The following is a 68,664-nucleotide window of genomic DNA, read 5'->3' on the forward strand; positions in this document are numbered from 1 at the left end:
TTGAATTTCTAATTGTCCAAAATATACTCCCAAATTTTTCTTTAACTTATAGACACATTCTTTTTGAATTTTATGTTGATGTCAAGGCAATATTCAATGCAAGCTTTTGTATAAATCTTCTTTTGTTTACTGGAAAGTTTCATATCCATAAATGTAAATTTACAAAAAAAGAATCCCCACTTTAATGTCTTCAAACAAGAATTGAGTTTATATTTGGATACAATATTGACATCTGTTAATAAGAAAGCTATAAAAACTATTAAGATTTGTAAGTTATTCAATCTTTTACTTTAATTTGCTTATTCATTTATTTATGCACTGATTGCCCTCTCTGTTTTTTTTTTATTTCTTTCTTTCTTCTCCCCCTCTATGATCTTAATGTGAATTTCTTCTCCATGTAATTATATTATCTGATGATTTCCTATGTTTATTACTTGAAAAATGATTATATGTTGCTGTATCTTATTTCTTTTGATTGCAATAAAAATGCATACAATATTCAACTAATAATTTTATATAAAAATATTTGTAAAGATAATGTAATATAAGTAGTTCTAATGATCTTTTGTGTAAAATGTGTCACATTAGACATTAATATCTTTACTTATTTACAATCTGAGTTCCCCAACCCTCATAGGGATGAGCGGGGCACAAACTAACACAGGGTTAATTGTAATTATTACATTTTTATACAGGGCCAAGCAATCTGTGCTTTTAGTCTTTTTCTCTTACTGTCTTGTTACCTAAAACATCACATCATTTTAAAACATGTCAGCAACTTCTAGTAACTGATAGCTGGGATTGAAAACATTTTTACACAACGGGGTTAGTTGTCACACAGTGTTACAATGAAGCCTCAGGTATACAATGATAATGAAATGAAAACAATTTAAATACTATTCATCAAAATGATAACTGTTCATACAATATCAGGGAAAATAACCCAGTATTATGATTCTTTGTCTTAACTACGCAACCCTTTCAAAAAATCTATTTCTAAAGGATGGTTAGATGAAGGATTATGGATCAATGAATGTGTGGATATCTATCTGTTACAGGCAGATGAGTATTTAGTATAAAGACGGAATTTGATTGAATTATTTGTGTTAAAAACTAAATTTTCTAGCAGGTGTTACAACAAACCCTCTGTTTGTTACAATTAACCCCACCTATGGGGTAACGTTTGCACTCCTGTCACTTTCGGTGTAATTGTATGATAACTGTAGATCCCACAAACAAACTTTAAGTGTTCATTTGTAGCAGAGATGTGTGTGTTGATGATTGTGTAAAAAAATTATTAACCGAACTTAAGTGTTTTTTGAATGATAGAGCCAAAGTCAAAAAGCATTAGTTTATGTCCGCTCTTCCCTACATGGGAATCGCCAAGAATAAAGGTTTGGAACCACTTTTTTTACAGAAAATTATAAAGTATATATACGACCTAAACTAAATAAAGCTGTTTTGGACTACATGTTTATAACCAGCATGCTAAACCATTGCTGGAGAAACACAAACAGTAGTATAGTATTGTATAGTATATGGTTTGTATACAGTTTCAAATGATTTTTTTATCCGTAAGAATGCTGTTTCTCTTTCTCTTTTGTTAATGTTTCTTTTATTTATACATTATATGGCCGTGACTGAAGACACTTGATTTTAAAGATTTTATAAGTTGTCCTTGATGAGCATCAATTTAGGACTGTTTAACAGCACAAAACTCTAATCTCATTTCTTCCTGTGTGGACAGATGCCTGGATGTAATGTAAACAAACTTTTGCCATAAATTAAAAGGATCTCGTTCTCTTTATTGATAGTGACCATCAAATCCATCGTAAACCTGTAAAACATGGTTTAAACAACTATTACCACTAAAATGTCCCTTTGTTCCTGTGAAACCGCAGGGCAATTATTTGTTAAGACCGTTGTTACGCAGAGAGGCCAGACACCCAGAGAGCGAATAACCTCACTGATTGAATGTAAAAGAGGCCCAGGAGAATTCTTCAAATACAGGTTGGGTTTTGTGTTCCTCTCGCTCATGTATTGTAGGCCATCTGTGACCTACAGATGAAATGACCCCATGGATGTTTATTCTGAATAAGACTCATCCATTACAAAATACAATCAATTCTCAGCTTGGTATTAAAAAAATCTAATTCAGACTATTTTTAAGATAATAAAGTATTCTGTATCCAGTTAAACAAAATCTTTAATCATTTTACTATGGCAGCAAGCAAACATGGTTGCATGCCAGAGCTTCACCAGTCAATGACTGGACATGCAAAAGTCAATTTCCAAATCTATGCACACCCATATATGAATGGATTGTACACGTTTTCTGTTATCAAATGTTTTTAAAGCATGTCTATATAGTACATTTTGGATAGATTTGTAGGTTGCAAATCAGTGTTTAATTTACTCCAGTATTTTGGTCTCTTACGTAAAAAGTGTCTATTATAAACCGGTGACACATACACTGACCTATGCTTTGGTCAATCATTTATACCGGCTCTATTTCTAAAGAGTCTGAGAAAGAAACACAGGTTAATAAGGTTAATGTGTCTTCAGAAGCATTTTCTTGAGATCTTCTCCAGACACACTCCTCTGCTGGACCCCTCGCTGGTTTATCTTCTCATCCTCATCACTGTGGACAAAGACCCGGGTCAGGAAGGGTCAGAGACACTGGTGACATCTGCTAATTGTCCTGGTGGGCCGGCCAAGCATCGCTCCCTGAATACCAGCAACATAGTTGATGTTGGCGCCTGGCAGCTGCCACGGTGGGCCACCTCTGGAGACTTTGGGGATTATTTACAACATTATACTGCCTTTGTCTGAATTCTCCTACTGTGCACAAACTAAGCTCATGAAGGTGGAGAGGGCACACTTCTGTCTGCCTTACATGTTAATACTTCAACACCGCCTACATTTGAACGGCAACCTCTTACAATTATGACCTATGACTTGTACACGACAGTAGAGAAAAATGCACAAGAAACAAAAAAGCATAAATAATGTCACTACAAACTATACCTGGCCAGTCTGTCTGTCTATCTATCTGTTCAATGCAATACAATGCTATCTGTCTGTCTGTCTGTCTGTCCAATGCAATGCAAAGCTATCTGTCTGTCTGTCTATCTATCTGTTCAATGCAATGCAATGCTATCTGTGTGTCTGTCTGTCTATCTGTTCAGTGCAGTGCTATCTGTCTGTCTATTTGTCTCTCTGTCTATCTGTTCAATGCAATGCAATGCTATCTATCTGTCTGTCTGTTCAATGCAATGCAATGCTATCTATCTATCTGTCTGTCTGTCTGTCTGTCTGTCTGTCTGTTCAATGCAATGCTGTCTGTCTGTCTGTCTGTCTGTCTGTCTGTCTGTCTGTCTGTCTGTCTGTCTGTGTATCTGTTCAGTGCAATGCAATGCTATCTGTCTGTCTGTCTGTCTATCTGTTCAATGCAATGCAATGCTATCTGTCTGTCTGTTTGTCTGTCCGTCTATCTGTTCAATGCAATGCAATGCAATGCTGTCTGTCTGTCTGTCTGTCTGTTCAGTGCAGTGCTATCTGTCTGTCTGTCTGTCTGTCTGTCTATCTGGTCAATGCAATGCAAAGCTATCTGTCTGTCTGTCTGTCTGTTCAATGCAATGCAATGCTTTCTGTCTGTCTATCTGTTCAATGCAATGCTATCTGTCTGTCTGTCTATCTGTTCAATGCAATGCAATGCTATCTGTCTGTCTATCTGTTTAATGCAATGCAAAGCTATCTGTCTGTCTGTCTATTTGTCTATCTGTTCAATGCAATGCAATGCTATCTGTCTGTCTGTATGTCTATCTGTTTAATCCAATGCAAAGCTATCTGTCTGTCTGTCTATCTGTCCAATGCAATGCAAAGCTATCTGTCTGTCTGTCTGTCTGTCTATCTGTTCAATGCAATGCAAAGCTATCTGTCTGTCTGTCTATCTGTCCAATGCAATGCAAAGCTATCTGTCTCTCTGTCTATCTGTTCAATGCAATGCAATGATATCTGTCTGTCTGTCTGTCTGTCTATCTGTTCAATGCAATGCAATGCAATGCTATCTGTCTGTCTGTTCAGTGCAGCGCTATCTGTCTGTCTGTCTGTCTGTCTGTCTGTCTGTCTGTCTATCTGCTCAATGCAATGCAAAGCTATCTGTCTGTCTGTCTATCTGTTCAATGCAATGCTATCTGTCTGTCTGTTCAATGCAATGCTGTCTGTCTGTCTGTCTATCTGTTCAGTGCAGTGCTATCTGTCTGTCTCTCTGTCTATCTGTTCAATGCAATGCAATGCTATCTGTCTGTTTGTCTGTCTGTTCAATGCAATGCAATGCTATCTGTCTGTCTGTCTGTCTGTCTGTCTGTCTGTCTGTTCAATGCAATGCAATGCAATGCTATCTGACTGTCTGTCTGTCTGTCTATCTGTTCAGTGCAATGCAATGCAATGCAATGCTGTCTATCTGTCTGTCTGTCTGTTCAGTGCAGTGCTATCTGTCTGTCTGTCTGTCTGTCTGTCTGTCTATCTGGTCAATGCAATGCAAAGCTATCTGTCTGTCTGTCTATCTGTTCAATGCAATGCAATGTTATCTGTCTGTCTGTCTGTCTGTCTGTCTGTCTGTCTGTCCAATGCAATGCTATCTGTCTGTCTGTTTATTATCACAATTTTTTAAACAATGCAATACAATACAACAAACAAACACAAAAACAGACTGAACAAATCCATGTGTTACAAAAATACACGAGCGCGCGCGCGCACACACACACACACACACACACACACACACGCGCGCGATTTTTTATGTATAGGCTTTTAAAATAAACATTGGTACCAAAATATTCACAATTTAAAATTTCACAATTGCATCCAATATTTTCTTTTCTTTTTAATGCATTCTTTAAAAATACTTTACATACATGATTTTGTTACTTACACATGTCAATCAATACTTGTGAAGACTGAAGTCGATTAATTTCCATCACAACAGAGTCTCGCGCACTCCACCACCGTAAAATCACACAATTGCAAATAACGACAAGCAATGATACAAAAAACTACACGACTCTTCAGAAAAGGGCACATTTTAACCAGATGCGGGGCAATAAATGGCAAAGAAAGCGTGTCACCCACTGAGAGACATTCAGATGTTAAAGGGTCTCTTTATAGTCACTCAAGCGCTTTAAGATGTTAATTTTACACGCGTGTATATAAGAGCTTGAGACTGAGGACACACTCAGATATCACGAGACATCATCTTACCATCAACATGCAGGAAGAAACTGGGAATTCTGGCACGCAGGGAAAAACTTCCTTCTCTATCGCGGATATACTGGACCCCTGCAAATTCATTGGGAAGCATCAGCAGGTGCACAACACAAGAGGTGAGATTTCAGCTTTTTAATGAGACACAAAAACAGATTTATGCATAGAAAGAGTACAAGAAAACGATTAATAAATAATAACAGAAGTGGAAAAATGTATATGGCACAATACATAAATCTGCCAAGATTAAAATAATTAAAAACTAACCTGAACTTTTAAATCTTTTTTATTATTTTAAAAATCTATTCATTTATTTATATCAAGCATAGACCTAGTTTATGTTATAGATAATCAAAATAAAATGTTATCTATTATTTGAACAAACAATTATTATTTAAGCAAGTGTAAATAATAATCAAAAAAGATTTTTTAATCGAATCTTTTGTAGGCCTATTTAATTTATAAAAGAAATAGTTAATTTGCAGTTTATTTATTTTTTATTTAAACAAACATAAACTCATGTGGACTTTAAAATGTGCATACATTCAGGCTTTTTTATTGTAAAAATAATTTATTAATGTTTAGATAAAGTCAGATTTTTTACAGTAACATTAGCATATGTGATTCTCCATAAGAGGGCAGTGTGAGATCTCTTTCTCTCTCTGTGCTCTCATTTTTAAACCAAATACTTTCTCACTAGTACACAACAGAAACTATATACGGATCAATAAAAGTTATCTCATCTTGTTTTTCTCTTCTGTTTCAGTTGAAATAAATAAAGAAAACGACAAGATGACTGAAACCACTTCCAGAAAAGACCAAAAGGCTTCAAGCATCCGTGGCGGATCCGAAGTCAAAGTAAAGCCGAAGCGGATCCGCACCGCGTTCACACTGGATCAGCTTCGCATTCTGGAGCGAAGCTTTCAAAACAGCCACTATCTGTCTGTGTTTGAACGGCACGGCATCGCTTCAGCTCTCTGTCTGTCTGAAACTCAGGTCAAAATCTGGTTTCAAAACAGACGAACCAAATGGAAGAAGGAGCGAGAAGGTCACGGAGGAGAAGAAGAAGAAGAGGCAAACTACTGCACACCTCCAGCTCTTCTGTATACGATTCCTGGACATCACACGAACCCTGCTGTGCATTATTACACACAACATCATTACATGAACTCACCTTACCAACATCACACACTCATGATGTACTGATCTAAAGGGTTTCACAGTCTGATGTCATTAAAGACCCAAAACAAGTTTACTGATCTAAATAACTTACTGTGAAACATCAAGGACCTTTATAATCTCCAAAAAAAAAACATCTAGCAATTTAACTCTAATGATTATTGATAAGAAGAGAGGTCTTGCCGATCCTTTGTTGGTTAATGGACACAAGCAGTTTACAATAATATTTTATGTTTTACTTATTTACATATTTATAAGGTCTTTGGCAACTGTATTTATATTTCATTTTAAATGTATGTTCTTGTAAAATTCACAAAAATGTTATATTTTTGCACTCTTACACTTTGTTATAAATAAAATATATTAGATATAACAACTTGTCATGTTTCTTACTGTATAAAGGTTACATTTGTAGTTGGAAAACATCCTGCATGTTTTCATTTAATGTTACTGTTATTTTTTTGTCTACTGGGCCATGCAAATGTCAACCTTATCATAAAAAAGTTTAAATCCTAAAGTTTTTATCCATACTGATATCTTAGATGTCAGTATTTGCCCTGCAAAAAAATATATTTTCAGGAAAACATTTTCTTAGTATTTTTGTCTTGATTTAAAAAAAAATTTGTCTTATAAAAATATCTAAAAATTCTTAAATTAAGATGCTTTTTCTTGATGAGCAAAACAACCCAAGAAAATAAGTCTAGTTTTTGGACCAAAAATTTCAGATTTAAGTGATTTTGTGCATAAAACATGTGTTTAAAAAAAATTTCCTTGAATTTTTCTTGAATTTAGTGCTTAAGAAAAGATCTTTTTGCTTACCCCATTTTCTTGGGTTGTTTTGCTCATCAAGAAAAATAATCTTTTTGTAAGAATTTTTTGATATTTTTACTGAAAACAAGACAAAAACACTAAGAAAATGTTTTCTTGAAAATAATTTTTGCAGTGTGGTGGCAAATACCCATGCAAAGTCTCGGTTAAAGTTTTTAAAGCATTCTTTTTTATTTTCTATAAGTGGAATTGTCATTTCCATAACGGAAAAATGTCACATCCTAATTTTGTTTAATCCTCATAAATGTGCATATAAATATTATATGGCCTTTGAAGAGCCGTCCCTTCTTCATTTGTGGGGTATTATTACTTCTGGTTTGTGCATTTTAATTTACAGAATTCCTTAAAAAGTAAGTTGTCTCTCCAAAACTTTTTCGTCACATCCACAATGCATGCATGTTTCCCTCATCTAAAATAGAAAACATGAGAATAGACTGATATTCTTACCGATGTTAGGACTCTATCACCAGGGGTTTGTATAAACAGATGATTGAATATATTGGTAATAAATGCATTTTCTGAGATTTTGTATTTCAAGTTTTGACTGCAAATGTTACATCCATAACACATCTACTGCATTTTCAGCATCTCTGTAAAGGGCAACATAAAGTAAATCACATGAGATTATTCATACTCACAATGGCAAAAGAGGCTAAACACAGAAAATCACATCTGTCTGTAATTTAACACATGGTTTACATTAATGTCCGACGGCACCATCATTGCCTTTTTGTGTATTTTAGAAAACAAATAATTTTCTTTATATTTATTATTTGAAAAAGTCTTATGCATACCAAACCAGGAGTCATAAATGTGTGGGTTATAATAAAAATAATATTAGTTAAACAAGGCATGAAATGAGTACACAGACCGTACTGGAATGCTATTTATGAGTTTTTTAGCATGTGCCGTTTAGTTTCCTGGTGTTAAGATGTCTTATTTGGTAATGCTCAGTTCTGTGACTTCATTCCTTCAAATGTTTTTAATAACCAAAAATGAATCACCCTCTAGTAAAAACAAATTAATTTCAAACTACAATGTTTGTATTTCAAGTTAAAAATCAAGTTCCGGTTGAATCAAAGTGGACATTATTGTGACAAAGAGGTTTCACGGTAAAACTAATGAAAACATTGCAGTGTGCATACTGAGATTTTAATCTGAGTACTCTGTTGAGTAAAACCAGACCTGTGCTCTCAGATCTATATGATTAATAATAAAAGTATTTCATCTTGGAAGGCCTTTGTGTTCGTATAGGGGAAAAAGTCTAAACATTCAAAGGAAAGGGAATGATCAGATTCATATATCTGAACACTTTTCAGTCCCATTCATTCTCACACCCTTGAAATAAGTCTCTGTGAATTATGCATAATCAAACTACATCTCAGCCTTCTTCAGCCTTCTTCTAGTCTCTCTCTCTCTCTCTCTCTCTCTCTCTCTCTCTCTCTCTCTCTCTCTCTCTCTCTTTCCACCTAGTCCCCTCCCCTAAAATGAGTTTCCTTTTTCTCTTTGGGATGTGTCTTTCTTGCCCACTCAGAGGGGGATGTTCCTGAAATTCCATTCCTCCTGAAGAGGGAACAACAGCCACAATTCCGTTCCATCTGAGGTTCACACCAGCGTCTTTGACTCCTCTCCTTCACAAAAGTTTTTATAGAGACGACGTGATGCACCAATTTCCTTTCTGTTTTAAAACCTAAACAATTCAAAGAGTTTTACTGGAGTAAAGAGCTGAAGATGCGGACATTGAGGGTTCCTCTGTGTGCAGCTGTGCTCGGCCTGTGCTGGATTGTGATAGTTGTGATTAATGTTGAATTAGTTGATGCTGCAACAAAGTCCAACCAGAGGAGCAGGAGCATCCAGACGAGGAAAAACAGCGACGTTCCCTCAGAAAGACAAGAATTACATGATGGACTTTCAGAAGATACTCAGATGGATGAAGCCGGACTGGATGAAAAACCAAAGGGTAAAAAGAGTCCTGAGGAGGTATTAGCTGGTACGCAGCATTTTTGGCTCCATGCTGGGATTTTGGTGGTTGCGGCTGAAGTTTAGGGAGGAAGGCGATGTGTTTTATCATCATGACACATATCTGGCGAATGCAAAAGCTTCACTCTCGTTTGAGGTTACGCAACATTTTTAGTTAAACCGCGTCTGGTCAGTCAACTGATCATTGTTGTGATGTAGTCGCCATGTGGAAACGAAATTACAGTAAAAGCACTGAATGAGAATCACAGATGGCCTCTGAAAAAAAAACATTATGGGTCTGGAATACAAAAGCAATACTATTTTATCCTCCCTTTTGCTAACATCTGAGTTTTGTGTGGTTTAGGACACACAGGCAGGAAGAGAGACGGAGCAACATTTGGTTTGAATTGAAAGATTAAGTGAGTCAGTGTAAATGATAAACAGAAGGATGTCTGATGTGACCGCGAGGAGTTAAGACGTAAGCTTGTGTATTCATTTATATCTGACGAGGGAGAGAGAGATGACATTCACTTCAGCGAGAGATTATATTCTGGATTTCATCTGTTAGTATTTCTTGCTTCCAGTCTTACAGTAGTTTACACTGTTTATGACAACTGAAGAAGCATTTCTTATTGATTTGATTTATTCTTTAATTTTGTTCTGTGAAGCTTCGACTAAAGCCAGTTGTAGAAACAGAAAAAGGAAAATGTCTCCTGCTTGTCAGATGATTCTCCAAAGAAAAAAGTCAATCTTACTTCAATGTCAAAGTTAGAATAAACATTTGAAATATAGTAAACAAAACTTGAATGCAATGTAGATTGTTTTTCAATCTAAACCAGTGGTTCTTATACTTTTTCGGAGTGTGGCCCCTCATGTGTACGGTGTATCCTTTCGGGGGCCCTTCAAAGAAATGGCATTCTAAAACTTAAAAATTGAATTCAACAAAATATATTAAATTATACAATGTATTACTGTTGGTTAGTAGCCTTATTTTTCCGATGTTAAATAAATATATTTTATAAAATGTCATAAAACTGGGGCCTCCAGTTTGAGAACCACAGAGCTAAAGGTTCAAACTCCACTGCATTGCATTCATGTTGTCAACCTCCAAAAATTAAAGCCACAATAAGTAAAAAAAATTTAAACATCCAAAAACCATTGCACAATGTGATATATTTCAAGGAGTTGTATCATTATTCCAAAAAATTCCAGAGGATTTGTAAATCCAAAGAAATTCCTGTTTAAAATAGTGTTTTAAAATGTCTCTCTTTGTAATTGTCGCCCTTTTAGTGATTTTTTAAAAAGTTATATTTTAGGGCCTTTTATGCAGATAGTATTGTAGTAGACAGTTGACAGGAAAGTGATGGTGATAGGGGAGCAAGATCGGCAAAGGACCACCGAGATGGGAATCAAACTCGGGTTGCCGTGAGTGCACTGGCGCTATATGTCAACGCACAAACCACAGGCTATCGGCGCCGACCCCTTTTAGTGATTTAATGTCTGTGCTATCATCAGTATCTGGTTGTAGAAACCATAGGCAACACGAGTTGACAAATGCAGTTTTACAGCATCAAACACGCAGCTGTTGTGTTATGCAGTTCCTTCATTATGATGGCATAAAATAATGTGATCAAACGTATTTAATAAATCATTCATTCATTACCTCATCAGCAAACATGACTAACAAATTCCAGACGTCTCTGGATGGTGAAAACAACATCTCCAATCCTTCAACTTTCCTTCATAACACTTGTGTTATTGTGTAATTGTGTAATATTGTGTAATATTGTTTAATATTGTGTAATATTGTGTAATATTATGTTATTGTGTAATAGCAGCCTCTAGTGGTGAAAGTCTTACATATTGTGGCTTTAATATGGAGAGCAAATTTCCTGGGAAATTAAAAGAAAGGGGCACATGCATTTTTTCTTAAAATGCTATTTTAATTTCTGTAGTATATACAGTAAGTTACCATTCTCATGTGATGCTAACATTTTTCATTTTTATAATTTACACTTACAAGCCAAGGCAAAGAAGGCAGCCGAGAAAGAAGCCAAAGCCAAGAAACCGAAACCGACAAAGAAACCCAAACCACCGAAACCAACTAAGAAACCCAAACCACCAAAACCAACAAAGAAGCCCAAAGCACCAAGGCCCACCAAGAAACCAAAGGGACTGAAGCCCACCACGACACCAAAGAGCAAAGAAATGTCAGTAACCAGAAAGACATCGATGGTGGAAGAAGAAGAGAAAGACATAAGTATGTACATATATCCAGTGCCGGCCGGTGACTTCTTATTCGAGGGCACACGGATGCAAAGCTTGTCAAAACATGTATGTAGCACGTCATGTGTGTGGCTCATCATGTCAAAATATGTGTTCGGCACGTCATGTGAACCATGTGCATCACGCTTGATGTCAAAATAAGTGCCTGCTAAACATGCTTCGAAGAGGTTTATGATAAAAGAGACGCTTGCATTTGAGTTTAGTGTTCAGTCTTTTATCATAAACCCTTTCGATGCGTGTGCAGCAGGCGCGTATTTTGACATGATGCATGATGCACATAGGTTTACATAACACAACAAACACATATTTTTAATTCCTGCTCCCTTGGAAGAGAAGTCAACCGCCGCAAATGTTTTTCAAGCAAATGTGCATGAGGTTTGTGCTTTATAGCGCCCTTAAAGATCCTTTAATACTCAAATATTGTGTTTAGTGTTTCCAACAGAATCATCAAAGAAGACTGAAATAAAGAAGTCAGATGACGGTACGATAGTAACAACATTTACATCACAAACTTTTATTTTTTAGTTTACCATAAATGCAGCATCAACTCAAAACCATTGTTGAAGATTATCTGTGTCATTAAAAAGCAATTGCAGAATAAAAGTTAATAAGATCAAAATCATTTCATGCAACTCATGCTGCGGATGAGTAAAATCAGACAGCTATTAGATTGACGTATGTTGCCCTGGCTGATAAAACATTTAGCCCTAGCTATAAAATCAACATCTAAAAATCTTGGTTTTAATTAAATCTAGAAGTCTTATGGTAAAATTGTGCAATTGAATGAAACCCAAATAAGCAACATGGTGTTTTGTACAGGCCACATTAGCGGCAGGTTGCCAAATCTTCTCAGATTCTCAGTCTAACAAATAAATATTTCTCTTTATTTATTTCTGTAGACATTCAGAGCAAGAAAGAAGACACGACACCTCCCCTAAGCAAAGCACATGATCCTGATTACTGGGATGCGAGATGTACGTGTGAAGTACACTAAGATCACATACTAACATAACACTATAATCACAAACTATTTATTCACCTGACAGATGAAGTACCAGAGCCGGACCTCATTCCTAAACCTGACAAAAAGCCCCCGGGTGGCATTGATGACCCATCTATATACTTACCTATCCCAGGTAAACAGGGTCTGGTTGTACTAAAGGGTAACACTAATGAGAAGGGTGGAGGGTGTGCTCTTTTAACTTGAGCCACACCCCAGTAATTACACATCAATGCTCCTAATTTGGGGAATAGCGAAGAAAACACAAGCAATGCATGCTTTTTAATTTCGTGCAACTATTTAAACAAATTTTATTAAGTTAATGCAAATAAATACAACCTTACATGCATGATCATTCTCTCTTTAATTCTTTTATCTATTAGAGGAAACCAGCAGCTCCCCCCCAACAGTTGCCGCCTGGTATGAAGAATATGATTACGCCGACCGTATGTCTGAAATATTTCAGTCCTTTATAATAATAATAAGACATTTAATAAAACTACTCAAAGTTCAGATATACCCTAATGTTCAACACAAATGTTTATATTGATCTGCTCTTTTTAACATCAGTGGCTGCAAAGAAGCTGGAGGAGGAGATGGAGAAAGAAAGAAAGGCCAAAGAGGAGAAGGGTCTGAGAATCAATTAATCTTTATTAAAGTTAAAGCAAATATTAAACGTTTGTACATCATGCACACTGCAAAAATGAGTTTCAAGAAAAAAAATCTTAATATTTTTGTCTTGTTTTCAGTTAAAAATATCAAAAAATTCTTAAATTAAAGGTATTGCGGAGGATTTTCTTTTTCCGGGTGGATCATCAAGACTATTGGTCCTTCTAGTTGTCAATCAGGAGTGTTGCGCAAATTCATTTTTTTTTAAAGTGGAGAAGGCGGTTCTTGTCTAAAATTCGAGAAAATCCTGCGCTACACCTTTAAGATGATGAGCAAAACGACTCAAAATAAATAAATAGTTTTTAGACCAAAAATATCAAATGTAAGCGATTTTGTGCATAAAACAGGCCAAAAAATTTGCCAATTGGGTAAGCAAATTTTTTTTGAAAATTTTTCACTAAATTCAAGAGAAATTCAAGAAAAATTTGCTTACCCCATTGGCAGACTTTTTTAGGCTTGTTTTATGCACAAAATCACTTCAATGTTATATTTTTGGTCTAAAAACTAGACTAATTTTCTTGAGTCGTTTTGCTCATCAAGAAAAAGCATCTTAAATTTAAGAATTTTTAGATGTTTTTACTGAAAATAAGACAAAAAGTTTTTTTTTTTAATCATTTTTTGCAGAGGTGAAATAAGCTTGTGATAATAATCTTAGATGCTGTGTTTTTAATTGTAAGACCATTAATTTTTTTTTGCATCATTAATACAGTTTAAGCAAAAACAGACATACCAAAATCCAAAATCTCTGTATCATAGGCAATAACTGGGTTAGAAACAACATAAAATGACCAATTTCAACGATTTCACGTCTCTTAGTAATATACTCAGAATAATACTTTCTCTCTGTCCCCTAAAACAGCGGAAAAACTTCGGAAAATGTGGGAAGAGGAAGAGGAGGAGAAGAAAAAGCAAACGCTTCCTTTGGCTGAGCCAAAGAGTGAGTACTCCTGGACAACAGCCACTAAAAACACACAAACACTGGAGATTTGTAAATGTCTAAAGAAGTAAATGTCAACTTCCCCCACAATCGTTGTGTTATCCAGCTGGAAATCTCACAATGTCAGGATTGTACTCTCACACCGGCCAGAACCTCTGCTGGCTCGAACTTTTGTCTTTGTTCAGCACAAATGCTCTTCCTCAGCTATTAAAATACATCTGCTCAGAGACGTCTCAGTTTTTATAAGACTGTGTAACAAAATGGATCTGTCTCACCTCAGAATGTCCTCCTCTCGGTCTGGAGTCCCATCGGGTGGAAGATGATCAGATATTGGCTTCTTCGTCGTCTCATCATGGATTTTCAGCCCTGAGAGGACGTCTGAACATGCAGGTATGGACAACAAGTATACCTATAAAAAAGATTTTGACTAAGGGGCGGAATTATTATAAGATCCCCTTCTGACATCACAAGGGGAGTCAAATTTCAATGACCTTCACATGCTTGCAGAGAATGGTTTACCAAAACTAAGTTACTGGGTTGATCTTTTACACATTTTCTAGGTTGATAAAAGCATCTGATTTTGATATGTTCACATTACATAAGCAGATTGAACCAGAAAGTGGGTTTGTGTTTGTTTAGAGTTCAGCGGATGAGGAAGATTTTTACGGTGGAGCGTGGTGTGCTGACACGGAGGAGAAGGAGCACTGGTTTCAGCTGGACGCCCGACGTGAGGTGGAGTTCACGGGAATCATCACACAGGGCAGAAACTCTGATTCAAAGTAAGAGATGACGGTGGACATGTTTTAAAACATCTGAGACAAAAAACAAGGAGACGCCTGTACTCATAACTCACTTAATTCTTTTCCAGTAATGATTTTGTTTCGTCATACTATGTGGGCTTCAGTAACGACAGCCGCGATTGGACGATGCTTCATGACGGTTATGCCGAATGGGTCCGTTAATACTAGTTTTAAAGACCTCTGGTGCATAGATTTTCTCTTGTAATAATTCATCTCAAACATTATCATTTCAAATCTGATTTCTTATCCGGCAGCTCTTTTATGGGAATGTTGATAAGGAGACGCCTGTGATGAATGAATTCTCGTATACCGTGGTGGCGCGTTACATCCGTGTCTTTCCGCAGAGCTGGAACGGCAGCTTGTGTATGAGACTGGAAGTGCTTGGGTGCCAAGTTCCCAGTGAGCAGTCCTATATTTCTTTAGAGATGAAAGTATTTTAAGTGTGTGACTAACTAGTATAAATAATAAACCGCTTGTATGGACTTCTTCATCAGCAAGTTATCTGACTGAGAACGATGTGCAGCCCACCGATGACCTAGATTACAGACATCACAACTACAAAGAGATGAGACAGGTGAGATCTTTACACCTCAAAGGTATCATTAAGGGTCAAAGCTGAGACTCAGATCACGTCACTACTAGTGTTGCAAAGGGGTGGAAAGATTCTGGTAAATTACGCAAACTTTATGAGGAACACATCAAATAAACTACTTAAATTCCTCCAGCTGTCTACAATCAGTAATTAACGCATCTATCCAATCAGCATGAAGGCAAGCCCATATATGATCACAGTCAAACTCACCTAAGGATTCTCTACAGTCTTCAGAATCCCTCCACCACCGCATATCCTCTCATTCACCAGGTTACTCCCTAAACCTGGGGGAGGGGATACTCTGGGGAATTTTGATAATATACCACATTGGAAACTTAATGGAAATGTAGGTCAATTTATGGGAATTATTTGGAAATTTCTATAAATTATATGATAACGTAAATAAACGTTTTGTTTGGTTATAAGCATACATGTATGAAGAATCCTGATACTTACGCTCATCAAGCCTGGATTTATTTGATCCAAAATCCTTCAGAAATCATTTAAGAAATCATTTGTACATTTAAGTTCAATTTTTATAAATTCCCATTTTCCCGTTAATTTCCATATATTCTCGTTAATTCCCATAGAAAGTTTCCAGCCTTGAAAATTCCCAAAAACCCTAGTCACAACACATACAGGGCAGTTTTTGTGGTTGTACTGTGGTCTGGTTGGATTCACTTTGGTTTCGCTTAACCAAAACTGATTCAAATGATTCCTGTGTGTGTAAATAGATGATGAAGGTGATAAACGAAGAATGTCCCAACATCACCAGAATATATAACATTGGCAAAAGCTCTCAAGGGCTGAAGATGTACGCCATGGAGATCTCAGATAACCCTGGGGAACATGAAAAAGGTATCTTCTTCCATCATTCAGTTGTGTTTTTTTCATTTAGGTGCATTTTTATTCTATTACGAATTTTCTTGACAAGAAAAACTGAGGAATCAGTATTAATATGATAATTTGCCATGGCTTCCACATTTGTATAATTTGCTGTGTCAGTATAAATTTAGATTCTGATCTTCATCTTAGATTTTGTTGTGCACTCCTAACTTCTTGTCCTCTGTCAGGTGAGCCAGAATTTCGTTACACCGCAGGGCTTCATGGGAATGAGGTTCTGGGTCGGGAACTTCTGCTCCTCCTGATGCAGTTCATATGTAAAGAATACAACGATGACAACCCGCGAATCCGACGCCTCGTGGAGGGAGTTCGCATTCACCTTGTGCCGTCGCTCAACCCTGATGCCTACGAACTCGCCTATGAAATGGTAAAATCCACTTTCTCAATTATCACAATGCCCATTTAATCAGTTTATCATGCAACTTGTTTCGTTTCCAGGGCTCTGAAATGGGAAACTGGGCTTTGGGCCATTGGACAGAGGAAGGCTATGACATTTTCCAGAACTTCCCAGATCTGAATAGTATTCTGTGGGGTGCGGAGGACAGGGGATGGGTGCCGCGGATTATTCCCAATCACCATATTCCCATTCCGGAGAATTTCCTTAATGGTTCTGTGAGTTACACTGAAAAGCGAGAGAGAGTGACTTTATATAGACTTTATATAAATTTAAATTGAGTCTAACATTATCCTACTACAGTACCAGTTCCGCAATCATAACTATAATAGAAAAATGAAGCTTCCTTTCTTACAATTACCCTACTTTTGGCTTTTTTATTTCATAACTATGATCATTTTGAAGTGACATTTGTCCAGTAGTTCCTTTATCAAAGAATTTGTAATTTAGGTTGCTGTTGAAACCAAAGCCATCATCTCGTGGATGGAGAGGACACCGTTTGTTCTGGGGGCAAATCTTCAGGGCGGGGAGAAGATCGTCGTCTACCCCTTCGACATGCAGCGTCCACCTCGGGCCACAGGAGCCGATGGCAGGGGGAGTCAACCGAGGCTGGACTATCACCAGATGAATGAAGAGACATGGGCCAGGATCCAACGTCAAAATGAGGGCGCTCTGCGTGAGACCGCCGATGAAAACCTCTTCCGCTGGTTGGCCATGACGTATGCTCACAGTCATCTCACCTTGACCCAGACCCAGCGTGGTTCTTGTCACACAGATGACATCACAGGCGGCCAGGGCATCATCAACCGTGCCAGCTGGAAACCTGTTGTGGGCAGTATGTGATTAAAAAAACTTGACATGAAACCATTAAAAAAATAAACTTTAGCTTAAAGGTGCAGTGTGTAAATTTTAGCAGCATCTAGTGGTGAGATTGCGAATTGCAACCAACGGCTTAGTCAACTGCTTACCCCTCACTCTTGAAACACAAAGAGGATCTATGGTAGCTGGCACCGGACAAACATGTCATTGTCGGAGACAACTTAGTAAAAAAATGTGTCCGTTAAGGGCTTCTGTAGAAAATGGCAGCACAAAATGGCGACTTCCATGTAAGGGGACCCTCTGTGTATGTAGATAAAAAAAGTCTCATTCTAAGGTAATAAAAACACATAACGGTTCATTATGAAATGTCTTTATACACTCCTGATAATATAGTTTTGTATATTATTGTGCATTTCTGTTAAGAGATCCTTCTAAAAATTACACACTGCACCTTTAAAGGTGAAGTCACATCATCCATTCGGCAGACATTTTATTCAGTGCATTCAATCCTGTTTTTTTACATTTTTATCCTGGGGTTCATAGGGGTTCGAACCCATGACCACTACAGGAACACATTCATTACACACTTCACCACTAGGTTTGCAGGATAACCTTGCCTTTAGTATCAATAAAATACTATGTGTTTTGTTTTGTCTCTATAGGCATGAATGACTTCAGCTATTTGCACACAAATTGTTTCGAGATCTCCATCTTTCTGGGCTGTGATAAATTCCCTCACGAGTCTGAACTGGCGATGGAGTGGGAAAACAATCGAGAAGCTCTTTTGGCTTTTATCGAGCAGGTAAATCATCCATCCATCCATCACTAAGCTCACTGTGTGATTAAAACTCGGCTCTATGTTTAAAGGCAAACTCCCACTATCCAAAGGGATGATGTGAGTGTGCCTTAGTCTCGCACCCTTGACCTTAGGGACAGTTGAGGTGAGTCCACGAGGGTGCACCGGAGTCTTATTTTGGGACAGTCTTGAGTGTCACGTGAACTCATCCCATCCGCCATCTGATTGCCCTTTCGCAAAGACTTCTGGGTTGATAAAGTGTGGCTTCGGTGAAGACCACATCAAGGGTGTAAAGGGGGCACTAATGAGCACATTTCGGAGAGTAAAAGGCCCTGTCCCAAATGGCGCAGTTCATGTGGACTTTCGGTCTCGTGGCCTTAAATTGCGCCAACCCAGTCTCACCCCATGTCGTCAATATTTGACGACACTTGACCATTCGTCATATGTTGACGCGAAGGGTATACCTTTCGCATCATTTTTTGACGAACTGGGGACTTCAATACTATTACGTCCGTTGCATTCTCTTTCCTATTTTCTTACCATTTCCGCGTCGGTTTAGGGTTAGATTTACATAATGACATCCCTACCCAAACCTAACTCTAACCCCAACGCCAGGTGACAACTGTTTCATTTCGCGTACCTAACTCTCTAACCCCAACGCCAGGTGACAACTGTTTAATTTCACGTAGACTGTTTAATTTTGCGTAATCTAACCCTAAACCGACGCGAAAATGGTAAGAAAATAGGAAAGAGAATGCAACGGACGTAATAGTATTGAAGTCCCCAGTTTGTCAAAAAATGACGCGAAAGGTATACCCTTCGCGTCAACATATGACGAATGGTCAAGTGTCGTCAAATATTGACGACATGGGGTGAGACTGTGTTAATTGCGCATGCTCGCTTAGTCCGTAGGGTGTCCCATCTGTCATTTTTACGCTCCGAAGTGTGCCCATTAGTGCCCCCTTTGAACCCGCACTCTACCTACCCAGAAGTCCTTGCAAAAGAGAAATTAGACCTATCAGACGATGGAAGGGAGGAGTTCACACTAATGGGCAACTCCTTTTTTCTATTTCCGGCGTGAAGCTCAAGTCTGTCCCAAATACAACTTTGGTGCACCCTCTTGGACTCGCGTTAAGGGTCCCTAGGGTCTGCACTACATGATGTCATCAAAGTGTGGACTCTGAGGAGGTCCACAAGTCCAGAGTGTGCCATTTGGGACAGGGCCAAAAAGACAGATGGAAAACCCTATGGACTCTTAGACTAAGCGAGCACGGGCAATTTAAGACAACAAGACCGAAAGTCCCCATGAAGTGCACCATTCGGGACAGGACCATTAAGTCCGCTGTCGCGGCGGCGCATGTGATGTGCACTGCAGTGGAAGTGCGCCCTCTTGGGTCCGATGAGTGTATAGGCCATAGATACGTGCTGTGTCCAAAATAGACACCTGATTTGGACAAAGTAGACAAAAATCTCCTCAAAGTAATGTATTAATATTACATGGAATGTGAACTTATTATTATGGCATATGAATAGGAACTTTTATTTGACTGTGACTATGAATTTGGGTAAACATTTATACGCACAGTTAATGCCAAAAGTCTGTTTATCAAGGGTTTTTATGTCACCCACAGGTGCACCGTGGTATCAAAGGGGTTGTGAGAGACATAGATGGAAATCTTATAGCAAATGCAACAGTGTCTGTGGAGGGCATCAAACATGACGTCAAAACAGGTAACACACAATCCTGTGAAAACCAGTTAAACATAAGACCAGCATATTAACCAGTAAGACCATTTCCATTTATGCTGCTAATTACATGCTGGTCTGACTTGGTTTCACCTAAAAAATTTTCTATAGACCAGTGGTTTCAACTCATGGTTGGGTAAAATATAAACATACAAAAAATATATTTTAAATATATTTCAAAAGATATATTTATATATTATAAATATTTTGGAATATTTTAAAAATATTTTAAAATATATATGCATTTATTAAAGCATTTATATCCACATCACATTAGAAGAAAAACTTTATATGTTACAAACCTGTAAACATAATAATAGGGTTGAAAAGGTTAAAATGTAATGTATATTTAACTGCAGAATATATACTTATAATTTTATATTTTATACATACATAAACATTTTATACTTAGAATTTAGCCATTATATACAAACCTATATATTTTGTGGGCTGTCAAATTAGAAATGTTTACTGAAATGTTTAATGAAATAAATATTTACTGTTCATTGTTGAAATATATGTTATTATTTAAAACTGAATTTATTTTTTAATTCAAAAATATATTTATTTAAGCTTTACTTTCTACAAAATGTATTTAGCATATAATTAAAACATATTTTTGGGCAAAGAAATGTATGGAAACACAACTATTGGGTTAAAGTTAACCTGGTTTCTTTCAGTCTTTTTCCATCCATGGTTTGGTCAAATATTGACAATGTTACTTAATTTAACGCAACAGTTCACTGTAAAACTTTTTTCAAGTCATTTCAACTTTCTATTTTTAATTTTGTCTACTTTTACTTATCAAGCAATTTCTACTTGTATTTTTAAGTTATAGCAACTACAAAGTTTAATAGTTAAGGTTTAAAAGGCTTGTAATGTCAATTTGATTGTACTTTAAAATGTAAGGCAGCAAAAAAAAACTTAGGGTTCAAATTTTACCCAACCATGAGTTGAAACAACCCAGCATCTTTTAAGAGTGCAGTTTAGTTTAGCTGGTAAACATTCCCAGCTATTGTGCATCCTTAAAAAAATGTTTTTCTGTATTTTTTTCTATTTAGCTGCAACTGGTGACTACTGGAGACTTCTGAACCCAGGCGAGTATCGTGTTACGGCGAGGGCAGAGGGGTACTCTTCGCAGACTCGTCTTTGCATTGTGGGCTACGACGCCAATGCATCGCCCTGCAGCTTCACTTTAACTAAATCCAACTGGGCTCGGATTCGACAGATCATGGCTCAGACTGGGAAGAGGCCAAGGGTGGCCACCAGCAGCACGAGAGGCACAAACAGCCGTGTCAGTGTTACAGGGAGTACAGGGTCCACCCCGGGACCCCAGAATGAACGTCTGCGCCGACTGCGTCTGATGCGTCTGCGCAAGCTACGACAGGAGAGGATGAAGGCCAGTACGACCACAGTGGCCACCACAACGACTACGACCACCACCCGTTCACCCACCACCACAACAACGTCCACAGAAGAGGCCACAACCTCGTGGTATGATTCGTGGTTTGGTGGGGACGGTGCCACCACTCAAGACTATAACTTTGAGTACAGAATCGATGATTATTAGAAGTCAATTGTGTTGAACTTAAGTGGTATTTAGATCGTACCTTTTTTAGGCTGTCAAATTACAGAACAAGCTTTCTGTGGTACAGAGTATTACAGACAGGAAAATAATACTTATTTAATTCAAAGCATCTTGTGTGAAAGCTCATAAAACTGAGATCAAATAGAAAGATGGAGCCATTTAAATTTTGATATGAGCTGTCCTCATATTACATGCTTGTGTACATCAATATTATAATGTGCACATTTTTCTAATAAAAGTCTTGATGTCATTTCATTAGTTATGCTTTATTATTATTGATTTGTTATGTTGTGTAATGCAAAACTCTCTATATAATGTAGTGCAATATACAAGGTTATGTTGGTGGGGTGGTATAAACCAGCTGTGAAAAATCTGGACTTGGTTGTAGATTTAAAAATTGCAAAGGTTGATTCATAACTTATACAACTATTAACACAAAGCTCTTAATGAAGGTACAATACTTACTCTGAAGTTGATCCAGGGCTGGCTAGAAAATATGTGTAGTGTCACAATGGGTTAAAACAGGATTTCCCAAACTGGGGAATTGTAATGGGTTTATGAGTTTATGAAAAATAAAATCAATTACACTGTAAAAAAAAATGCAGCATGAAGTTGAAAAAAAATGGTTTTGCAAGTCAATGCAACCTATTATTTTAAGTCTTGACCTGTGGTAAGTTGACATAACTTATAAAAACAAGTTGAAATAGTTCAACTTGTTTTTTAAGTTAAAGTAACATAAAAATAAATGTTGATTTGACAAAAATGCTGTACAGTGTACAATGAAATCATCAAATGTAAATAAATAAATTTAGTAAAGGAAAATCTAAATAAAACACTAGCAAAATATATATTTTATTTTTTTGATCTGCATTTCATGTGACCATTACACAACACATTATGTTAGAAAACTGAGAACTCATGTTACGTGGACAGATACGTTTTATTTACAAATAAAAGAAAATTACCAAATAAAGATCCAAAAAATACAATAGAGTAAAATACAGTAGATAAAAAACTTTAAAATGGATGAAAAATAATTTTTTAGGTAAAAAAGCAAATGTTCTTATTAAATTATTGAAATATTAATTTAAAAAACTCAGGGTACTTCAAGAAAAATAACTTAGGCCAAGGGGGTTCGTCTGGAAAAAAGGTTGAAAACCCTTGGGTATTAGTTAATTGTTGTAATTATTAATAACATAAAATAGTAATGAGTATTAAATACAAATTAATAATATTTAGTATTTATATAATGTACTGTTTGATGAAAATCATCATGATTTTTAGTTTATGGATTATCGACTTTTATTTTGCCCACGTCAGTTTATCTACGTCTGCTTTATGGGTGTGGATCAGGGACTTTTATTTTGAAGTGCCGCTTTCTGCCAGCTAGCAAGTTTCTTGAAAAAATCCCTCGCATAGTTGTGAGCTCATCAAATGTCTTCTTCCTTTAGTTGATCACAACGACTTCCTAAAACAAATATTTATTAATACTTTAATTTCTCTGACAGCTCCATAAAGGCACGTTTATCTATTTAAACGTATATTTATAAAGTCATTGTGATCTGTTTAGATTAGATTAGCTGTTAACGGGTTAGCTTCAGTTTTGGCTATTTCACACAGAGAAGGTAAGAAACGACACTTTCTGGAAATAACGAGAAGTATTTTATATTAATCATTAACTATGAATGATTCAAACGGAATAATGAGACTGACTGTGTTAATAACGTGATATTTTACTGATAACTTGACAGCTACACAGCTGTTAATGAGCAGTCTGTTGATATTTTAAAGGATCATAATTACACGTCAGTATAATGAACAGAAGATATTTATTAATAAAGCTTTCCTTTCCAACCTCTTGTGATGATCAAATCCAGGATCCTATCCAGACGTCATTCATATCCTTGTTTGTTATGTAGGGTGGTGAGGCTTATTAGTGGTTAAAGATCTAGATGGAGGTTAGGTTTAGATCTCATTATCTAACTTATCTCACAAATAATGTGTTATTGTTGCAGGTCCTGTCCAAAAACATCATGAGGCTTTACAGTCTGAGTGTCTTGTATAAAGGTTCAACCAAAGCCAACCTGCTTAAAGCAGCGTATGATCTGTCATCATTCAGTTTCTTTCAGAGATCCAGGTGGGTTTGTCAATCTGTTTTTAAAGGGGCAGTTCACCCCCAAATGTAAATACCCTCAAGTCATCCCTAGGTGTGTATGACTTTCTTCTTTCAGCCAAACATAATCAGAGTTATATTAAATAATATCCTGGCTCTTTTTAGCTTTAAGATATGATTACATAATACTTTATTATCTTAGGAACATGGGAATGTAATGCCACTGGATAGTGCCCCATTTTTGTGTACCCACCCATGAAAATGAATCCATACAGTTATTAAATGTCTTCCGAAGTGAAGCGATGGGTTTTTGTAAAGAAACATTTATATATTTTAAACTTTATAAATTACGCCCATACGCAAGTTCACGAGAGGTCAGGTGGAAGGCTGACCTCTGACCCAACGTTACAAAAACCCATCACTTCACCCCCGAAGAGATTTAATAAGTGTATGGATTCGTTTTGAATGGATGGATGCATTTTTTGTAGCTTTAAAAATGGGGCACTATTTAATTCTATTTAGGGTTGCAAAATTCTGGGAATTTTTCATGGCTGGAAACTTTCAAAGGGAATTAATGGAAATATAGACCGTTTCATTGGACGCACGTGTGGTCCGAACTTTACTTCCGGTTTCTGTTTGTTTAATGGTCTGACTAGTTGCTGAAACTAAACTCTTAAACAAATACCTCGTCGGACTTTAACCGGAAGTTATGTGATGACCACGAAACCCGCGTGTTTATGTTGTTACTGCTGAAACCGTCTATATGGAAATTAATGGGAATTAACGGGCATGTAAGGGAATTAATAGGAATGTATGGGAATTATCGGGGAATTTATGAAAATTACCAGGATTATTTGGGAATTAATGGGAATAAACTGGGAAACTGAATGAGAGCAAGTATCAGGATTTTTTGATGAATAAAACGTTAAAAAAGAACAGATTTATAAAAAAAAGAACAATTTATTTAAAAAAAAAATTGTAACAATAAACACTACCGGTCAAAAGTTTGGGGTAATTTTTTTCTTTCCTTTGTTAAAACATATTTTTTTAAATTTGTTGACCTTGCATGCATGTCTGCTTATGACCAAACAAAATGTTTATTTATGTTTGTATATGATTTATTATTAAATTAAGTTTTTCAAATTGGAATATTTCCAAAGTTCCCATGGAAAGTTTCTGCCCCTTTGCAACCCTAATGCCCCTATAAAGCTGAAAAGAGTCAGGATATTATTTAATATAAGTCTGACTGTGTTTGACTGAAAGACGAAAGTCATATCCACCTATGATAGTTTGAGGATGAGTGAAATATGGGCTAATTTTCATTTTTCATAATGCTCAAGTGAAATATGTATATATGTATTTGCAGTGTACAGGAATTCATGACATTCACAAGCTCGCTGATTGTTGAGCGCTCAGCGTTAGGAAGTCGAGCGTCTGTTAAAGAACAAGGTCAGTGATGATGACTCTGATTGGAGCTGGGATGTTTAATTGTACTTTGTGCAGGATGAAGAACTAGTTATTAGCTTTACTATGTAATTACTGCACAGTCAGCTGTGTGCTGAAATCACATTTGTGTTTTGTTTTTCTCAGAGTATTTGTGTCACGTGTACGTGCGAAACGACAATCTGAGCGGGGTTGTGATCGCAGACAATGAATATCCCTCTAGAGTCTGTTTTACCTTACTGGACAAGGTATGTTTGCCTTAATGGAATATTTTCTGTTTAGATTTAGAATAAAAGATGCTCAAATGTTTTTATTATTCATGTTAAAATATAAGTGAGATGATTATAGCCGGTAAAAGTGAAAACCGGTTTGTGGTTGTCTAAAGGTTTTGGATGAGTTCTCCAAGCAGGTGAGCGGTATAGACTGGCCTTCTGGATCACCTGCCACTATTCAGTACACGGCACTGGACAGTCATCTTGCTCGATACCAGGTGAGTTACACACCCGTTAACATAAAGTAATAGTTTACCCCAAGATTAAAATGAGCTCATATTGTACTTGCCCTTAAGTTATCCCAAAGTATAGTCCCGTTTTGAGGGTCCACATCAGAAGAGTGTACGTTTTTTCAAACCCCATGTACATTGTACTCGTAGGTTGCGCATGCGACTACAGGAGAATGTATTATTTAGCCCATGAGATCCATTGCATGCATTTTGTTGCAGTGTGCATGTCTCGAAAATCTGTGTACACGTATGAGTCAAATAAACGATACTTTGCAAGGCTGTGTGTTCAACCATGCAGGTATGTTTGAGTACACGTGGCTTAAAGGATTAGTCCATTTTCTTAAAAAAATCCAGATAATTTACTCACCACCATGTCATCCACAATGTTGATGTTTTTCTTTGTTCAGTCGAGAAGAAAATATGTTTTTTGAGAAAAACATTCCAGGATTTTTCTCATTTAATGGACTTAAATGGACCCCAACACTTAACAGTTTTAATGCAGTTTAAAATTGCAGTTTCAAAGGACTTTAACAATCTCAAACAAGGCATAAGGGTCTTATCTAGTGAAACGATTGTCAGTTTTGGCAAGAAAAATAAAAATATGCATCTTTAAACCACAACTTCTCTTCTTCCTCTGGCTGTGTGACGGCCCCGCGCGACCTCACGCAATTGGGTAATGCCGTGGAAAGGTCATGTGTTACATATATGAAACGCACATTTGCCGACCATTTTAAACAATAAACTGACACAAAGACATTAATTAGTATCATTCCACATACAACAACGTGGGACCGGTCCTCTTTCTCCACATTGTAAACACTGGGGCGTAGTGTCGCATACATCATCTGTGACCTCTTGATGTGATGACATATTATATATGTGATGAGGTCACGCTGGCGCATCACATGACCAGAGATGGAAAAGAAATAGTGGTTTAAAAGTGCATATTTTTTATTTTTCTTGCCAAAAATAACACTCGTTTTGCTAGATAAGACCCTTATGCCTCGTTTGGGATCGTGTAGATTCCTTTGAAACTGCGATTTTACAAAACTGCATTAAAACTAATAAGTGTTGGGGTCCATTAAAATGAGAAAAATCCTGGAAAGTTTTCCTCAAAAAACATAATTTCCTTTCGACTGAACAAAGAAAGACATCAACATTTTGGATGGCATGGTGGTGAGTAAATTATTAATTTTTTTAAGAAAATGGACTAATCCTTTAAATGTAAATGACTTTCCTCTTTTATTCAAACACAGTCAGAGACTCAGAGTTATATAAAATAACATCCTGACTCATCTCAGCTTTATAATGGCATTGGATAGTGCCCCACTTTTAAAGCTCCAAAAAGTGCTTAATATAACTCTGACCGTGTTTGGCTGAATGGCTTAAGGGTGAGTAAAATATGAGCTAATATTCACATTTTAGGGTTAGGTAAATTTATGTCATTTAAGTGAGATTTTAGTTTTTAAATATATATATTTATAATATTTCATTTGACGTTTAATGTTTTAATCTGCAGAATCCACGCGAGGCAGATGCTATGACTAAAGTACAAGCCGAGCTGGACGAAACCAAAATTATTCTGGTGAGACGTGATATCAACTTTTCAAAACAGTGATACCGAGTTGTTCTGCGCCTTCAATATACGTGTCATTTTGTTTTGAGCTTTTTTTAAAACAGGACTTTCATTAAATGTAATATCTGTTTCCACTAGCACAACACAATGGAGTCTCTCCTGGAGAGAGGAGAAAAACTGGATGATTTAGTGCAGAAGTCTGAACATCTTGGAAATCAATCAAAAGCTTTTTATAAAACGGTCAGTACCTGAGACATGGCTGCTGTATGTGCATATGAAATGGCGTAGCCGAAAACACTTTAGCAAATGAATATTAAATATTATTCTTCAGTAGATGTGCATCTTGTTGAAAGAGCTTAGATACTTTTCTGATGTGTAACACTCGATGTGTTTTGTATTTTCTAGGCACGCAAGCAGAACTCTTGCTGCGAAATCATGTGATCATAATGAAAATCTATTCAGAATGGACTCTACTCTTGTTTTCCTTATTTTCCTCTCTTTCTCTTGAGCCGGTGCGTCCGGCATGCAGCAGTCATAGTAAACACACTCACACACACACACGGAGAGAGCCGATACAACGGTTTACAATAAAAGGCTTGGGAGGGGACTGATTTCCCATAATGCAGCACACTTGCAGTTTTGATGTTGTTTGAGGACTTTGTTTTCTTCTGAGTTCCTTGAAGGGTCTTGTGAGCGCCCTGGACCGTTCCTCAGGGTCAAACTCAAAACTGGACTGAAGAAAGCATGGAGGGGCCTGAGGTTTATGTCCCCGCTGTGCCTTACTTTAGACAGCAGTGTGTTGATATTAAAGAGATATTGAGACTGTTCATTAGCCTTATAAATGTAGGACAAGAGTAAACATGCTGCAGATTCAATTATTCAGCTTTGGCCATTTTAAAGCGCCTTGTAGTGTAAAGTGAAACTGTAGCGTGAATTCCTATTTTTAATTGTAAACGTGTTTAATATTCATGTGTTCACTTGTATTTGAACGACTGGAGTGGCTTTGATTTTTGCAAATCTTCAATGTTGTGCACAGTGTGTAAGTGACTGACCAAACTCAATGTTTCTACAATTCTGTGTACAGTTTTTGTCTTAATGTAAATAAATAACTGAATCATATCGGCTTTGGTTACTATTGTGGCGTCTTTCTTATGTAAAGGCACATATGAAACATTCCTGCTATATTTCGATTCGACTACCGTAAATTATGCATGATGAATATAACTGCTGTTATGTCTTTTGATAGTTAGATTTAAAGTGTGGTCTGTTGTGAAATCAGTCCCCTGACTCTTGTGCCGTGTAAAGAAGTGTTGTGTTTATGCTTGCTGTCTTTTATCGGGAGTCTCGCAGGATCTCACAAATCCTGAATTTAGTCTTAACAATGCTTTGCTGCTAACAGACTAAAGATTTGATCTGCGAGTCCTTATTTAAAGTCAATGTTTGTCTTCTGGAAACCTTTAACTGTGAGTTACTGTAGTGTCTGGGTAAATTTCACAATATCTGTCCAAAACCTTTTATTTTTTATTTCACTCCAAAATCAAAATACATTAGAGTTTTCATAAGGAAAATGAAGCCTATTTTTAGTTATTATATACTGCATTCTTTATAGATCACATCTTTTTTTTACTGTAATACTGGGGATCTTTTATCGTATTGAGAATTTGATGACAATCACCAGCCAGATATAATGTCAAATAATAAAATGCACATCTAAAACAATTACATCATAATAGTAATGTGCTTAATATCACAATGCACAAAAAAAAAACTTATTGGTCCCTAGCAGGCTTCATTTCTTCATGATCAAGTCTCTCTGTATATAAATCCTATTAAAATGTTCAAACATTAATGTTATAGTAATGTTTTATAATACTGCACTTCATCTGAGGTGGATTGAAATGTTTCACTCCATTGAGTGTTGGGTGTAAATCTTTGTATTACATTGGACATTGAGATGAAAGTGTGACCAAAGTATTTTACAGGTGTTATATTAAGAGTAAATGTGTATTGACTTTATGCAGCTTCTCTTGCCCTCAGTAGTGTACAAGTGAACATTTACTAACTTATTCTTATAGAGGAAAATATCTTGATGCCTTTCTCTGGTTAATGCCAAATCATTACTGGATCAGTTTAGATTAACACTTGCTTGGCAAAGTGTTTAGTGATGTTTAAATACCCCATCATGTTTATTAAAATGTACTAAAATCATTCAAAGTTGGCCAATAAATATTTGGCATTAATAAAATATTTCTCATACAATCAGCTTTTAATCAACAGTCTAAAATGAGCCTTTCAAGAACGTTCCAGGTTCAATCCCCTCAAATTCAAGAACTAAATGTAGGGACACATTTCAAGTGAGAGCAATGTTACCTTTTAAGATACATTGTTACAGTTTCCTTTCGAGGGAACTCGCGCTGCGTCACCGCGGTGACACTTTGGGGACGCCTCCAGGGGTAAGTGTGTCTGAATGTGTATATCAAATTCAACCAATGGTGAGACTTAACGACAAAGACAGGGTGACGCGGGAGCCAGGAAGTATATCGCTATCTGAAATATTGCCAAAGGCGGCGTTACAGGGACGCAGGAAGTATAGCAAGGGAGACGCAGCGTCTCGTTCCCTTCTCAGGGAACAACAGTTGCATACGTAACCCGAGACGTTTTCATGTGTCAACACAACTATGTAAAAAAGCATTTTGGTATGAATCAACATTTGCATACAGAAGATATAAGCATTTAATGCGAACAGTTTAGCACGTGTGCTTAAAAAGTCTAGAAGTTTTATGATATTATCCTACACTACACAGGGAATAATATGGATTTTTTTCCCTAAGAAAACTTCTTGCATAAAATAGATTCAAGCACTTTCAATGACCTGTATCCATGTATGTATATTTTCAAAAACTTCCCAGGGCCTTGAATTTTTCCCCCAGATTCACAAACTTTCAAGGATTTCAAAGACCCGTGGGAACCCATTGGCAATCTAAAGGAACCAAAAAAAATCCAACAATCCCGGACGCATTTCCTATCATCTCTGTGTGAAAAAGACTATATTACATCTTGTAAAAATTGACATAATAGATGCCCTTATAGATTACCCAAATCATAACACAATGCATTTTTTAAGTTGTTTTAGTAATGGTGAAAATACAATATTACAATATCCATAAAGAGTATTTCACACATACAGCGAGAGAGAAATATTGAGTTTATGTCTGATTCAGACAATCTTCACCATCTCTGAATACTTGTCAAACCGGTCTCATTTCTGTTGAGTTTTTCAGTACACATTATTATCTCAATGTCTCTTTGAATCTGTGGCCTGATGTCAGCTCATGGAAATCTTCTGCCATTAGGATTTCTTGGCTTTCTTCTCTGTATGTTTCTTCTTCACGTAGCGGAAACTCTTGAGTGGATTTTTGCTTCTGAAGTTCTTCTAAAAACAAACGGCATTCGTTTAATCTCTTTTCCATGTAACTTCAGTCATGTTTTGTTATATTTTATAGTTTGTTTAATTACTTTAAAGCTGCTTCTCATCACAGCAGCTCCTTTTGGCTTTTGCTTTCGTTTTCGTCTGTTTAGAGGATTGATGAGACTTTTCAATGCAGTTGGAACTGAAACAAACATAAAAGAAACATTTAACGATGTTTCAATGCATTGACGTCCAATATCTTACAACTCGATTATCTGTCCTTACTCAGGTAATCTGGTACATTTTTCAGGTGAGGTTTGATAACAGCGGGGTGAAGATCTTTGTCGTGTCGTAATAGCTGAAGATCTCTGGGATTGTCTTCGAAGTACGTCTGCGACAGATGAAATCACTTAAATATAAAAACAATCGTAAGCAGAGATGAGTTTTATTATGAACAGAGACGCTCAAACCTTCAGCTTTTCTGAATTCAGCAGCTCCTGTTTGATCTCCTTCAGTCGAGCTTCTTTCACTGCTTGTTTCGTCACAGACCTCATGGCATCCTGCAGGGATTACAACACTTAACATCAGATAAAACTATAAACTGATGTGGAGATTCAACTCAAACACGATCTGCTGACAGTCGTACCCGACATCTGTATCTGAACGCCTCGATTTCCTCCATTTTAAATCCGTATGGTTTCAGCACACAATCTGTATTGTCTGCAAATACAGAAGAAAAATGTTTGGTAGTTAATGTTGTGAAATAGCCAAGTGTTGTTTTCTGTTTTATAGACTTGCAGATAACAGATTTGTTTATACATTTACTAACACTGCCACGCATTACATTATTTAAGGGTGGTTTCCCGGACAGGGATTAGATTAGACTAAAATCAATTTAAGAGCTGTCCAAACTGAAAACAGCTTGCACTGACATATCTCAAAATATATCAGTGCCCTTTGTTTTGCCTCAAAAGTAATGATTTAGTAAGACAAAAAGTCTTTAGTGTTAAAACTCGTTATATTTACGAATTAAACCAAGGGTTTAAGCTAATCTCTGTCCGGGAAACCACCCCTTAAACAAACAGATCATTATTTAAAGGTGCAGTGTGTAAATTTTAGCGTCATGTAGTGGTGAGGTTGCGAATTGCAACCAATGGCTCAGTTAACTGCTCACCCATCGCTTTTAAAACGCATAGAGAAGCTACGGTAGCCACCACCGGACAAACATGTCATCTTCAGAGACAGCTTCATAAAAAAAGTTTGTCCATTAAGGGCTTCTGTAGAAACACGCTGACACAAAATGGCGGTTTCCATGTAAGGGGACCCTCGGTATGTAGATAAAAACGTCTCATTCTAAGGTAATAAAAACCTAAGGGTTCATTATGAAAGGTCTTTATACACCACTGATTATATAGTTTTATATATTATTTTGCATTCTAAATCTAAAAATTACACACTGGACCTTAACCCTTTTGATTAGGGATGCTCATATCAATTAATTTTCCCGACCGACAACCGTAGCTTCTAAACCGAACATTAACCGTTAACTGATAAGATTTTAATATGAAATTGTCATTGAGTAAAAATACAGTTGACGGTTGTCTGTGAACTAGTAAAAACAAAACATTTAATTTGAACGTGCAAACAGCAGCCACAGATCAACAACAGAACCAGGATTCATACATTATCAGATATTCACGCAACATTACCTCATCAAAGAGCACGCGATCGGTGATCGGTCCAGAGGATTAATATCTAAATGGCAGATTGTCTCCGTTTCATCTACCACAGTGGTCATTTCTAAAGCAGGACGCTTTTCAGACAGTTTTGGTTTTGCGTCGTCTTTCTCCGTTTGTCAAAAAAGAGCTAGATGTTTATGGTTAGGGTCAGAGGCCATCAGCGAACTTCTGTCCGGATGTGCGCAACACGGACCGCGTCATTCTTGCGCAGACACGCGCGCGTCTCCATTCAGCTTCCAAACACGCGTACAAATGATTACTTTATCAGACCGTCAGGGCAGCAATCATTTGTGTCATTTACAGGACATTCACAAATTTAAGATAGAAAAGTGGCGAAATGTCTGTCGGCTCATGACGACACGCACCATGTATTAACAAATATTTTTTATTTTAACTAATAATGTTAATCGGTCATAATTTCTTACCTTCGGTTAACGGTTAAACGGTCAATGTGAACATCCCTACTTTTGATGCAAAAATATCTTCATCTTTCTCACACACAGGAATTATTTCAGAAGATACATCAACACTTTCATCAGCTATGTTGAGTTTGTTTTAATAAAAACAATCACACATAAATGGACAGTTAAAGAATTATGCGTAAGGGGGTTAAAGGTCACCAATGGTGGTTTTGTTGCATGAATGGTTAGCTGTGTTAGGACAACTAAGAATTATTTTCATAATCGATTAATCGGGTGAGTGCTTTTCGATTAATTACTTCATCGGATAAAAACATAAATATTACTCAATTAGATTTTTCACTTATTATGTAAGGGATAATAAAGAGGCAGCCGGTAGTTATTGGGAAATAAGCCCCGACAGTGTGATCAGGACCCGACGCGAAGCGGAGGGTCTTGTATCACACTGAAGGGGCTTATTTCCCAATAACTACCGGCTGCCTCTACATTATCCCGCTTATTACACGGCTACTTGCCACATAAGAAAAAAAACTGGACATGAATATGAATTTGAAACATTTTATTGGCATATTTGTTTTAAGTTAACATTTTTATCCTTCCGCGAAACTTTGCACAGATGCATAAAATGATCGTGATACCTTATTAAGATCCTCTGCTTCATACTTGTCTCCATTTTTTCTCTTTTAGCCAGTCTTTGAGAAGTTTTAATGCCCATTCTGTATTTTTTTGTGTGTTGGCTTCGTAGCTTTCATGCTCTATTTTGTCAAGTTCAGTCTCAGTAAGCTCTCTGTGTCTTGTCGTGGTTGTCGAGTGTTTGTCACAAGATGGCGCCAAACAGACAGTAATCTTTATTGATCTTTATTGGCGCGGAGCGATTTTACTCGTGCAAGTAGTCCGGCTATGCGTTATTATTTTGGAGCGGTTATTATTTGAAAATAACGAACCTGCAAATGTCTCAACTGACCAATCAGAATCAAGCATTCCAGAGAGCCGTGTAATAAAATTAAATAAGGCACTTAACTCTTTCCCCGCCATTGACGAGATATCTCGTCAATTAAGAGAAAACGCTTCCCCGCCAATGACGAGATTTTCCGTCTTTCCGCAATACCGCTATTACCGCCCTTCCACAACTTTTTAAACCCGGAAGTATTGCCCTATGGCAAGCTGCTGCATGTCCGTGTCTGTTTTAAAGATCACTCTGAATATGATCTCTATGAAAAGTCCGTCACAAAAATGGAATTCTCTCTGCTTTTTGCTCAAAATATGGTGTTTTTGCAAAAACCTACCCATATTCAAAAGCTGATTGCAAAAGAACCACTAAAGGTAGGATGAAACGTTTTTTTTTTTTTTTGAAAGCAGAGGGTCTGTTCTTTCATTTGGTATATTGTATGTTTATATATTTAAAGAAGAACATTTTCTGGAAGGCATTAAACTTTGGTGAAAATCATGAAAAACGTTGGCGCTGGCTGCCACCTTTTTTTAAAAACGCTGGTGGTGAAAGAGTTATCTATTTACATGTAAGAATGTACTTTTAAAAATACTACAGAGTTTTACTAATATAATCTTTTTTTGTTATAATATTTTAAACCTCAAATAAAAAAAGCTTGATCAGCTTTTAAATAGTAAAACATCTTTAAATGTTAAAACATAAATAAACAAACAAATTGAGTCTTTAGGGATGTGCTGGTGAGGAAATTTTGCCACAGATTAATAAACTCGTTTAACTCTTTAACTTCAGACCTTGACAAGAGTTAACATTATTCATTATTAACAAAATAAATAAGCCATTATGATATGAAAGTGATATGTAGGGGTGGGCGATAAACCGGTAGACAAAATTAACCGGTAGAAATTTGTCAACCGGTAGAGATTTTGGACTATCGTTTCTATCGAGGTTACGTGCCCACGTCACGCTCCTGTGCGTGTATGCGTGTGTATGCGTGCATTCTTTCTGTGTGTCAGGAGCGGACAAGTCGCGCAACCGCTGCTCTTTCTGTCTGTGAGGAGCGCGCAAGTCGCGCGACCTCTGCTTATTAAGCTCGTGAGCATTTTTCCCGCTTTATTGGCCTTAAATACACATATGCGTCAAAATTCCCGTCTTTGCAAGCATCATCATAAACACGACCAGTAAGGTCTTAAGAGAAAGTAAACAGCTAAAAGAGAAAGCGCATGTGTAACAGTGTATTGGATCCGGACTTTGGTCTTAAAGGGGAAGTTACCTAATTTTGCTCCTGTCTGTCACTCGTGTTAATCAAACAGCATTGAGAAAAAAATCTCTCACTGCTCCTGATTAAATCACTTTTCTACCTTAAATAAAAATATATATAGGCCTATACATACATGCATAATTATTTATTATCATTCTTATTGACTGTGTATCTTCAGAGAGCTTGAGTTTTGTTTGTTTTTATCTTCTTTCTATGCTTGTATATGTTTTTTGTGAGAATTATGAACATTTCTATGGTATTAAAGATTTAAACCTTATTAAAACATAAAAAACTCTACCGAGATACATATCGTTATCATGATATAAAATTAATCCTATCGTGATAGAAGATTTTGGTCATATCGCCCACCCCTAGTGATATGCATGAGTTTTTACAGTAATAAAAACCTAGATTTCCCCGATACTTTAAAACACATTTTTTGTGAAAAACCAAACCAACAAAAATGAAAAAATAAACAGCTTGACCTGTCTGACCGTGGTGCGTGAGCATGTGATGACACAGCAACTAATCGATGATGAAATTCGTTGAAAACAAATGTTACTATCAGGTTTTATTGATTAGTTGTTGCAGCCATACATCAGGAACATTAAAATATTAAAAAATTTGATGAATTATATATCTCAATTTGATAATATAAAGTATTATATATTATTCTGTGATTTTCCTCATACAGGGATACGATGTTGTGCAGTTGTATGTTTTTAAACATCGTCATCATAAGCTGTTTTAATAAAGTTTACTGACTTTCATGTAAATGTGTATTCCACTTGGTAAAAAATACTGAGATATTTATTGTATATCGTCATATGTTTTGCATATATATATTTCAATGTTTACCTCCAATGAGAGCGTTCTCCACTTCTGTAAGCTGAGAAATTTCTGTGTGAGATATGAAAGACAGAGCAGTGCCAGGTTTGTCCGCACGAGCCGTTCTGAGGAGAACCCAGACAAATTCAGGATTAAAAATTTGATTTAATATTCATTTATCTTTGCTGATCTATAACAATTATTTCTGCTCACCTGCCAACACGGTGGATATAGGAGTCGACTGATGATGGGAAATCAAAGTTGATGACATTAGAAACATTGTGGAAGTCTATGCCTCTGGAAACACCGTATTCCTTATCTTTGCCTCTGCGGGGAAAAAAATGTATCGCCTTCAACACACCAAGTAAAGCTACTCTCCTTCACGTTAAGATGAATTATTAAATGTTATAGTATTTAAATTTAACCATACTTTCCGCCTTTTCCCGATTTCTTTTTATTCCCTTTCCCCTGGGATTTCTGGGAACTTGTAGCTGGATCCTCAAGTCCGTGTTCATCTGTGGCGATGATGTAATCATAGAAACCCTGATTAAACTGAGAGATGATGTGACACCTGAAAAATAATACAAATTAAATCCATTATTTACAATATATTTGCACATTCTGACATTATTGCTAACCGTTTTTCCAAACAAATAATCTTGGTGACATCAACAGAGAAGAAAAACTTTTTTAAACTACATTAGCAGATGTCTGAAAGTGGTAAAAATTGCTTTCATCTGTCGATAGCGATTGAAGGCCAATATATTTGGATTCATACCTAGTTTTGATCAGTACTATCTGCTTGTTTCAACAATGAAAATGGGTTAATTTTTATAAATTGGTATTTTTAAATCTTTATAAAAGCTTTTTGGCACCTGGAATGAACTGGCAGTTCGGAGTTCAGGACACAAGCAGGAATGCTAAATTGCTCCAGAAACAGTTTGAGTCGATAACATCGCTCCACAGCGCTGACAAATATGAGCGTCTTTCCTCGCACCAGGCCGAGTTTCAGGAGGGTGTAGATGAGCAGAAACTTGTCCTCTTCCTCACATTTTACACTGTACTGCTGAAGCTGTGACCCGTCCGGCAGCTGTGAACCCTGAAGCTTCAGCGTAACCTATAGCAGATGACAAACATTAGATTTGGAGCCATTAAAACACATAAACGTCTAATGGTCTTCACTCACAGGATTATGAAGGACGAGCTCTTTCAAAGCTTGAACATCTTCATTCAGTGTGGCGGACATGAGGAAGGCCTGGTATATCTTGGGTAGATGACTGGAGAAAAGTGAACAGAATAATAATAATAATTCTGTAATGCCTTATATAAAAAAAATATTTGGGCACTTTAGTCACAATGAATCATGCCACGTACCACAGGAGGCTTTTAATGTCGTCTTCAAATCCAAAAGAGAAGAGCAGATCAGCTTCATCAATGACTAACATCTCTAATGAAGAGTTCAGCACCAGGTTCTGAGCATTAACATGAGCCTGAACCCTAGATGGCGTACCAACCACAATGTCTGGTTTCTCCATTAAAATGGGCCTGTAGAGGATTTACATGCACTCAGAATCATCTTAAACTAAGCACAGGTTTATCTGCCTGATATTCAAAATACTTCATGATTTATGATGTTTGAACTGCATTTGGTGAAAGATAGCTGTACTCACTTCTGCGCTGATAGATCCGCTTTGCCGGAAATATCCGCAACTCGTACATCTCTGCTGCAGTACGCCGTCAGCTGTCGGATCATGGTCTGGACCTGCTGGCCAAGTTCTTTGGTTGGGACCAGGACTAGAGCTCTAACTGCCTGTTCACGAACCGTCTGTCACAGTAAAAAACTTAATAAGCAAGTCATCCAAATAAAGATCACGTTATTTTATTATAATAATAAAAACTTATTTTATTTATAGATGCCTTTCATGACACTCAAGGTCACCTTACAGATCATCTTAAAACATTACAAATACAGTGTACAATGTATACTAAGACATAACAATAACAATAAAACATTAATCAACACATGTGCTTTCATAAATAAGCCTTGTAGGTGAAAATTTGTCTAAGGGGGGAGTAAATAAATTATAAAAAGGAAAGGGTCCAGAACAGAGCCTTGGGGAATACCAGCAGTGACCTTTGATGGTTTAGATCTGTAACTTTTTTAAAGTTGTACAAATTGGGTACGACCAAAGAGATATGATTTAAACCAATTTAGCCGGTGTCACCTGTTTGGAGGTGAGGATTCGCTGGATTAGTGGTACTGCATATGCGGCTGTTTTTCCTGAACCGGTCCGAGCTCGGGCCAGCAGATCTTTACCCTCCAGTGACAGTGGAATGGCTTTCTCCTGGATAAGAGTGGGCTGAGCCCAGCCCAAATCTGCCAGGGCCTGATATAAACACACACAAAACCTCAGCATTAAATCATGAGTGCTCCTGAAGAAACATACTGAAGATCACATACTAGTAACGATAACATACAAGTCACAATGAATCATGCAATACAACCATTTATTTATTGTTTTTTTTTATGTAACAATTTTGGTATATTTGCCAAGACTAGATACAAATGATGCTTTGTAATGAGGTGATTTTAGGTAAAAATTGCAATCCAAGTAAACAAAGTAGCATGTCGTTCATTAAATACAAAATACATTATCTTTTTTGATGATATAGCTCATGACAAGTGAAACCACTGCTTACGTAGAACATAATTAACCGAAAAGATACAAAGGCAAAACCAAATAATGAAAATATATAACTTAATATCGTAGTTGACTCTACGCAGACACGACAGTGCTGCTGTTGTTACAAAAACACGTACATAATATTCAGTCACCGGTCAGTCAGACAGCACAAAATCATCGTATATTTCTAAGTAAGGTGACAGATATTTATAATGAATTATTTTACCTTTAACAAACGATCATCTAAACCCATCTCATGAAACTGCAGCTTGTCCTCCTCCATCTTCACACGTGTGTTTGCTCGCAGAGCGGAGAGTGAAAGGGTGGTGGTGTGACGTTAGCAGCGCCACCTGTGGCACCGGAGGAGAACTGCAGGTCAAATATAATTCATTCAAATTCCACAGTCTACAAAGAATAATAAAGATTTTGGTATGTTTACATAAACATTTATTCCATGTTTTGATGTTTTGTATGGCCTCTTATGTTATATTTACAAGTAAACGCGGTTTAAGGCGTTTAACCGTTTCACCTGTAATTACACCAACTGACCGACGGAAGCCGCTGATGCATCAACTGCCCGTTTGATGAACTGACACACGACAAACAAAAGCATCAGCGTGGAAGAAAAACACAACACGGATACAAAATACAAGTAAGTTTATGCATTTAAATATCACATCACATCATTTAACATCTATTCAAATAGATCAGATCTAAATAATAAAGGAATATAGCCTTAAGATGTCGCTAGCGTCATACACACTAGTAACGTTACATATCAAACATGGCACACCAAACACCACTGCAAGCAGCATTTGCATTAAATAACATTTACTCTATTACATTCATTTGATTTTTTATTTGTTTTTTACATTGTCTTATACACTGTCTCTCAATGCATTCAGAATACTTTGTTTTTGCATGTAAAGAAGAAAGGAAATTCTGATATGGACACTCAGGTATACAGGAATAGATTATAATATATTTGATTGTAAATAATGAAAAGATACAGTTGCTTGTGTATTGTTGTGTAAATGCTGAATGATGCTGTGTTCAGATGAGGCAGCGGGTGTTTACTGGTGTGGTCACACAGATGCAGGAGCATCATGGGATTGTGGATAAGGAGGTTCATTTCCCAGTGAGGTTTGTGTCTCTAATAATACATTTACATTCATTTACATTTATGCATTCGGCAGATGCATTTATCCAAAGTAACTTGCATTCAATTAAGTATCTTTTTCAATATGTGAGCATCCCAATGCCCTTTATATATTTACTATTCACTGGGATTGCTGACAATTATGTCTCATAATGTGATCTCATTGTGTGACATTCCCCTTCCCTAAAAATCGAACCCATGACCTTTGTGCCGCTTCACCAATTGAGCTACAGGATAAATGCATGATCCAGTAAATGTGTCAGGTGTTAATTATTTGAGTATTGGTGTGGTTGTGTTACAGTGTTGTCGTGGGTCGTGTGCCGGTGGTGGGTGAGAAAGTCCTGGTGAAGGCAGTTCAAGACCCATTAAAATCCATCAGCTGGACGGCTCAGAGAGTTCAGACCCTTAATGGACAGGTTTGACAGCCTGATCACTTTTACAATGCTTTGCTCTATAATGCACAATTTGTTAAAGGGGCCATGGCATGAAAATCTGACTTTTTCCATGTTTAAGTGCTATGATTGGGCCCAAGTGCTTCTATCAACCTAGCAAATGTAAAACAAAAAGATCAACCCAGTAACTTAGTTTTGGTAAACCATTCTCTACAAGCACATGAAAAAATAGGTTGTTGAAATTTGGCTCTCCTTATGATGTCATAAGGAGCTCTTATTATAATAATACCACCCCTTAACCTGCACGATCCAACCACAGCACTGCCATTTAGTGCAGAGAAAAAGAGAGAGAGAAAATAATTCACAGCACAATTGAGTTTCATTTGCAACAAACCACCATCATTGTGATCAGTGTTTGCATTATCAGCTCATTTGCATTTAAAAGGACACACCCAAAACAGAAAATTTTTGCACACACCTACAAAGTGTCAATTTTAACATGCTATAATAAATTATCTATGGGGTATTTTGAGCTAATACTTCACATATGTGCTCTGGGGACACCAAAGATTTATTTGACATCTTAAAAAAGTCTTGTGACATGGCCCCTTTAAGTATTTACAGTACTGTGTGTGACAGGGTCCCATATATCGAAATTACCGAAATATGGCAAATGTGCATGATGCAAAATGCGTATTGCAATGGTTTGCAATAACGGTAATAATTTTAATACTTACTTTAAGTTATGTATAGTCAAAGCTTTAGGTTGACGCAGAAAACAGAGAGACTTGTGTGACAGAGACAGTAATGCTTTCTTTTGCCAGAAACTATGTAGAACATGTATGTTGATATATAATTTGTATAAAATATAACTTTTTTAATATTTATATTTTTTTATTAAAATTGCTAATTGTATATCACATCATTTAGTTATTGCATATTGCATTTTTTTCATCTTTATAGTGCATCCCTAGTATATATATATATATATATATATATATATATATATATATATATATATATATATATATATATATATATATATATATATATATATATATATATATATATATATATATATATATATATATATATATATATATATAAATAATTTTTTTATATGATTTAGGATGATTCAAAATGTGTTAAAGTTTTGTTTAAAACTTTTTAATTTTTAAACAAAAAGTTTTGGTGTGTTTTTTGTTGCGATAGTGAACAAAGAGTGTTTTGGAGGCATAAAAGTAAATTATGTTTTTTTTTATTTCTTTTATTGAATGATGACATTATGAATGTAAAATGGGTCTTGATCATGATCGTATGATTGTTGTGTTTCTCTCAGCCCTTCAAATCTCCTCCTCCACTGTTGCCGTCCATGTCAACAAATCCAAAGCCTGGAATTCTGGGAAACAAACCACAACCGCTACTGAAATCTCCCAAAATCCCACCACTGATTCCCAGCATGCAGCCAAGTCCTGGTATGTGACGGACCGATGCAAGATCCTGTTTATTTTTCTCTGTGACGTTGTGATCATGTCCCACGTGTCGTAACGCAGGTGGTATGATCCAGATGTCCCATCACCAACAGATGCTGTGGAACGGTCCGTTTGAAGGCTGGAGCGGGGGGAGAAAGAGACATTTGGAGGTCATGGGTGGACGTAGAGGCGGGCGCTGGTGAGTCATATGTCCATTTTAAATTCACAGACTGTTTTTTAAGAAACTCAGATCCTAAGATTCTTCAATAATTTGCACAGTGCACATCATGCATACTGTAGGCCTGATTTCAAGAACTGTTTTGTCAACCTTGTGTCCTTGTTGTGTCTTGTGTCATGACAGGGAGGACAACAGCGGAGGGCCGTGGGGAGCAGACCCCGTCCACCAGAAGAGAAAAAGATGGAGGGCCGTCTCAGAAGAGGAAGTGCCCAAAAAGACCGCCTCTATAATCACACACAGCAATCCTCTTTTCTCCTGTTTCTCCAGAGACACGTAAGTCTGTGCACTATTAAAAAACCAAGATTGAACCATCAACTCATCCTCGTGAAGTTTTTAAAAGAAATAGCTCAATGCAAAAATGTTTTTACATCCATGTCTTTCCAAATCCCTATGATAAGATTTGATGATGAAGTTTAAGGTCTCCTCCTGATTTTTCCAGCCAGTCCTGTGACCCTCTGGAGCTACAGCGGAGATACCCACACCTCCAGATGCCCTCGAACCTCTTTCATCTTCAGGTGTCCTGGATCGAGAGTTTCCCACCGAACCAGCCTTTGCGTCTGATGGGTCCGTGTCTGTTTCACGTGGGGTCACACCAGCCTGCGACCGAAACAGTTGCCAGCGACTCGACAGATTCCACGTTCACTGTGAAGGTACGAGAGAGGAGCGCACGTCACCCCCTCCTCCTGATTAATAAAGTGTCTGAATGGACTCTGATGATGATGTGATTCTGTTCCCTCTTCAGGTTCTGTTACTTTCAATGCCACATCTTGAGGACTTTTATTCACTGTGTTGTAAACTCTCAAAAGACGGTCAGACACAAAAGGAGTCTGTACACCCAACAACACTACTCAAGGTAAGAACGTTCAGCATCTGCTTGAAACAGCTGAACTGCCGTCGCTACTTTTTAAATAGCATGCACATTCTGCTTATATTATAGAGGCTGTGTGGTAGGAAAAAATGAACTGAAAGTAGGTACGCACCAAGCCGACGATTTTGAAGGATTAGTCCATTTTTTTTTATAAAAAAAATCCAGATACTTTACTCACAACCACCACCATGTCTTCTGAGATGTTGATGTCTTTCTTTGTTCAGTCAAGAAGAAATTATGTTTTTTGAGGAAAATATTCCAGGATTTTTCTCATTTTAATGGACTTTAATGGACCCCAACACTTAACAGTTTTAATGCAGTTTAAAATTGTAGTTTCAAAGGACTCTAAATGATCTCAAACAAGGCATAAGGGTCTTATCTAGCGAAACGATTGTAATTTTTGGCAAGAAAAATGTGCACTTCTAAAAACCACAACTTCTCTTCTTCCTCTGGCTGTGTGACGCACCAGCGCGACCTCACGTAATTGCGTAATGACGTCGAAAGGTCACGCGTTACATATATGAAACGCACATTTGTGGACCATTTTAAACAATAAACTTACACAAAGAAATGAATTAGTATCATTCCACATACGACAACATCGGAACGCTTCTCTTTCTCCACACTTGTAAAAACTGGGGCGTAGTTTTGCATACATCATCCGTGACCTCTTGACGTGATGATGTGTTACGTGAGGTCGCGCTGACGCGTCACAGGACCAGAGATAGACAAAAAGTGTGGTTTAAAAGTGCATAATTTTTATATTTCTTGCCAAAAATGACAATCGTTTCGCTAGATAAGACCCTTATGCCTCGTTTGGGATCGTATAGAGTCCTTTGAAACTGCAATTTTAAAACTGTTAAATATTGGGGTCCATTAAAGTCCATATAATTTCTTCTCGATTGAACAAAGAAAGACCTGAACATCTTGGATGACATGGTGGTAAATAATCTGGATTTTTTTTAAAGAAAATTGACTAATCCTTTAAGTATTTTCTGACTTAGTTTTGGTGTGTTATGCATCGTCGGCTAAAGTCACCATCACTCCTTATTTTGGCCGCTTCAGCATGCCGAATCAGCGGTGGCGCTCGGATCATTCTGATTGGCGGTTTGGCTTTGCAAAGCAGTGCATGAGAAGAAGAAAAATGAAAGTGAACAAACAGCAAAGTCAAAAGGGAATGCACAGAACGCTCCCATTTCAATACAAATATGGTTTAAAAAAACATTACAGATGTCACCAATCCATTTCGGGTGAGCGAGCATTGCTTTTTTGAGTTTTGTATCTGATTAGTCACAAGCCCGTCTGGTTTCCGTATTGAGGAGTAATGAACACCAACTACCGCCACCATGTAGGTGCAGAATGAATGTTATATTTGCCCGTTGTCCGCTTGGTGTGCCAGGGCAACTTGGGACCCAGACGTACCCAACACGTGGCCAATGTCAGCCGAGCTTACGACCTTTGCTACTTGGTTGGCATCGGTTTGGTGTGTCCCTATCTTAACACAATCTTAGCCCACTTATTAGTTTTTGAATGACTTCTTTCTAATCTTATTTTTTCTGTGTGGTGCAGTTCTTGTTGATTGACAGCGGAGGAGAACTGCAGCTCCCAGGAGGCTCCTGGTCACCTAAAGTAGACGGAGCAAACCCTGGGAAGGACAGCCAGACTCTGGTCAACACTGCGGTCCGCTGCGTGAGGGATCAGATTGCTCTGGACCTCTCAGCGTGCACACAGTGGTCAATCTCTTTCTATATCTTCATTTATTTCAAGTCTATTAATTTACATTAAGTTGTGTAGTAGATGTATAATGTATTATCTTCAAAGGCACCGGATGGCCGAGCTAAGATATCTGTCTGAAGGCAAAATGGAGACGGTCGTGGTGTTTTTGCCGGATGTGTGGACTTTAGTGCCGACAGAGAAAGAATGGACGCAGTTACAGCAAGAACAGCAGGTACAGATCCTTTCGAAAGTATAATACATCAAATATATCTTAACAGCTCATGTCGCTGTTTTCTTGTAATTTAGGATGATGAATCGTCTCTTCCTGACGTCCCGTCTTTGGTTTTTAATCCTGCGGCTGGTCTGAATCTGTCTGTGGTGAGTCTGTCATCATTGTTGGAGCCACAGACCTCTCAGGCGAGAGACAACTATGAGGTGTGTAACTTTATTCACAAGCCTGCTGTGTTGCAAATACTAGCGTGAGGAATGGAGGATGTGTAACAATTCCTGATGAACTGATGATAACAGGTGAGTCTGATGGTGGAGCTGTTCAGCGAAATGCTGCAGAGGGATTTTGGACTTCAGCTGTATCAGTGTCTCTGGAGTCTGCCGCAGGGTCCTAGTGTCCCACCCGGTTCACAGAAAGAGGACAGCAGTTCATCTACGGTAAAATGCATAGTGCATGATATCTCACACAGGGCTGGGCGCTATGGCGGTATATTCTGTTTCTGTGTAATAAAATGGCAGACGTTACCGACTTTTTAATTTCGTGTATTCTGCGTAATGTAAATAAGTGGGTGTGGCCAACTCGGCACTCCTTCATGTTAGACTGAATGCGACAGAGAAACGTGAAATAATAAACTCATAACAAATATAAAGAGTAATTTATGAAAGCTCGCTCGCTCGCTCTCTATGTGCTCATGTTGCTGAGTCTACTGCATGCAGAGGTCTCTAGAAGCGCGCATGGAGCTGTGCCGCCAAATAAAGCAAGCACTTCCTGCACGTAAAGTTTATGTAAACTTTAAGCAGCCAAGACAAAACTTGTGACACGTGCACAGCTGGAGCGATGTAGTTTGACACAGCATTTGCTCATAGTACACACATCTTTGATCAGAAAGACGAGAAAGAAGCGCAGTGGTGTAAATGCAACGTACACACCAAAAACAAAGCATTGCGTTACCTCGGTCTAGATTCTTCGTGGGATTCAACCTCATGTCATGCAAATTTTTCGCTGGAGTTGAATATTTTCAACTTGCGCGAAGATGTGTTTGATGTGAATGGCGCATGTTCTCGTGGCAAACGCGGCACCCAATTCGTGTCATTCCCATCGTAATGCGCAAGATTGTGTCTTTTTTTTCGCGTCTATTCGCGTCTTTCTGTGTCTATTCACGACTTTTTGTGTTTTTCTGCGTCTTTTTGCGTCTTTCTGCGTCTATTCGCATCTTTCTGCGTCTATTCGCATCTTTCTGTGTCTATTCACGACTTTTTGTGTTTTTCTGCGTCTTTTCGCGTCTTTCTGCGTCTATTCGCATCTTTCTGCGTCTATTCGCGTCTTTTTGTGTTTTTCTGCATCTTTTCGCGTCTATTTGCGTCTTTCTGCGTCTATTTGCATCTTTCTGCGTCTATTCGCGACTTTTTGTGTTTTTCTGCATCTTTTCGCGTCTTTTCGCGTCTATTCATGTCTTTTTGCGTCTATTCACGTCTTTTCGCGTCTTTTCACGTCTTTTCGCATCTATTCGCATCTTTTCGCGTCTATTCGCATCTTTTCGCTATATATTTACGCTGTCTGGTTTGTGCATATTCATACTTGGTCATTTTACATGCTTATTTTTTATGTAATGTATGCGTAAATATAACATACAATGCATACTATATCTTTATAAACCTACAAAATAAATAACTGTAACTGTGAAGATCTTTAGTGCCTTTTCATTTTAACACTAACTTCTTATATTTTTAAAACCGAGGTGAGCATTTAGTTAAAAGCTAGTAGGTAATTAGTGTGAACTTTTCAAAGTTGAATTTCAAAAACAGTATAAATATAAAGCTGAAAAACATATCTATTGAAATATACCATTACCATAAAAAATGAAATGGATTTTTGGTTATACTGCCCACACCTAGCATCCATCATATAATGAGTCTATTCTGCCCTACAAAGCCAAAGCGCAGTAACTACGCATTTGGTCAAAATTGAGTTAAAGGTGCAGTGTGTAAATTTTAGCGGCTTCTAGTGTTGAGGTTGTAAATTGCAACCAAAGGTTCAGTCCACTGCTCACCCCTCACTTTTGAAACGCACAGAGAAGCTATGGTAGCTGCAACCGGACAAACATGTCATCGATGGAGACAACTTAGTAAACAAAGTTTGTCCATTAAGGGCTTCTGTAGAAACATGGCGGCACCAAATGGCGACTTCCACGTAGGGGACCCTCGGTGTATGTAGATAAAAACATCTTATTCTAAGGTAATAAAAACATGACGATTCATTATAAAAAGTTCTTTATACACCCCTGATAATATAGTTTTGTAGATAATTTTGCATTTCTGTCAAGAGATCCTTCTAAAAATTACACACTGCACCTTTAAGGGTTGAAATAGGCTTTGTGAGATCTGTTGTGTCTTGTGACAAAGTGTCCTGGTTCAATTTTGTCCCATTTCAGAGAAACGTGTCTGCCAAAATGGCAGTAACATATTTGACTGGCTGGTGTAAAAACTTTAAGTGCATTTTTCTCGGTTTCAGTGTTTGCGTAGTTACGGCACTTAGCCTTTGTAAGGCAGTATTGTACAGTCTGTTTTTGAGGTCTCACACTTTGTGTGTCTGCAGGAAGACGAGGCCAAAAAATCTGACAGCAAGAAGCAAGCGAAAAAGAAAGGAGTGACGGACTCAAAGAAGAGACAAGGAAAACAGGCGGATGAGCAGGGAGACACAGATGAGGTCTCATTGAGGGATGAGACAGCTGATAAACAAACAGAGAGTAAATTTCAAAACACAGGAGGAGGAGACGCTCAGACCAGCAGTGCATCAGACAATCAGACTTCCAATGTGAGACTCAAATCATAACGCGTCTTTATGTGAGTGTTTCTCCTCTGAACATCACTCGTTGGTTATGGTTTTAGGATCGTCCTCCAGGCTGGACTGCAGAACTTCCTCGCAGAGTTCTTCTGGCTTGGACGTTCTTCGATCGGCAGTTAATAGGAAGTGTCCGTGAACAAGACCTGCTCAACATCTTCCTGTCTCTTGGCCTGTATCTCAGTCCTGCTCAGGTTGGGTGTCTTCTGAGATGTTTTTACCAATTCTTTATTTTGAAAGAGTTTTTGCAGTAGTATGCATACTGAGTATACAATATTGCATAATGACAACATTAAATAGTTATAAAATAGACTCACTGTATCATCAGGCACTGGATCTGGTCAGGAAGACAGCGCTCAGTGGGGTTTGTGTCTACAGAAATCTCTGCAGTCGCTGGACAGATACGGATCACGCAGACGACAGCATCAGTGCTAAAGGTGTGTGTGTGTGATGTAAATACTCATTCGACCCATACACACGTGTGCTCATTCGTAACGTATACCTTTTCTCTCAGGTAATAAAGAGATGTTGCCCGGTCAGCCGTGCATAGAGAAAGGCTCCGCTCGGCGCTCCTCTGTTAGTCATAACACAGATGTGGTGAACTACAGAGGAAATGTCATTAACATACCAAACCTGCTGCAGTCTTTAGAGAGCAGCCGAACGGCCCAACGTGAACTAGAGAAACAAATCGCAACGCTACACTCCAGACTAGGTAAGAGACAAATAACACAACGTACCACTGCATCTTAGTTTGCATTTTAAGCACTTAAGGACAGACTACCGCTTAATGACTAACTTAATGACATGTATGTTCATTGTTATTTCACTTTTGGGTTCATACATTTAAATAAAATGTATAATAAAAATACAAAGTCACAGACTTGTCCTCTTCTGTAGCATATTACAGCGGGAAAAATCAGCATTTTTATCAGTTTATTATGACTCAACTTGTATACTTAAATGTTCTGATATCTTTGTATGAATTCCATATTTGGCTTGATAGCTACATCTGGTGAAAATTTTGTGTCAATAGCCCACTTAGAAATCCTGTTACTGATGAAAATGCTGATGTTTCAAATACTTATTTTCCCCGCTGTATATTATGTATAAAGAAGTAAATCTTTAATTATCCAGTGTGCACTATTTGGTACTAAAAAGTACACGATTCCTACCCTTGCACACTACATCGTATGTTTGTGATTCAGAGGAAGCAGAGGCACGGCAGTCGTCTAATCAGCAGGATCAAACCCAACAGGAAGAGATGAAGAGGAATTTAGAAAAAGCCGAGATGCTCAACAAAACGTACGAGAAGAGTTTAAGAGAAAACGCCAGCCAGATGATCAGTGTCATTGAGAAGATGCAGAAAATGGTTGAACAGGTGAAGTTCTAGGATGTCTCTTTGTTTTCACGGAGTTATTATTGATGTTATTTTTTACATAAATGTTTTCTGCTTACAGACGGCTACTCTTACAACTACACAGGACGGAAAAGACAAGAAGATGTAGATGCCCGGCACGCTGGTTAAATTATAATGCAGTTGTGTTTGGACCGGTGAAAAGACCTGTGAAATAAATGAAAGTTTAGTGTCTCTTTTTTTTGTTTGCTTTAAGTAAAAGCTTCTCGTCTTTTATTGAAATTGTTATAGTGCACATAGATATGCAAATTAGGTCATACAGTTTAACCATGACTTAGTGAACTATTTAAAAAGGTTATTATTTTTTAACAAACCAAATGCTTTGTGTATGTTAGAAGCAAAATGTGACATCTAAAATCATTTGATTGTTTGTAAAGTGTGAATATGTGCTTTATTTATTTAGTTTATTTAGTTTTTTTAAGGCAGCTATCAAAGTATGATCCTTCCATGAAACTGACAATCTCATAAACAAAAATGCTGACACAAAATATATAATCCCATACGGTTTTACCCATTGTCACTTAGTCTAAGCCTTTAGTCTAAGCCTTGTCTGTGAACCCGGGCTATTAAGTGTTTTTATATAGTCTAGTATTTAATCTAGACTAAAAGATAATCCTAGTTAAGTTATTCAGGTGCTGACTTGTGTAATCCACCAGTATTTTTAACGGTTTGATGCAGAGCCCCGCCTTTAAACTCATTAAGTTAATGTACTGTTAAAAAACTAAGATGGAGGTATGAAACTATTTAAATTGGGCTGGTTTGTGAACCGTAAGATATTTTGTTTAGGATGTAATTGGAAAAATTATTAAATGTTTTTGTGTTTTTCTCAGGGACTCTATATGTTCTGATTGCCTGTTTCTGAAAAATTCAAAGGATTTAATTGTCTTCCATAATCTAAAGAAATTTAATTATTAAAGTGATACATGAGTAAAGTTGACAACACAGATTATACGCCATGTTATGAATTAAATCATGTTTTTCCACCTAAAATGTCAAAGTTCAGTAACAAATTTATGACCAATAAATTTTAAAACCTTATGTCTGAAAAATTATTATTTTGAAACATTAATATCCACAGTCCGAATAGAAATACAATATTGTTTTGGAAATGGGTTGTTTTCTTTGGGGGGGGATTCCTCCAATATTTCCTTCACGTATGTATACGTTTTTCACCTACAACAACATTTCTTGCCATTTTTATATTTATGTGAACACAAAATTTGAAATTTCACCTTGGCTAACGTCCATGTCATTAATTGTAATTAGTTGATGTAAACGTTATGTAAAAATAACAACAATGTTACAAGTAATAATATTTTATGTAAATGTTATAAATAAAAATATTTGTTCACTATAGTTATGTAAACATAAAAATAATAGCTGTTATTAATAACAATATTTTATATAAACGTTATGTAAAAATAATAATAATTGTTTGTTCGCTATAGTATTATGTAAACATTAAGTAAAAATAATAACAATAATATTTTATGTAAACGTTATGTAAATATAATAACAATGTTATAAATAATAATATTTGTTTGTTCGCTATAGTTATTATGTTAACATGTAAAAAAATAACAATGTTATAAATAGAATATTTTATGTAACGTTATGTAAAAATAATAGCAATGTTATAATAATAATATTAGTTTTTTGCTATAGTTATGTAAACATTATGAAAAATAATAACAATAATATTTTATGTAAACGTTATGCAAAATAATAACAATGTTATAAATAATAATAATATTTGTTTGTTCGCTATAGTTATTATGTAAACATTATGAAAAAAATAATAACAATAATATTTATGTAAACGTTATGTAAAAATAATAACAATGTTATAAATAATTATGTTTGTTTGTTCGCTATAGTTATTATGTAAACATTTTGTACAAATAATAACAATGTTATAAATAATATTTGTTTGTTCGCTATAGTTATTATGTAAACATTATGTAAAAAATAATAACAATGTTATAAATAGAATATTTTATGTAAACGTTATGTAAAAATAATAGCAATGTTATAAATAATAATGTTTGTTTGTTCGCTATAGTTATGTAAACATTATGAAAAAAATTATAACAATAATATTGTATGTAATTGTTATATAAAAATAATAACAATGTTATAAATAATAATATTTGTTTGTTTGCTGTAGTTATTTTTGAACTAATAATGTTGCGTTCCAGAAAACTCGGATTTAGGATATTTCCCACCTAAATCATAGTCTAATCAAATCATGTCTGTTATTAAACACTTGTTGAAATGTTTTAATGATACTAAATTGTTGGTAACATGAATGTTTAATGTTACTAAATAATTTTTATGTTACTTAATTCAGACGTTGTTTCCGTTTTGGTGGTGGGGAATCCTAAATCCGAGTTGTCTGGAGCGCATCATAACGCCCACTTGCTAACGTCTTCCTTACAGCCAATCAGATATGACGTCTGCGCTGACGACACGTTACGTAATTAATATTCATGAAACAAGCGTTCATCAAATTCTGTACATGCTGTAGTGTTTACGCAGAAAATAATGTTCAATTATAAATAACGTCATGCGATATGTAATGAACTTTGCTTGTTTTCATTAAAATAACAACACAGTCGGAGCGCACAACAAACTTTTAGTTTGCCAGGAAATGAGAGGTTTTGTGACCGCAGTTGTGTGACGGCTGCGCACTTTCACTTTCGCTTAACCTTGCGTAAGTTTGTTTGAATCTACAAGTTTTATTGTAATATTTTGTCCACTGAATTCAATCTAAAGTTGAAAGTTCAATTTTGTGATTTTGTATTTGTGAGCAGCGCACATCTGTGCCATTGATAATCAACTTACAGATGCAGATCTACAGCAGAATCACTCAGATATACAACTGCTTTAACCACCAGCAAACATCTTAAAGATGCTCTTAAGAAGTCGCTTTTTAATCTGCCTTAGATTTGTCATTTTATTATCTGGTCTTTTTGTTGGCAACCATGGACAAACACCTGTCAACACGGACACAAACGTGTTGCCTTTCCCCTGGACCAAGATGAGACTTCCAGACACCGTGAAGCCCCAACATTATGATCTCCTGATCAAGCCCAACCTGACCTCCCTGACCTTCAGTGGATCTGTTGAGATCCTCCTCGAGGTAGAAAAGGACACCAGAGCGATCATCCTCCACAGCAAGAACCTTCAGATCTCCAGAGCTTTGTTTTTGGACTCCAGACCTCCTTTGGATCTTCGAGTCAGTGAGTTTAAACCTCATGACCAGATAGCCCTCTTCTCTGATCACTTCACATTTACAAGAGGAAGACATGTCATACGGCTGGAGTTTTCGGCCAACTTGTCTGACAATTTTCATGGGTTTTATAAAGGCACATACACCACAAGCAGTGGAGAGGTCAGGTGAGACATGGTATCTTCTAGTCACCAATGCAATGAATTAACCAGACTTCTCTAGTTTGATCTCATTTTGTTTTTGCTCTTTGCAGGATCTTGGCATCTACTCAGTTTGAAGCAACGTACGCCCGATTAGCCTTTCCTTGTTTTGATGAACCTGCATTTAAAGCCAACTTTACCATCCGTGTACAAAGAGAGTCGAGACACATTTCCATATCCAACATGCCCAAGGTATGAATTACTGTATATGTAACAATCAATGTTGTTATTCACAATGTTTTCAGGGGCTTGTTTGTATAAAAAGCTATAATTTTCTTACCCACAGGAAAGAAATTGTCCAGCAATTGCTCTTTTATAACTTAATGGTCAGATAAGTATAGGTGTCAACCATGTGTCTGGTGTTTCTCCTAAAATTACTCAGGAAAAAAACAAGAAAATATGAGTCGATTGCTGACAGAATAAATAGCAGAGCTCAGATAATTTCATGGGAAAAGTTTGAGTTCACATTAAAGGTTTAAGTTTTATAATTGGGTCGCCAGTGCTTTTATCAATCTAGAAAATGTGAAAAAGATCAAACAAGTAACTTAGTTTTGGTAAACTATTCCCTGCAAGCATGGTCATTAAAATGTGGCTCCCCTTGTGATGTCAGAATGGGATCTTATTATAATAATACCGCCCCTTAATCTGCACTATCCAACCAGGACACATGGTTGCACCTACAAAGTGCCAATTTTAACATGTTATAAAAAATAATCTATAAAATATTTTAAGCTAAAACGTCACATATGTACTCTGGGGAAACCAGTGATTTATTTTACATCTTAAAAAAGTTTTGTAAAAATTTCTCCTTTAAGATCTCTGAATTTAAGGAGATTTAAGCACATTTCTGAGTTTGCTCCATCAAATATGAGATATTAATTATATAATTTTTTATTTCTTTCCTCTGTGTGTAAGATGTCACTTTCTGACATTTTAATCAGATTGTTAAATTACGCCTAATACGAGTGTCTTGTGTCTCAGTTAAGATCTGTAGATCTAGGTGATGGACTCTTTGAAGATCAGTTTGACACAAGTGTGAAGATGAGCACCTATCTGGTGGCCTTCATCATCTGCGACTTCCCTTCCATCAGTAAGAAAAGCCAGCATGGTGTCGAGGCAAGTTCATTTCAAATACATTTCATATTGTGTTGTTCATGCTAGTGTTTCACTTTACCCAATGAAAACCTGAATCCTCATGTAGATATCAGTGTATACTGTTCCTGAGAAGATCAGTCAAGCAGAATATGCTCTCAACACTGCCGTCACACTGCTGGACTTTTATGATGATTATTTTGATATCCCATATCCACTTCCCAAACATGGTGAGTGTAAAACTTTGCTTATAAATAAATGCCTGCCGTTCATACCAAGACAAGTCAGAATCAGTGAATGTTTGTTTTGCTCCTGCAGATCTTGCTGCAATCCCCGATTTTCAATCGGGCGCGATGGAAAATTGGGGCCTGTCAACGTACAGAGAGTCTGGTCTGCTGTTTGACCCTGAGAAATCTTCATCCTCTGACAAACAGGGCATCACTAAAGTTATCGCCCATGAACTTGCCCACCAGGTAGAGATATTTGTTTATGATTTAGTACAAGTAGGAGATGATGTACAGTCAGCTGATCATCATCCTGTCAGGGTGATCAAGACCCTTACATGAAAACCTTGAGGGCTTTACTTTGCAAAAGAGACCCGTTGACTGTAAATCATCCTGCTTTTAATACATTTCAAATGATGTTATTTTATTAACCTGCTTGTCAGCTAATTCCCAGCAAGCCATAGCGGTCATTTCACTCTCTAGGTTAACTATAGACCCAATATAGTCCGGTTATGAGTAACCCAAAATTTATTTGAATTTGGTTACATATGGTTTTCACCAAAATAACTAATGAGATGTCTGATATTGCATCATGTAAGCCAACTCAACATTGAAAACAAGGTGTTTGCATTCATTTATTTCATTTAATTAATTTTTGGACTATGGTTAAAAGTTAAACTTTTTCTGACACCCTCACTTGTTTTAGCCTATTAGATGTCTTTATCATGCAGAATTGCTTGCTGGGTCATCATTTTAACATCAAGGTTGACCAATAACAATCATGTGTGCTAGTGAGGTGCGACTGAAAGCAGAAGTGAAATATGACGTTGATTCCTTGAATCTTTTCGAGCAGTGGTTTGGGAATCTGGTGACTATGCAGTGGTGGAACGACCTGTGGTTAAACGAGGGCTTCGCCAAGTTCATGGAGTTTGTGTCGGTCAACATCACCCATCCTGAACTGCAAGTGGTGAGACAGAATTCACACAGATATAACCAGGGTCCTTGTCCTTGAAAGTTTGTGAATCTGGGGGAAATAATTCAAGGCCCTGGGAAGTTTTTGAAAATATACATGCATAGATACAGGTCATTGAAAGTGCTTGAATCTATTTTATGCAAGAAGTTTTCTGGAAAAAAAAATCCATATTATTCCCTGTGTAGTGTAGGATAATATCAGAAAAATTCAAAGGTGTGGGAACCCTGAATAACACACGACAGTACATCATGTAGCGTGTTTGATCTGAGCTCATGCGGCTGTATTTCAGGATGATTATTTCCTAGAGAAGTGCTTTACTGCGATGTCCGTGGACTCTTTAAGCTCCTCTCACCCCATCTCAACCCCGGTGGAGAATCCTGCTCAGATCAGTGAGATGTTCGATGACGTCTCCTACCAGAAGGTACACAGATCATATATCTTAATAGGCTCCTACCTGAATAATTTACTTAAAAACATCATTATCATTACAAATGATATAATGATAAAAAATAGTGTTTACTCTTAAATGCATTAAATGACTTTGGATGAAGGCGTCTTTGAATGCATTGGTGTTTTAAATAGGGAGCGTGTATTTTAAACATGCTGAGGGATTTCTTGACCCCAGAAGCGTTCAAGTATGGTATTATACTCTACCTGAAGAAACACAGCTACCAGAACACCGCCAACGCTCATCTTTGGGAAAGTCTAACTAATGTGAGTAACTGTGTAAAAAAGTAGATTATGAAATGTTTGCTGTTTGAAGGCTAAATGCATTTTACTCTCATCAGATCTGCACTTCTGGATCAGATTCAGGAAGATTAAAACTTGATGGATTCTGTTCCAAAAAAAGGCCTGAAACTCCAGAGTCTGTGAGTGCTCCCCTAAATCGTTTATCTATGGCAGTGTTTTTCAATCCTGGTCCTCACGTACCCCCTCTCCTTATATTATATAAAATGCCTGGTTAAACTCATCAACTTGTTGTTAACCATTCTGGAAGAGGGCTGATGAGTTAAATCAAGTGATTCAAAAAAAGAAACATTCTGGGTTGAGGTACGCAAGGACAAGGATTAAGAAACACAAATCTATGGGAATCATTTATTGTTTTATTAACTCTTTTCCCACCAGCATTTTTTTTAAATGTGGCCATTCAGCGCCAGCATTTTTTATGATTTTCACAAAAGTTATTGTTTTATAAGTTGGGTAAGAGCGCCACTTAGTGTAAATAGCGGACATTTTCCCCTAAAAACTCGTCATTTGCAGGGAAGTGTTTTCCATTAACTCATTGCCCACCAGCATTTTCTGTAATTTTCACAAAAGTTTCACAAAATGCCTTCCAGGAAAATGTTCTTCTAAAAATATATAAACATACAAATATATCAAATGAAAGAACAGACCCTCTGCTTTCAAACAAACAAACAAAACGGGAAAAAAAGTGTTTCATCGTATCTATATTTTTTTCTCTGCTTATAAACTCTTAAATATGGGTAATTTTCTTAAAAAAAATAAAAAAAATTAGAAAAAAGCTGAAATAATAGCATTTTTGTGAAGGCATTTTGTTAGAGACATACATACAAAACATACACAGAGTGTAAAATTAATAAATAATCTTTTGCTTCAGTGTCTTTTTATAAATTGGATAATAAAACAGATAACCATAAAACCTCATCAGGAACACATTTTTTCATGTCAATGGCGAGGAAAGAGTTAATCTTATAGGAATTGAAGGGATAGTTCAGCCATCCATGATGGATATTATCTATTTTCAGACAAACACAATCGGAGTTATTTTAGAAAATAAAGGCTTTTCCAAGCTTTGTAATGGTAGTAAATGGTGCTTTTGATTTGAAGCCCAAAAAAGTCCATCCATCCTTCACAGATGTAATCCATATGGCTCCACGGGGTTAATAAAGGCCTTATAAATGCGATGAATTTCAATTTAATTCAATTCAAGAACATTTTCTAATGTAACTCTGATTGTGTTCGTCTGTAAAAAAAAAAAAATGGCTTGAGCGTGAGTTAATCATGGGGTAATTTTTATTTTTAGCTGAACTATCATTTTAATCTATCACATACATCAGGGCTAATGAATTCTGGTCCTGAAGTGCCAGTGTCCGATAAAGTTTAGTTCCAACCATAATCGAATTTTCAAATAATCCTGTAAACATCCATTAGCTTCTTCAGGTGTGTTGGATTAATCTTGGAGTTAAACTCTTCAGGTCCAGATTTGAAAAGCCCTGACACATTATATATGAATCCCATTAATGACTCAGTCATATTTCAGCAGAAGTGGTTTATGGAGGACAGCATTGATGTGCGAGCCATTATGGACACATGGACGCTACAGGAAGGCTTTCCTTTGATTACTGTGGAGGTCAAAGGTCGAGAAGTCTTACTTAAACAGGAGCGCTTTCTTAAAGGGGCAGACTCTACAAAGAGTTCACAGTAGGCACTGTTTTTTATCATTTCATGTATGTAAAACAAAATTAATGTCTGAAATGAACTTTAGGTTATTTGTCACCCTGCATACAGTATCTATGGTCAGGTGCATTGCATTCTGGGATACAGTATTGCACAAACTATGATCTGTTTTATATTGTACATGTTACTAAGTAAATAATAACAGGTCATCTAGGTATTTCATACTATGCACAGTTAAAGTATAAAAATTAAGACACCGCTCCAAGATTATTTTAAGAATATTAAAGTAAAATCATTTTTGTTTCATTCTGCCAACTACCGCCATCATTTCTGTCATGTTAATGACATTTATTTACTAAAAATTGAAATGGAAATCAAAATAACAAAAAAATCTTTCAGATCATAAATACTGCAAAGAAATTCACTTTTCAACAACACAATGCTAATGTCTTTACATGTATTTTAGGAACAATAAAAAAAATGAAAATTTGATCTTTCATGTGTCTTGGCACGCTCTCAGTTTTTAAAATTTCACATGTTAAAGGATAGATGTAGAAATGATGAAAAGTAGTATGCTATTATGGTACAGACGTAGTTATTTACTACAATATAATACAGTGCAATGTTATTCATTGATTGTCCATTTCATATTTTTCTTTAGAAAAGTCCTGTGGCAGGTTCCTTTGACCTACATCACCAGCCAAAATCATGAAGTCCAGCGTTTTCTGCTTAAAAGTGAAAGAGGTTTGTACCATGACAACATTTATCACGTCATCCCATTTATACTTGTGCTTATGAGAGTTCATGTTTTGTTTGCAGATGTGTTACACCTGCCTGAGGAGGTTAAATGGGTCAAATTTAATGTGGACCTGCGAGGGTTTTACGTTGTGCATTACGAGTCAGGCGGCTGGGACGCTTTGATCAAACAACTTCAGGACGACCACACTGTGTTCAGCAGCAATGACAGAGCCAGTCTCATTCATGACATCTTCCAGCTGGTCAGGTCAGAGAACTTTAAAGCGTTGAATACCTATTTTGTTATTGATTAATTGCCAATAATTACTTTTTTAGGGTTCCCACGGATCCTTGAAATAATTGAAAGTTTGTGAATCTGGGGAAAAAAGTCCCTGTGAAGTTTTTGAAAATATACATGCATAGATACAGGTCATTGAAAGTGCTTGAATCTATTTTATGCAAGAAGTTTTCTGGAAAAATCCATATTATTCCCTGTGTAGTGTAGGATAATATCATAAAAATTCTAGACTTTTTAAGCACACGTGCTAAACTGTTCGCATTAAATGCTTATATCTTCTGTATGCGAATGTTGATTCATACCAAAATGCTTTTTTGCATAGTTGTGTTTGACACATGAAAACGTCTCTGGTTACGTATGTAACTGTTGTTCCCTGAGAAGGGAACGAGACGCTGCGTCTCCCTTTACATACTTCCTGCATCCTTGTAACGCCGTCTTTGGCAATATTTCAGATAGCGATATACTTCCTGGCTCCCGCATTACCCTGTGACGTTAAGCCTCACCATTGGTTGATTTTGATATTCACATTCAGACGCACTTACCCCTGGAGGCGTCCCCAAAGTGTCACCGCAGTGACGCAGCGCGAGTTCCCTCGAAAGGGAACTGTAACAATGTATCTTAAAAGGTAACACAAAGTAACCTTGCACTCACTTGAAATGTTTTTACAAACTTTTTTTTTCAGTATTGAAAAGGTTCGTCTGGATGAAGCTCTGAATCTGAGCGTGTATCTCAGTGGAGAGTCAGAGATCATGCCTGTAACTCAGGGCTTCAGTGAGCTCGTGCCGCTTTACAAACTCATGGAGAAGAGAAACATGGAGGAACTGGAGAACCAGCTAAAGGTTGTACACATAATAAATTGTGATAATAAAGTTGAAGCTTGTAATATTTGAATGTTAAATACATTTCCATATTCTAATTGAATGTGTACTGTGAGAAAGCCATCTTGGCATCTTGGTGGTAAATTTTGCACAGACAAGCATCCCTCATACTTTGTCCAGATTTTACAGATAAAAAGCTTTTTAATAAAGTAGCATAGGATTATTAAGATTATTTATTAATGAATCCTGCTGTGTTGTGTTTAACAGGGTCATTTAGTAAAGTTATTTAAAAGCCTGATCGACAAACAGAGCTGGACCGATGAAGGTTCTGTATCAGAGCGAGTACTCAGAAACTATCTGCTGCTGTTTGCCTGCGTGCGCCGTTACCCATCATGCATCAGTACTGCCACAGATCTCTTTCAGAGGTGGAGAGAATCTGATGGAAAAATGTGGTAAGTAGTCAAACACTTCACATCCCATCATGCATTGCATTAGCAATATTCAATTCAGTATCACAGAGAGCCTTTGTTTCACACAGGCTGCCTGTTGATGTTCGTTTGGTGGTGTTCACTGAAGGAGCTCGCACAGATGAAGGATGGGACTTTCTGCTGGAGAAATATTTGAGGTCGGCATCGCCTTCGGAGAAGAGTCTGATCAAAGCGGCTCTGACGTATAGTCCTCTAACGCACAAACTTCAGTGGTGAGTCTGGATTCACAAGGGTGCGGAAACGTCACATGAAATCCAGTGAAGGATTTCATATTAAATCCTGTGACTGATGAGTAATCCAGTGTTGTTTTTTAGGCTGCTGGACAGGAGCATTGACGGAAATATACTGAAAACTCATGAGCTTCCTTCGCTCATTATCAGTGTTAGTAAAAACCAAAACGGTTACAAACTTGCCTGGGAGTTTCTGAAGGCCAACTGGGGGAAGCTGGTGAAAAAGTGCGTACAGGACATCTTTTTAGATAACAGCGCATTCCTGTTTAACATCACGTTTGTGACCGGTTGCATTTTCTTCCAGGTTTGATCTTGGTTCATCTGCGATATCTCGCATGGCTGTCGGAGTAACCAATCAGTATTCCACCAGAGAAATGCTGGAAGAGGTACTCGTATTATATCAGCATCCTAAAAAAATCTGTCTGCCAAGTATTATCACCGTCATGTAGGGGTGTCCTCAACTAAGGATTTACATATTCGAATCATAATTGTCAATTCTTTCTATAGTCAACCGATAGTCGAATCATCTGTGTGTGTGCATGGGTTGGGAGGGAGACCAGTCCAGGTACAATGGGTAACTTTTATTTTCTTTCACAATCAGCACAAATAAACATCTTTCTGATAAAGTGACCAAAACTGTCTTTCAAGTGATGAACAAAGACAAAACTGACGATGCATTTATATCTTTTTTTTAAGGTAAAAATAAACATTCCTCATAACATTTTAAAGCCACGATCTACAGAACATCACACAAAGATATAACAAAAAACATTTTGATAACTAAACCTAAAAAAACAATAAATGCGATCCTGCCTTGGAAACCCTGGCTACAATTCAGTGATTTTTTTTATTTATTTGGAGATTTAGCGAGTCAAAGCAGTCATGACCAAAAAAAAAAGACAAATGACATATAATTTGTGATGGTTACAGTAAATGATAAAAACTAAGCTTTATATACAATTCATTAAACGTTAATTTATAACAAGAAACACACTGAAATTAATGATTTTATTATGGCGTTATTATTTAGCACAGAAATACCTGCTTGCTTTGACTTTGATCATCTCTGTGATTTGAAAGTGAACACCGACCATAATATTAAATCACAAGAAAGACAGTCGTGTCAGGCATAAATATAGGTTCAGTGCAGATATTTTCCGTGTCATCACCGAAATGTAAAGAAATGGCTTACCTGTTTTGTAGTTTAACTTTTAACAAGAAACCACCATGTTTTAAATACATTTTAAAATGTATACCCGTTGAAAAACATACATTTTTTATGTTTGGTTTGATGAACTCCTAAATATGAGACGCAGAGCACCTAGCGCGTTTCGCTAAATTGCATGCGACAGCATCATCAACATTGATGCAACGAAAAGCAATCCAAAATTTACACACTTTATAATAAATAAAAAAAAAAGTAAAAATAACATCAGAAGTAACAAGGTTTAAATGTAGAAACAAAGAGGCAATGTTTTATTAACATAGAGACCTCTTATGGACGTGTAGCCCGGTCACGGGGGTTGTTGGATTTATTAACGCATTTTAAAAATATTTATTAAAAAGCTGCTTCTTCACATATTATTTGTATTGCATTATCATAAAATGCTGTGTATTAATATATTGTGAGAAAGCTGTTATATGTGAAATCAGATAATGTGTGCACCCATATACGGCCAAAATTAAACGATCCTCATTTCATAACACATCTGCGACGATTCGACTGTGAGATGGGTAGTCGAATCAGGCTTCTCTTATCGATGCATCGAATCTTTGACTATTCGGGGTCACCCCTACCGTCATGTTGATATTCATGTATAATTTGTTCTCCTGTAGGTTCAGTCTTTCTTCACCTCACTGACACCAGAACAGGGGTCTGAACTTCGCAGCATTCAGCAGGCCCTTCAGAAGATCCAGGAGAACATTCGCTGGATGGACAAGAACATCCCACTGCTGAAAGTTTGGTTAGATGCACACAGTTCATGAAGCCGATGACCCCAGAGAGCTTTTGAAAGTGTTTTGACACTGGTTTACCTTCAGTGTGTCTTTTTACAATAGGTGTTTGACACTGCAGGTTTATTTGTGTGTTTAAAACTGTTCATGGTCAATATTAAAACCTCATTTGACATTAAACACATTTTATTGATTTTTAAAACTTGCAGAATTGCCTGAATTAGTGAATAAAAAACCAAAATTACCCTGTGGCTTTGCCCAAATTTTGACCCACACTTGCGGTCTTTGCACCTGACCGCTTGACTACTTACAGCACGTGACCTGTAATGGACGTGAAGATCCCAAGGGTGCATGTAGAATTACAAAAGTGCACAAATGAAATGTGGTGCAACACTGTTTTACTACCAAAATATGTAATATCCATTCATGCAATATTCAAGATGCATGATCACTAGGCCTTACACTAAAACGTAATGCACACTAAACCCACACTTTGGCATTTGTAGGCCATGGGACATTTATTTCGTCACATGCACACGCTCTCAAGTGGCCAAGACCTCAAGTGTGGGTATTTTGAAAAAGCCAGTGTCTTTCTCGTGCAAAAACAAAATCTTTAATTATTCAAAATATTTTAACTTTTTCCCATCCAACATCGCAGTACTTTTCTGATATAAACTTTACTGTTCACAATTCACTTGAATCCCCATGAACATGTTTGTGTGTTAATAAAAGTTGAATAAAGTTTTATGGACTTTTTCAAAAAGCAGGGCTATATTCATTATGGCTTTAAACATTTTATTCATTTATAGTTTTAAAAACAATGAAAAATGTTAAACATTAAATTATATTTACATATCGGTGTGTAAAAAGTTACTTAAAATGGCAAAAGTACAGCTTAAAAGGACATACGGTTAGTTTTGTTTGGTAACCTTAATAGCTAGTTAAATCACAGTTTGATAAAGAACAAATGTTTGTCGAGAGTTACAAAACACCCACCACATAAAATAATTTGATAAAAATACATTTTTGTACTAAAACGCCATGTTTCTGTTAAATCTACTTTAAAATAGAAAACAAACACACATTCACAAAACCAATATACACACGTGAGGTTATAACTGTTAGTTAAACCTGGCACATTTCTGGGCAATATTGCATTTGTTAATATGAACCAATGTTCCTTGAATTTCTACACAAATAATTGAATTTCAAAAAGCAAAGCCCACTGCAACCATAACCATGGCTTAAAGACTGGACAGACGCCATTACATCTGAAAATACTCTCCAGTGTCGTGTCTTTATCGTGATCTTTGCTTCTCAAGCTCTCCGGTCGTAGTCGCTCACCATGGTTTTGATGTGGTTTAGTTTGGCCTTCAGGTATTTACATCTTTTCTTCTTCACCTGGTAATCGCCGCTCTGCAGAAACATTCATATTCAAGTTTATTCCACAGGTAAAATAAACTCTGACCTTTCTCCATCAGATGTGTACAATATCAACATACAATGGCATTTGTGACGTATTTAAACGCTAACATCTTTCACAGTCATCTCTTTTTGTGAGAAAGTGTCGATTCAGCAATCACTTCTTACCTTCTTTTGGTCTCTCAGCGCATTGTACTCCTCCATGGCGTCCTGTTACAAGAGAATGAAATGCGTCAGCGATGAAACACAGTTTCCCATGTTAACATGATTTACAAATACAGCACATTAGACAAGTGTACTGTTTGAAATCACCACTAAAATATTTTTTTTTTATATTAAGAATATAAAGCTTATTTTAGGAAGATTTCATATCTTTGCATTGTTACCAGCTTATGAAAATCAGGGACATTAACAGTGCTTAACAAATTGATCAGGTTTTTAAGGGTTAATCCATCAGTATGTGTAAACTCTTTAGTCTAAAAATATATTTTACAAGAAGGTAGAAAAAATAAAGCATTTAGATTATTCAGATGCCCAGTTGCAATTATTTACTTGTAGTCCTCAATAGAAAAACACGTTTTAGTGGTTGAATGTTACGCTTGATTATTTTCTGACTTCTGAGAAAAGTTGAATGTGCGGACTCAAATTGGGTACAACACAAATTTAATTTGGCTTTAATCACTCCTGTTCAAAATGGTGAAACGTCGAAAACTCTCTGAGAAGAGTCCACATTAAAACTAGGGCTGGGTATTGGCAAGGGCCTCACGATACGATACGTATCCCAATACATGAGTCACGGTTCAATGTATAACGATACGATGCAATGCAATGCTTTTTCTTATATATATATATATATATATATAAAAATTTATTAAAGGTGCCAAAGAATGCATTGTAATAATCTGTTAAATTATTCTCTGATTGAAGGTTTGTGGCTTTATTAAGTGCAAAAATGATCCAGAGTCAGTTTTATATGTCCATTTATAACCATTTGCCTTTTAGAATGAAATGGTCTATTATTACCTTATTTGAAAGGATCATGAATAATAATGATGAGCTCTGCTCTGATTGGCTGATTTTTCAGAGCAGCTCCTTCAGTAGCTCTGTGTGTGTGTAAACAGATCTTATGTTTGAGTCTGTATCAGATGAAGATACAGATTTTGAGGAATAATCAATTGTTTGGAGATCAGCCGCAGTCACAACTTTGTTTTTAGCATTGTAACAACATTGTAGTTAATTTAATGTGTAATTTAATGTTGGGTCGTACATCTCAACTGTAACATCACAGTTGGTGTTACGTTGAGATTGGTCTGTTTTCCAGCAGTCTTTTGGATGCACAAGGTTTACATAAGAAACAATCGTGTTTGAGGCTCATGATATGTCATTACCACGTACAGAACTCTTATTTAAATATGCTTACATCAATACAGTTTTACATTCTATGGCACCTTTAAGCACTATATATATTATGGTAATATTCAATATTTTACTATAAACCTACTGCAGAAACAAGAATCTAACGAGAATAAAGCTTAATAAAGCTCCTAAAGATGTTGCATACCAGGAACTGTGGACTACCCTGCTGAAGATCATCCAGTTCACGATCCACCTCAGCCAAACGTTTGTTGATCTGGTCCATCTCAGCTTGGAGATCTTTATACTCCTGAAGGTCTTGGTCAAACAGATGCTTGTATTCTTCTCTCTCATCCAGATTAACAATGGGTGGAAATTCACTGGAAAAACAAACATTTCATAAAGTACTATGCGAGGAGAAACGATTTTTTTCCACTAGGAAGTAAAAGTGATGATCATATGCAAAAATAATCAAACTGTAATGTTCCTCATGGTTGCCACAGCATAAATTCATACTGCTATAATACTACTAGCATTCATAACCTATCCCATGTTATCAGTTAAATGCTGGTAAAGTAACCAGTTGCCGTTTTATATTTATCAACTGAGACTACATTACATTATGAATGATTAGGTCAGTTTTAAAAGATAATTTACCTGGAGAAGTCGTCATCGTCCAGCTCATCTCCAGACGAGTTGTATTCCGTGTCGTTGTCTCGCCCATCAGCGGTTCTTGGTCGGAGAGCACGTCGTTTTTTCGGGCGCCCGACGGAGCTGTTCATCTCCGAGCCGCTGCTAAGAGGAACTGAACTGCGGTTGGGGAGTACATTGTCAGCCGGCCTAAACAACACAAACACAAATGCCATTACTCTCTCAAACAGTACACAATCATGTGCAAGTCTTTTTTTTTCGTGTGACTGATAACAAAATAAACCCAACAGGTTAAAACCATGTTTTAAACAAAGATCACTTGGTTAGCTAGCAGGTTTTACAATGATGACAATGCTGGTGAGATTTCACTTTTTATTTATTACCAAAACATTGTTTTCATTCCTCCAGTCATCATTACAGCTGTGTTGTGTGTATATCTTTCCACAAAGCATTACAAAAAACCCAGATATAGATTGTTGAGAAATCTGTCTGAGAGGAACGGACTCGGACAAAGACGGAGAGAAAGAATGTGAAAGATATAAAATGTTGTGGTTTTATCAGCACTGCCATACTGCTTGCTTTCAATCAGGTCCTTCAGTTTAAAGAATCATAAATTGAGATTACATATAATCAGGTCACAAAAAAAAAAACATTATATGACCGAGCAATACAATTTCAGTTGGCAACAGTATCACAGGGTCATTAAGAACCAACCCAAATGACATTACAATGAACGACTTCATCTGTCAGACGTTTATTTTCTGATTAAGAACCGAATGAGGGCGTTCAGACGAACATTTATTAAAGGGTTGTACTTACATAGGACTTTCAAACGGAGGAGGTTTGGCATAACTTGAGCTGTTGTCATCAAAATCACCACCATACTTCATTGGATAGCTTGCCACCTCCGCATCAGGAGCTTCATTCACATTATTAACCTGAGAGAAAGGAATGAAAACAGTTGTTGGAAAGCTACATGTGGAAAATTTAAATGCAACATAAACATGGACATAAAGTTTAAGGATTCATAATGAGTCTGTGCTGTCTTAAATGCATTTCTGTCACGGGCGATACTCCAAACAAATATTAAAATTACCCCATGATTTACTTACCCTCAAGCAATCCAAGATACAGATGCCCATCATCTTTCAGACGAACACATTTGGAGTTATTTTAGTAAATGTCCTCGCTTTCCCGAGCTTATAATGGGAAAAAATATTGATCAGGGACCAACTTCTGTTCTGACTTTCAAGCCCAGAAAAAGTGCATCCATCCTTCATAAAGGGTAATCCACACGACTCCCAGGAGTTAATTAGGTGCAGGATTTTGTAAGAGAATTATGCATATTTTAAACTTTATAAACTATAGTAACTAGCTTCACATGAGTCCAAGATGGAGTCGTTAACAGAAGCAAGTTATTATAGTTAATAAAAAATTGAGTTTTTTTCCAAAATCACATTGATTACGTGCAGAAGACCTTTATTAACCCCTTGGAGCCATGTGGAGGATCAATGCACTTTTTTTGGGCTTAAAAGTTGTTCCTGGATCAATTTTTTTCTACTATTATAAGCTTGGAAGAGCAAAGGCATTTAAAATATGTTAGTCTAAAAGATGATGGACGTAAGTATCTTGTAATTTTAATCTTTGGCTGCTTTAAAAACTCAACTCAAACAAACCATAATAGTTTAAACGGCACAAAAACAATTTTAGGGCTCAGGCTGGATTCTTTGGATGAAGGTGCAAACAGCAGATGTGTTTAAACATGTCTGTCCTGAGGCAGCAAACAAATACTGCAAAACCTCAAAGATATTTTTAATTCTGGCACACAAATGTCTCGATTACTTCACATTTGTCTCATTCCACATTCGGTTTCTGGTTGAACCGGTTTCCCCCCAAACAAATAATCATGCGCTGAACAAAAAAAGACAACACCAAAATCCATGTTTGTCTTAAAGCTAAAAATCTTCTTGACATCATAATATTATATTCACACACTCAGTATGTACGCTGACATTTTACCACATATTTGCACAAACGGTTATCTTCCATATCAAATAAAAAAAATATATACCTATATACACTTGCACCACAAATGCAGAGAAAATATTCACCAATACTTCACTAATATAACAAAACAAAAACCATAATAAATATACATATGTGCTTGCATACGTGAAACTTGTCCCAACAAACCACACCCAGAAACCAAGAGCAGAATCTGCCATCCCCCAACCTGTCAACAGAAACAGGTTTTACCACCTGTGATAGTAAACTATACAGGTCACATATAGTCAAAGCAGGAAACCTTATGCTACAATGAGAACTCAAGTTTGTGCTATAGGACAATCAGACCAAAATGAATGAGGCGATTGTTTAGGAACACAGGTGCACAACATTTACACCACTATGTATAAAACTACAAGAACGCTCACAACTAAAGGATGTAATACACACAGCGGTGGTTTAGTTTAATCAAGAACTAGACCTTTGTTATATACAAACATTCAAGTTATTTTTTACAAACATACCTTGCAAAACCAAAACTTATTGGTGTGCATCTTGATCTCAGTTCAGACAGCCCAAACATGCATTTTATTCTAGAACTAAGATAAGACCCGTCCAGGAAACCACCCCATAAAGGTGGGTTCCTGGACAGGGTTTAGATTAATCCAGGACTAGACCTTTATGTAGTTTTTACAAACATACCTTACATAAAATATTACTGGCATTCATTTTGAGAAAAAATAATGGCACATAAATATTTTTGGATGTGTTAAAACATGCATTTTAGTTTGGTACTAGACTTAAGCCCTGTCTGGGAAACTCTCCTATAGGATCTAGAGGTGGTTTGTCAGACGGGGATTAAACTAGTCCTAGACTAAAATAAAATAAAAATGTAAGAGCTGTACAAACAACTGGCACTGACATATCTTAAAATACATCAATGCACTTTGTTTTGCCTCAAAATGCACACAGGTAATGTTTTTAGTAAGACATGTTTGTTAAAACTAGTTATATTTCCTAATTAAACTAAGGCCTAGTCCTGGTTTAAACTAATCCCTGTCCGGGAAACCACCCCCTCATTTTGAGTAATCGTTACACCACTGAAAATAAAGGGCAAAAGATCTCTTCTGTCGTTCTCTTTTCATTTCAATTGTTTCTGCTAAACAGAAATAAGTTTAGATTGATCCAAGGTTGAGATTTTAGTACATTTCCGAAAACTATCTATGGGAACTTAATCTGGGGAATTTTGGAAATATTCCAAATTGGATATTAAACGTGAATTATGGGAATTAATTGGAAATTTAGGGAAAATTTACTTAAACTATATCTTATACAATTATGCGGCAAAATCTTTTAAGTACATTTAAGTTCCCTGTTATAGGCAACTCTGCATTTTTTTAAATTCCCAGTTTATTCCCATAATTTCCCATTAAATCTCATTCATTTCCATACATTCCCAAATATTCCCATATATTCACATACATTCCAATTAATTCCCATGGAAAGTTTCCAGCTTTGAAAATCCCTGGAATTTTTCAGCCCTAGACAGAAGTAAACAGTGTT

The 68,664-nt window shown here is 36.8% G+C and overlaps 7 protein-coding genes across 13 annotated transcripts in view; 5 read left to right on the forward strand and 2 right to left on the reverse strand.

Moving 5' to 3' along the window:
* Nucleotides 1–5,269: 5,269 nt before the first annotated feature.
* pnx (posterior neuron-specific homeobox) lies at nt 5,270–6,471 on the forward strand. Its single transcript, XM_065257805.1, has 2 exons — nt 5,270–5,384; nt 6,047–6,471. Exons 1-2 carry the CDS (start codon nt 5,270–5,272, stop codon nt 6,469–6,471), a joined length of 540 nt encoding a protein of 179 aa, XP_065113877.1.
* Nucleotides 6,472–8,795: 2,324 nt separating this feature from the next.
* Nucleotides 8,796–22,011, forward strand: aebp1a (AE binding protein 1a). 2 transcript variants are annotated; one of them, XM_065264013.2, is made up of 20 exons: nt 8,796–9,262; nt 11,255–11,491; nt 11,948–11,998; nt 12,417–12,491; nt 12,564–12,653; nt 12,901–12,963; nt 13,088–13,147; nt 14,046–14,123; nt 14,404–14,513; nt 14,763–14,902; nt 14,992–15,076; nt 15,178–15,322; nt 15,418–15,497; nt 16,250–16,373; nt 16,589–16,785; nt 16,857–17,030; nt 17,263–17,647; nt 18,294–18,433; nt 20,059–20,158; nt 21,235–22,011. In XM_065264013.2, exons 1-20 carry the CDS (start codon nt 9,004–9,006, stop codon nt 21,741–21,743), a joined length of 3,102 nt encoding a protein of 1,033 aa, XP_065120085.1. In that variant the 5' UTR covers nt 8,796–9,003; the 3' UTR covers nt 21,744–22,011. The 2 variants fall into 2 exon arrangements, with proteins under 2 accessions (XP_065120085.1, XP_065120095.1); XM_065264023.2 differs by having other exon boundaries at nt 8,796–9,232.
* Nucleotides 22,012–23,129: 1,118 nt separating this feature from the next.
* ykt6 (YKT6 v-SNARE homolog (S. cerevisiae)) lies at nt 23,130–28,514 on the forward strand. Its single transcript, XM_065264006.2, has 8 exons — nt 23,130–23,386; nt 23,777–23,898; nt 25,241–25,323; nt 25,465–25,565; nt 25,703–25,807; nt 27,339–27,404; nt 27,534–27,635; nt 27,801–28,514. Exons 2-8 carry the CDS (start codon nt 23,795–23,797, stop codon nt 27,834–27,836), a joined length of 597 nt encoding a protein of 198 aa, XP_065120078.1. The 5' UTR covers nt 23,130–23,386; nt 23,777–23,794; the 3' UTR covers nt 27,837–28,514.
* Nucleotides 28,515–30,508: 1,994 nt separating this feature from the next.
* On the reverse strand, nt 30,509–39,015 carry ddx56 (DEAD (Asp-Glu-Ala-Asp) box helicase 56). Of its 2 annotated transcripts, none has more exons than XM_065263995.1 (14): nt 38,908–39,015; nt 38,223–38,384; nt 37,668–37,822; nt 37,372–37,542; nt 37,184–37,274; nt 36,873–37,114; nt 36,428–36,568; nt 36,211–36,324; nt 36,028–36,122; nt 31,451–31,524; nt 31,275–31,364; nt 31,090–31,195; nt 30,912–31,006; nt 30,509–30,825 (listed from the first exon to the last, which is right to left on the reverse strand). In XM_065263995.1, exons 1-14 carry the CDS (start codon nt 38,962–38,964, stop codon nt 30,745–30,747), a joined length of 1,674 nt encoding a protein of 557 aa, XP_065120067.1. In that variant the 5' UTR covers nt 38,965–39,015; the 3' UTR covers nt 30,509–30,744. The 2 variants fall into 2 exon arrangements, with proteins under 2 accessions (XP_065120067.1, XP_065120061.1); XM_065263989.1 differs by having other exon boundaries at nt 30,509–30,828.
* Nucleotides 39,016–39,238: 223 nt separating this feature from the next.
* Nucleotides 39,239–50,048, forward strand: ccar2 (cell cycle and apoptosis regulator 2). 3 transcript variants are annotated; one of them, XM_065263963.1, is made up of 19 exons: nt 39,245–39,333; nt 39,587–39,640; nt 39,739–39,824; nt 40,142–40,256; nt 41,572–41,707; nt 41,786–41,903; nt 42,066–42,215; nt 42,382–42,592; nt 42,685–42,795; nt 44,380–44,543; nt 44,632–44,758; nt 44,833–44,961; nt 45,055–45,192; nt 47,351–47,569; nt 47,644–47,790; nt 47,925–48,033; nt 48,111–48,308; nt 48,802–48,974; nt 49,054–50,048. In XM_065263963.1, exons 2-19 carry the CDS (start codon nt 39,629–39,631, stop codon nt 49,099–49,101), a joined length of 2,391 nt encoding a protein of 796 aa, XP_065120035.1. In that variant the 5' UTR covers nt 39,245–39,333; nt 39,587–39,628; the 3' UTR covers nt 49,102–50,048. The 3 variants fall into 3 exon arrangements, with proteins under 3 accessions (XP_065120050.1, XP_065120035.1, XP_065120043.1); XM_065263971.1 differs by having other exon boundaries at nt 39,611–39,640; XM_065263978.1 differs by lacking the exon at nt 39,587–39,640 and having other exon boundaries at nt 39,239–39,333.
* A 1,448-nt stretch (nt 50,049–51,496) lies between these two features.
* On the forward strand, nt 51,497–61,915 carry erap1a (endoplasmic reticulum aminopeptidase 1a). Of its 2 annotated transcripts, none has more exons than XM_065263892.2 (19): nt 51,497–51,723; nt 51,824–52,409; nt 52,496–52,634; nt 53,424–53,558; nt 53,644–53,764; nt 53,853–54,007; nt 54,612–54,725; nt 55,021–55,152; nt 55,314–55,445; nt 55,520–55,600; nt 57,013–57,173; nt 57,811–57,893; nt 57,969–58,152; nt 58,865–59,021; nt 59,268–59,452; nt 59,539–59,700; nt 59,803–59,943; nt 60,023–60,104; nt 61,555–61,915. In XM_065263892.2, the coding sequence occupies exons 2-19, from the start codon at nt 51,922–51,924 to the stop codon at nt 61,702–61,704; spliced, it is 2,802 nt and encodes a 933-aa protein (XP_065119964.1). In that variant the 5' UTR covers nt 51,497–51,723; nt 51,824–51,921; the 3' UTR covers nt 61,705–61,915. The 2 variants fall into 2 exon arrangements, with proteins under 2 accessions (XP_065119964.1, XP_065119974.1); XM_065263902.2 differs by having other exon boundaries at nt 51,498–51,723; nt 57,016–57,173.
* A 534-nt stretch (nt 61,916–62,449) lies between these two features.
* oclna (occludin a) overlaps nt 62,450–68,664 on the reverse strand; it is an 8,764-nt gene continuing 2,549 nt past the window's right edge. For both annotated transcript variants that reach the window (XM_065263943.1, XM_065263952.2), the window contains exons 5-9: nt 65,917–66,035; nt 65,104–65,286; nt 64,655–64,826; nt 63,262–63,303; nt 62,450–63,087 (exon numbers count right to left, since the gene is read on the reverse strand). In XM_065263943.1, the coding sequence (XP_065120015.1) occupies nt 62,989–63,087; nt 63,262–63,303; nt 64,655–64,826; nt 65,104–65,286; nt 65,917–66,035 (615 nt within the window). In that variant the 3' untranslated portion in view covers nt 62,450–62,988. The remainder of the gene's footprint in view (nt 63,088–63,261; nt 63,304–64,654; nt 64,827–65,103; nt 65,287–65,916; nt 66,036–68,664) is intronic.

This window comes from Paramisgurnus dabryanus, chromosome 10 (assembly GCF_030506205.2).
Source record: "Paramisgurnus dabryanus chromosome 10, PD_genome_1.1, whole genome shotgun sequence".
In the NCBI taxonomy this organism is placed as follows: domain Eukaryota; kingdom Metazoa; phylum Chordata; class Actinopteri; order Cypriniformes; family Cobitidae; genus Paramisgurnus; species Paramisgurnus dabryanus.

Coding starts and splice junctions, on each gene's coding strand:
- ccar2 (XM_065263963.1), top strand. Junction 39,825..40,141: donor GAGGTTCATTTCCCAGTGAG/GTTTGTGTCTCT, acceptor GTTGTGTTACAG/TGTTGTCGTGGGTCGTGTGC. Junction 45,193..47,350: donor AGGACAGCAGTTCATCTACG/GTAAAATGCATA, acceptor GTGTGTCTGCAG/GAAGACGAGGCCAAAAAATC.
- ykt6 (XM_065264006.2), top strand. CDS start 23,795: ATGAGGCTTTACAGTCTGAGTGTCTTGTATAAAGGTTCAACCAAAGCC. Junction 25,324..25,464: donor AGCGTCTGTTAAAGAACAAG/GTCAGTGATGAT, acceptor TGTTTTTCTCAG/AGTATTTGTGTCACGTGTAC. Junction 25,566..25,702: donor GTTTTACCTTACTGGACAAG/GTATGTTTGCCT, acceptor GGTTGTCTAAAG/GTTTTGGATGAGTTCTCCAA.
- aebp1a (XM_065264013.2), top strand. CDS start 9,004: ATGCGGACATTGAGGGTTCCTCTGTGTGCAGCTGTGCTCGGCCTGTGC. Junction 9,263..11,254: donor TCCTGAGGAGGTATTAGCTG/GTACGCAGCATT, acceptor TACACTTACAAG/CCAAGGCAAAGAAGGCAGCC. Junction 15,077..15,177: donor ATGACGGTTATGCCGAATGG/GTCCGTTAATAC, acceptor CTTATCCGGCAG/CTCTTTTATGGGAATGTTGA.
- pnx (XM_065257805.1), top strand. CDS start 5,270: ATGCAGGAAGAAACTGGGAATTCTGGCACGCAGGGAAAAACTTCCTTC. Junction 5,385..6,046: donor GCAGGTGCACAACACAAGAG/GTGAGATTTCAG, acceptor AAATAAATAAAG/AAAACGACAAGATGACTGAA.
- ddx56 (XM_065263989.1), bottom strand. CDS start 38,964: ATGGAGGAGGACAAGCTGCAGTTTCATGAGATGGGTTTAGATGATCGT. Junction 37,823..38,222: donor GAATCCTCACCTCCAAACAG/GTGACACCGGCT, acceptor TTACTGTGACAG/ACGGTTCGTGAACAGGCAGT. Junction 36,325..36,427: donor AAATCGGGAAAAGGCGGAAA/GTATGGTTAAAT, acceptor TTTTCCCCGCAG/AGGCAAAGATAAGGAATACG.
- erap1a (XM_065263892.2), top strand. CDS start 51,922: ATGCTCTTAAGAAGTCGCTTTTTAATCTGCCTTAGATTTGTCATTTTA. Junction 55,601..57,012: donor GGCCTGAAACTCCAGAGTCT/GTGAGTGCTCCC, acceptor GTCATATTTCAG/CAGAAGTGGTTTATGGAGGA. Junction 60,105..61,554: donor CCAGAGAAATGCTGGAAGAG/GTACTCGTATTA, acceptor GTTCTCCTGTAG/GTTCAGTCTTTCTTCACCTC.